We start from the raw sequence: 70782 nt of genomic DNA, 5'->3' as shown, positions 1-70782 counted from the left end.
GAGCTGAGAGAAGCCTCCTCTTGAGGTGCTTGTGGTAAGGTGGTATTCCTCTGGAGTCGAAGTCAGGGACTAACCTCTCATCTCGAGTTGATTTTTGGTCCACGGAGCTCTTTCGTGTTGCTACAGTGACCTCAGTTTCCCTCTAGCCTTGAAACAGTGTTCTTGGGGTTTCTCTGGAGTGCCATCAAGGAAATCAAGGCTCCTTTCATGTGTGATGTGCAACACGGAATTGCTCTGCACGCAGTGCAGGGGAATCGGGCCTCATCTCGCGGCGAGGGGGAAGTCTCATGGTTTCTCTCGAGTTGCGGCGGGAACTTGGGATATATTGTCAAGTTACGAAGGGGATGGCACGTCCACCCACGTGTTTCTTCAGCGACGGCAGGACTTCTGCCTAGTTGCGAGGGACAACTCGGGATTCTCCTCGAGGCTTGGCAGGGCAATTGGGACGCCTCTCCAGCTGAGGCGGGAGACCAAGGGTCCCTTTCCACGTGCCACAGGAATCCTGGGACTCCTATCAAGTTTCACGAGGAGTCAGGCATCGTCTCCTTTGGAGGCACTGATCTCCGCGTACCTCTGGAGTTTTCAAAGGATGTGAGGCGTCCGGTCGCGATGAGGTGGGAAACTAGGTCTTTTTCTGTGGTCTCCACAGGGGATTCAGACATCCTTTCGTCTTCGGAGATGCAAGACGAGCCTGCATTCAAGTCACTGCAGGGATATCCGGCCTTATTTCGAGCCAGGACATCGCGGTGTCCATTCCACTTGAGGCCGCAAACTCAGGATCCCTCTCACATACACAGAGCTGAGAGAAGCCTCCTCTTGAGGTGCTTGTGGTAAGGTGGTATTCCTGTGGAGTCGAAGCCAGGGACTAACCTCTCATCTCGAGTTGATTTTTGGTCCAAGGAGCTCTTTCGTGTTGCTACAGTGACCTCAGGATCCCTCTAGCCTTGAAACAGTGTTCTTGGGGTTTCTCTGGAGTGCCATCAAGGAAATCAAGGCTCCTTTCATGTTTGATGTGCAACACGGAATTGCTCTGCATGCAGTGCAGGGGAATCGGGCCTCATCTCACGAAGAGGGGGAAGTCTCATGGTTTTTCTCGAGTTGCGGCGGGAACCTGGGGTATATTCTCGAGTTACGACGGGGATGGCCCTTCCACACACGTGTTTCTTCAGCGACGTCAGGACTCCTGCCTAGTTGCGAGGGACAACTCGGGATTCTCCTTGAGGATTGGCAGGGCAATTGGACGCCTCTCCAGCTGAGGCGGGAGACCAAGGGTCCCTTTCCACTTGCCACAGGAATCCTGGGACTCCTATCAAGTTTCACGAGGAGTCAGGCATCGTCTCCTTTGGAGGCACTGATCTCCGCGTACCTCTGGAGTTTTCAAAGGATGTGAGGCCTCCGATCGCGATGAGCTGGGGAACTAGGTCTTTCTCTATGGTCTCCACAGGGGATTCAGACATCCTTTCGTCTTGGGAGATGCAAGACGAGCCTGCATTCAAGTCACTGCAGGGATATCCAGCCTTATTTCGAGTCAGGGCATCGCGGTGTCCATTCCACTTGAGACCGCAATCTCAGGGTCCCTCTCACATAGCTAGAGCTGAGAGAAGCCTCCTCTTGAGGTGCTTGTGGTAAGGTGGTATTCCTCTGGAGTCGAAGCCACGGACTAACCTCTCATCTCGAGTTGATTTTTGGTCCACGGAGCTCTTTCATGTTGCTCCAGTGACGTCAGGATCCCTCTAGCCTTGAAACAGTGTTCTTGGGGTTTCTCTGGAGTGCCATCAAGGAAATCAAGGCTCCTTTCATGTGTGATGTGCAACTCGGAATTGCTCTGCACGCAGTGCAGGGGAATCGGGCCTCATCTCGCGGCGAGGGGGAAGTCTCATGGTTTTTCTCGAGTTGCAGCGGGAACCTGGGGTATATTCTCGAGTTACGACGGGAATGGCCCTTCCACACACGTGTTTGTTCAGCGACGTCAGGACTCCTGCCTAGTTGCGAGGGACAACTCGGGATTCTCCTCGAGGCTTGGCAGGGCAATTGGGACGCCTCTCCAGCTGAGGCGGGAGACCAAGGGTCCCTTTCCACGTGCCACAGGAATCCTGGGAATCCTATCAAGTTTCACGAGGAGTCAGGCATCGTCTCCTTTGGAGGCACTGATCTCCGCGTACCTCTGGAATTTTCAAATGATGTGAGGCCTCCGGTCGCCATGAGGTGGGGAACTAGGTCTTTCTCTGTGGTCTCCACATGGGATTCAGACATCCTTTCGTCTTGGGAGATGCAAGACGAGCCTGCATTCAAGTCACTGCAGGGATATCCGGCCTTATTTCGAGTCAGGGCATCGCGGTATCCATTCCATTTGAGGCCGCAAACTCAGGAACCCTCTCACATACCTAGAGCTATGAGAAGCCTCCTCTTGAGGTGCTTGTGGTAAGGTGGTATTCCTCCTTAGTCGAAGCCAGGGACTAACCTCTCATCTCGAGTTGATTTTTGGTCCACGGAGCTCTTTCGTGTTGCTACAGTGACCTCAGGATCCCTCTAGCCTTGAAACAGTGTTCTTGGGGTTTCTCTGGAGTGCCATCAAGGAAATCAAGGCTCCTTTCATGTGTGATGTGCAACACGGAATTGCTCTGCACGCAGTGCAGGGGAATCGGGCCTCATCTCGCGGCGAGGGGGAAGTCTCATGGTTTTTCTCGAGTTGCAGCGGGAACCTGGGGTATATTCTCGAGTTACGACGGGGATGGCCCTTCCACACACGTGTTTTTTCAGCGACCTCAGGACTCCTGCCTAGTTGCGAGGGACAACTCGGGATTCTCCTCGAGGCTTGGCAGGGCAATTGGGACGCCTCTCCAGCTGAGGCGGGAGACCAAGGGTCCCTTTCCACGTGCCCCAGGAATCCTGGGACTCATATCAAGTTTCACGAGGAGTCAGGCATCGTCTCCTTTGGAGGCACTGATCTCCGCGTACCTCTGGAGTTTTCAAAGGATGTGAGGCCTCCGGTCGCGATGAGGTGGGAAACTAGGTCTTTCTCTGTGGTCTCCACAGGGGATTCAGACATCCTTTCGTCTTCGGATATGCAAGACGAGCCTGCATTCAAGTCACTGCAGGGATATCCGGCCTTATTTCGAGTCAGGGCATCGCGGTCTCCATTCCACTTGAGACTGCAATCTCAGGGTCCCTCTCACATAGCTAGAGCTGAGAGAAGCCTCCTCTTGAGGTGCTTGTTGTAAGGTGGTATTCCTCTGGAGTCGAAGCCAGGGACTAACCTCTCATCTCGAGTTGATTTTTGGTCCACGGAGCTCTTTCGTGTTGCTCCAGTGACCTCAGGATCCCTCTAGTCTTGAAACAGTGTTCTTGGGGTTTCTCTGGAGTGCCATCAAGGAAATCAAGGCTCCTTTCATGTGTGATGTGCAACTCGGAATTGCTCTGCACGCAGTGCAGGGGAATCGGGCCTCATCTCGCGGCGAGGGGGAAGTCTCATGGTTTATCTTGAGTTGCAGCGGGAACCTGGGGTATATTCTCGAGTTACGACGGGAATGGCCCTGCCACACACGTGTTTGTTCAGCGACGTCAGGACTCCTGCCTAGTTGCGAGGGACAACTCGGGATTCTCCTCGAGGCTTGGCAGGGCAATCGGGACGCCTCTCCAGCTGAGGCGGGAGACCAAGGGTCCCTTTCCACGTGCCACAGGAATCCTGGGACTCCTATCAAGTTTCACGAGGAGTCAGGCATCGTCTCCTTTGGAGGCACTGATCTCCGCGTACCTCTGGAGTTTTCAAAGGATGTGAGGACTCCGGTCGCGATGAGGTGGGGAACTAGGTCTTTCTCTGTGGTCTCCACAGGGGATTCAGACATCGTTTCGTCTTGGGAGATGCAAGTCGAGCCTGCATTCAAGTCACTGCAGGGATATCCGGCCTTATTTCGAGTCAGGGCATCGCGGTGTCCATTCCACTTGAGGCCGCAAACTCAGGGTCCCTCTCACATACCTAGAGCTGAGAGAAGCCTCCTCTTGAGGTGCTTGTGGTAAGGTGGTATTCCTCTGGAGTCGAAGTCAGGGACTAACCTCTCATCTCGAGTTGATTTTTGGTCCACGGAGCTCTTTCGTGTTGCTACAGTGACCTCAGTTTCCCTCTAGCCTTGAAACAGTGTTCTTGGGGTTTCTCTGGAGTGCCATCAAGGAAATCAAGGCTCCTTTCATGTGTGATGTGCAACACGGAATTGCTCTGCACGCAGTGCAGGGGAATCGGGCCTCATCTCGCGGCGAGGGGGAAGTCTCATGGTTTTTCTCGAGTTGCGGCGGGAACTTGGGATATATTGTCAAGTTACGAAGGGGATGGCCCGTCCACACACGTGTTTCTTCAGCGACGGCAGGACTTCTGCCTAGTTGCGAGGGACAACTCGGGATTCTCCTCGAGGCTTGGCAGGGCAATTGGGACGCCTCTCCAGCTGAGGCGGGAGACCAAGTGTCCCTTTCCACTTGCCACAGGAATCCTGGGACTCCTATCAAGTTTCACGAGGAGTCAGGCATCGTCTCCTTTGGAGGCACTGATCTCCGAGTACCTCTGGAGTTTTCAAAGGATGTGAGGCCTCCGGTCGCGATGAGGTGGGAAACTAGGTCTTTCTCTGTGGTCTCCACAGGGGATTCAGACATCCTTTCGTCTTCGGAGATGCAAGACGAGCCTGCATTCAAGTCACTGCAGGGATATCCAGCCTTATTTCGAGTCAGGGCATCGCGGTGTCCATTCCACTTGAGACCGCAATCTCAGGGTCCCTCTCACATAGCTAGAGCTGAGAGAAGCCTCCTCTTGAGGTGCTTGTGCTAAGGTGGTATTCCTCTGGAGTCGAAGCCAGGGACTAACCTCTCATCTCGAGTTGATTTTTGGTCCACGGAGCTCTTTCGTGTTGCTCCAGTGACGTCAGGATCCCTCTAGCCTTGAAACAGTGTTCTTGGGGTTTCTCTGGAGTGCCATCAAGGAAATCAAGGCTCCTTTCATGTGTGATGTGCAACTCGGAATTGCTCTGCACGCAGTGCAGGGGAATCGGGCCTCATCTCGCGGCGAGGGGGAAGTCTCATGGTTTTTCTCGAGTTGCAGCGGGAACCTGGGGTATATTCTCGAGTTACGACGGGAATGGCCCTTCCACACACGTGTTTGTTCAGCGACGTCAGGACTCCTGCCTAGTTGCGAGGGACAACTCGGGATTCTCCTCGAGGCTTGGCAGGGCAATTGGCAGGCCTCTCCAGCTGAGGCGGGAGACCAAGGGTCCCTTTCCACGTGCCACAGGAATCCTGGGACTCCTATCAAGTTTCACGAGGAGTCAGGCATCGTCTCCTTTGGAGGCACTGATCTCCGCGTACCTCTGGAATTTTCAAATGATGTGAGGCCTCCGGTCGCCATGAGGTGGGGAACTAGGTCTTTCTCTGTGGTCTCCACATGGGATTCAGACATCCTTTCGTCTTGGGAGATGCAAGACGAGCCTGCATTCAAGTCACTGCAGGGATATCCGGCCTTATTTCGAGTCAGAGCATCGCAGTATCCATTCCATTTGTGGCCGCAAACTCAGGAACCCTCTCACATACCTAGAGCTATGAGAAGCCTCCTCTTGAGGTGCTTGTGGTAAGGTGGTATTCCTCCTTAGTCGAAGCCAGGGACTAACCTCTCATCTCGAGTTGATTTTTGGTCCACGGAGCTCTTTCGTGTTGCTACAGTGACCTCAGGATCCCTCTAGCCTTGAAACAGTGTTCTTGGGGTTTCTCTGGAGTGCCATCAAGGAAATCAAGGCTCCTTTCATGTGTGATGTGCAACACGGAATTGCTCTGCACGCAGTGCAGGGGAATCGGGCCTCATCTCGCGGCGAGGGGGAAGTCTCATGGTTTTTCTCGAGTTGCAGCGGGAACCTGGGGTATATTCTCGAGTTACGACGGGGATGGCCCTTCCACACACGTGTTTTTTCAGCGACCTCAGGACTCCTGCCTAGTTGCGAGGGACAACTCGGGATTCTCCTCGAGGCTTGGCAGGGCAATTGGGACGCCTCTCCAGCTGAGGCGGGAGACCAAGGGTCCCTTTCCACGTGCCCCAGGAATCCTGGGACTCATATCAAGTTTCACGAGGAGTCAGGCATCGTCTCCTTTGGAGGCACTGATCTCCGCGTACCTCTGGAGTTTTCAAAGGATGTGAGGCCTCCGGTCGCGATGAGGTGGGAAACTAGGTCTTTCTCTGTGGTCTCCACAGGGGATTCAGACATCCTTTCGTCTTCGGATATGCAAGACGAGCCTGCATTCAAGTCACTGCAGGGATATCCGGCCTTATTTCGAGTCAGGGCATCGCGGTCTCCATTCCACTTGAGACTGCAATCTCAGGGTCCCTCTCACATAGCTAGAGCTGAGAGAAGCCTCCTCTTGAGGTGCTTGTTGTAAGGTGGTATTCCTCTGGAGTCGAAGCCAGGGACTAACCTCTCATCTCGAGTTGATTTTTGGTCCACGGAGCTCTTTCGTGTTGCTCCAGTGACCTCAGGATCCCTCTAGTCTTGAAACAGTGTTCTTGGGGTTTCTCTGGAGTGCCATCAAGGAAATCAAGGCTCCTTTCATGTGTGATGTGCAACTCGGAATTGCTCTGCACGCAGTGCAGGGGAATCGGGCCTCATCTCGCGGCGAGGGGGAAGTCTCATGGTTTATCTTGAGTTGCAGCGGGAACCTGGGGTATATTCTCGAGTTACGACGGGAATGGCCCTGCCACACACGTGTTTGTTCAGCGACGTCAGGACTCCTGCCTAGTTGCGAGGGACAACTCGGGATTCTCCTCGAGGCTTGGCAGGGCAATCGGGACGCCTCTCCAGCTGAGGCGGGAGACCAAGGGTCCCTTTCCACGTGCCACAGGAATCCTGGGACTCCTATCAAGTTTCACGAGGAGTCAGGCATCGTCTCCTTTGGAGGCACTGATCTCCGCGTACCTCTGGAGTTTTCAAAGGATGTGAGGCCTCCGGTCGCGATGAGGTGGGGAACTAGGTCTTTCTCTGTGGTCTCCACAGGGGATTCAGACATCGTTTCGTCTTGGGAGATGCAAGTCGAGCCTGCATTCAAGTCACTGCAGGGATATCCGGCCTTATTTCGAGTCAGGGCATCGCGGTGTCCATTCCATTTGAGGCCGCAAACTCAGGGTCCCTCTCACATACCTAGAGCTGAGAGAAGCCTCCTCTTGAGGTGATTGTGGTAAGGTGGTATTCCTCTGGAGTCGAAGTCAGGGACTAACCTCTCATCTCGAGTTGATTTTTGGTCCACGGAGCTCTTTCGTGTTGCTACAGTGACCTCAGTTTCCCTCTAGCCTTGAAACAGTGTTCTTGGGGTTTCTCTGGAGTGCCATCAAGGAAATCAAGGCTCCTTTCATGTGTGATGTGCAACACGGAATTGCTCTGCACGCAGTGCAGGGGAATCGGGCCTCATCTCGCGGCGAGGGGGAAGTCTCATGGTTTTTCTCGAGTTGCGGCGGGAACTTGGGATATATTGTCAAGTTACGAAGGGGATGGCCCGTCCACACACGTGTTTCTTCAGCGACGGCAGGACTTCTGCCTAGTTGCGAGGGACAACTCGGGATTCTCCTCGAGGCTTGGCAGGGCAATTGGGACGCCTCTCCAGCTGAGGCGGGAGACCAAGTGTCCCTTTCCACTTGCCACAGGAATCCTGGGACTCCTATCAAGTTTCACGAGGAGTCAGGCATCGTCTCCTTTGGAGGCACTGATCTCCGAGTACCTCTGGAGTTTTCAAAGGATGTGAGGCCTCCGGTCGCGATGAGGTGGGAAACTAGGTCTTTCTCTGTGGTCTCCACAGGGGATTCAGACATCCTTTCGTCTTCGGAGATGCAAGACGAGCCTGCATTCAAGTCACTGCAGGGATATCCAGCCTTATTTCGAGTCAGGGCATCGCGGTGTCCATTCCACTTGAGACCGCAATCTCAGGGTCCCTCTCACATAGCTAGAGCTGAGAGAAGCCTCCTCTTGAGGTGCTTGTGGTAAGGTGGTATTCCTCTGGAGTCGAAGCCAGGGACTAACCTCTCATCTCGAGTTGATTTTTGGTCCACGGAGCTCTTTCGTGTTGCTCCAGTGACGTCAGGATCCCTCTAGCCTTGAAACAGTGTTCTTGGGGTTTCTCTGGAGTGCCATCAAGGAAATCAAGGCTCCTTTCATGTGTGATGTGCAACTCGGAATTGCTCTGCACGCAGTGCAGGGGAATCGGGCCTCATCTCGCGGCGAGGGGGAAGTCTCATGGTTTTTCTCGAGTTGCAGCGGGAACCTGGGGTATATTCTCGAGTTACGACGGGAATGGCCCTTCCACACACGTGTTTGTTCAGCGACGTCAGGACTCCTGCCTAGTTGCGAGGGACAACTCGGGATTCTCCTCGAGGCTTGGCAGGGCAATTGGGACGCCTCTCCAGGTGAGGCGGGAGAACAAGGGTCCCTTTCCACGTGCCACAGGAATCCTGGGACTCCTATCAAGTTTCACGAGGAGTCAGGCATCGTCTCCTTTGGAGGCACTGATCTCCGCGTACCTCTGGAATTTTCAAATGATGTGAGGCCTCCGGTCGCCATGAGGTGGGGAACTAGGTCTTTCTCTGTGGTCTCCACATGGGATTCAGACATCCTTTCGTCTTGGGAGATGCAAGACGAGCCTGCATTCAAGTCACTGCAGGGATATCCAGCCTTATTTCGAGTCAGAGCATCGCGGTATCCATTCCATTTGAGGCCGCAAACTCAGGAACCCTCTCACATACCTAGAGCTATGAGAAGCCTCCTCTTGAGGTGCTTGTGGTAAGGTGGTATTCCTCCTTAGTCGAAGCCAGGGACTAACCTCTCATCTCGAGTTGATTTTTGGTCCACGGAGCTCTTTCGTGTTGCTACAGTGACCTCAGGATCCCTCTAGCCTTGAAACAGTGTTCTTGGGGTTTCTCTGGAGTGCCATCAAGGAAATCAAGGCTCCTTTCATGTGTGATGTGCAACACGGAATTGCTCTGCACGCAGTGCAGGGGAATCGGGCCTCATCTCGCGGCGAGGGGGAAGTCTCATGGTTTTTCTCGAGTTGCAGCGGGAACCTGGGGTATATTCTCGAGTTACGACGGGGATGGCCCTTCCACACACGTGTTTTTTCAGCGACCTCAGGACTCCTGCCTAGTTGCGAGGGACAACTCGGGATTCTCCTCGAGGCTTGGCAGGGCAATTGGGACGCCTCTCCAGCTGAGGCGGGAGACCAAGGGTCCCTTTCCACGTGCCCCAGGAATCCTGGGACTCATATCAAGTTTCACGAGGAGTCAGGCATCGTCTCCTTTGGAGGCACTGATCTCCGCGTACCTCTGGAGTTTTCAAAGGATGTGAGGCCTTCGGTCGCGATGAGGTGGGAAACTAGGTCTTTCTCTGTGGTCTCCACAGGGGATTCAGACATCCTTTCGTCTTCGGATATGCAAGACGAGCCTGCATTCAAGTCACTGCAGGGATATCCGGCCTTTTTTCGAGTCAGGGCATCGCGGTCTCCATTCCACTTGAGACTGCAATCTCAGGGTCCCTCTCACATAGCTAGAGCTGAGAGAAGCCTCCTCTTGAGGTGCTTGTTGTAAGGTGGTATTCCTCTGGAGTCGAAGCCAGGGACTAACCTCTCATCTCGAGTTGATTTTTGGTCCACGGAGCTCTTTCGTGTTGCTCCAGTGACCTCAGGATCCCTCTAGTCTTGAAACAGTGTTCTTGGGGTTTCTCTGGAGTGCCATCAAGGAAATCAAGGCTCCTTTCATGTGTGATGTGCAACTCGGAATTGCTCTGCACGCAGTGCAGGGGAATCGGGCCTCATTTCGCGGCGAGGGGGAAGTCTCATGGTTTATCTTGAGTTGCAGCGGGAACCTGGGGTATATTCTCGAGTTACGACGGGAATGGCCCTGCCACACACGTGTTTGTTCAGCGACGTCAGGACTCCTGCCTAGTTGCGAGGGACAACTCGGGATTCTCCTCGAGGCTTGGCAGGGCAATCGGGATGCCTCTCCAGCTGAGGCGGGAGACCAAGGTTCCCTTTCCACGTGCCACAGGAATCCTGGGACTCCTATCAAGTTTCACGAGGAGTCAGGCATCGTCTCCTTTGGAGGCACTGATCTCCGCGTACCTCTGGAGTTTTCAAAGGATGTGAGGACTCCGGTCGCGATGAGGTGGGGAACTAGGTCTTTCTCTGTGGTCTCCACAGGGGATTCAGACATCGTTTCGTCTTGGGAGATGCAAGTCGAGCCTGCATTCAAGTCACTGCAGGGATATCCGGCCTTATTTCGAGTCAGGGCATCGCGGTGTCCATTCCATTTGAGGCCGCAAACTCAGGGTCCCTCTCACATACCTAGAGCTGAGAGAAGCCTCCTCTTGAGGTGCTTGTGGTAAGGTGGTATTCCTGTGGAGTCGAAGTCAGGGACTAACCTCTCATCTCGAGTTGATTTTTGGTCCACGGAGCTCTTTCGTGTTGCTACAGTGACCTCAGGATCCCTCTAGCCTTGAAGCAGTGTTCTTGTGGTTTCTCTGGAGTGCCATCAAGGAAATCAAGGCTCCTTTCATGTGTGATGTGCAACACGGAATTGCTCTGCACGCAGTGCAGGGGAATCGGGCCTCATCTCGCGGCGAGGGGGAAGTCTCATGGTTTTTCTCGAGTTGCGGCGGGAACTTGGGATATATTGTCAAGTTACGAAGGGGATGGCCCGTCCACACACGTGTTTCTTCAGCGACGGCAGGACTTCTGCCTAGTTGCGAGGGACAACTCGGGATTCTCCTCGAGGCTTGGCAGGGCAATTGGGACGCCTCTCCAGCTGAGGCGGGAGACCAAGTGTCCCTTTCCACGTGCCACAGGAATCCTGGGACTCCTATCAAGTTTCACGAGGAGTCAGGCATCGTCTCCTTTGGAGGCACTGATCTCCGAGTACCTCTGGAGTTTTCAAAGGATGTGAGGCCTCCGGTCGCGATGAGGTGGGAAACTAGGTCTTTCTCTGTGGTCTCCACAGGGGATTCAGACATCCTTTCGTCTTCGGAGATGCAAGACGAGCCTGCATTCAAGTCACTGCAGGGATATCCAGCCTTATTTCGAGTCAGGGCATCGCGGTGTCCATTCCACTTGAGACCGCAATCTCAGGGTCCCTCTCACATAGCTAGAGCTGAGAGAAGCCTCCTCTTGAGGTCCTTGTGGTAAGGTGGTATTCCTCTGGAGTCGAAGCCAGGGACTAACCTCTCATCTCGAGTTGATTTGTGGTCCACGGAGCTCTTTCGTGTTGCTCCAGTGACGTCAGGATCCCTCTAGCCTTGAAACAGTGTTCTTGGGGTTTCTCTGGAGTGCCATCAAGGAAATCAAGGCTCCTTTCATGTGTGATGTGCAACTCGGAATTGCTCTGCACGCAGTGCAGGGGAATCGGGCCTCATCTCGCGGCGAGGGGGAAGTCTCATGGTTTTTCTCGAGTTGCAGCGGGAACCTGGGGTATATTCTCGAGTTACGACGGGAATGGCCCTGCCACACACGTGTTTGTTCAGCGACGTCAGGACTCCTGCCTAGTTGCGAGGGACAACTCGGGATTCTCCTCGAGGCTTGTCAGGGCAATTGGGAGGCCTCTCCAGCTGAGGTGGGAGACCAAGGGTCCCTTTCCACGTGCCACAGGAATCCTGGGACTCCTATCAAGTTTCACGAGGAGTCAGGCATCGTCTCCTTTGGAGGCACTGATCTCCGCGTAACTCTGGAGTTTTCAAATGATGTGAGGCCTCCGGTCGCCATGAGGTGGGGAACTAGGTCTTTCTCTGTGGTCTCCACATGGGATTCAGACATCCTTTCGTCTTGGGAGATGCAAGACGAGCCTGCATTCAAGTCACTGCAGGGATATCCGGCCTTATTTCGAGTCAGGGCATCGCGGTATCCATTCCATTTGAGGCCGCAAACTCAGGGTCCCTCTCACATACCTAGAGCTGAGAGAAGCCTCCTCTTGAGGTGCTTGTGGTAAGGTGGTATTCCTCCTTAGTCGAAGCCAGGGACTAACCTCTCATCTCGAGTTGATTTTTGGTCCACGGAGCTCTTTCGTGTTGCTACAGTGACCTCAGGATCCCTCTAGCCTTGAAACAGTGTTCTTGGGGTTTCTCTGGAGTGCCATCAAGGAAATCAAGGCTCCTTTCATGTGTGATGTGCAACACGGAATTTCTCTGCACGCAGTGCAGGGGAATCGGGCCTCATCTCGCGGCGAGGGGGAAGTCTCATGGTTTTTCTGGAGTTGCGGCGGGAACATGGGGTATATTCTCGAGTTACGGCGGGAATGGCCCTTCCACACACGTGTTTGTTCAGCGACGTCAGGACTCGTGCCTAGTTGCGAGGGACAACTCGGGATTCTCCTCGAGGCTTGGCAGGGCAATTGGGACGCCTCTCCAGCTGAGGCAGGAGACCAAGGGTCCCTTTCCACGTGCCACAGGAATCCTGGGACTCCTATCAAGTTTCACGAGGAGTCAGGCATCGTCTCCTTTGTAGGCACTGATCTCCGCATACCTCTGGTGTGTTCAAAGGATGTGAGGCCTCCGGTCGCGATGAGCTGGGGAACTAGGTCTTTCTCTGTGGTCTCCACAGGGGATTCAGACATCCTTTCATCTTGGGAGATGCAAGACGAGCCTGCATTCAAGTCACTGCAGGGATATCCGGCCTTATTTCGAGTCAGGGCATCGCGGTGTCCATTCCACTTGAGGCCGCAAACTCAGGGTCCCTCTCACATACCTAGAGCTGAGAGAAGCCTCCTCTTGAGGTGCTTGTGGTAAGGTGGTATTCCTCTGGAGTCGAAGCCAGGGACTAACCTCTCATCTCGAGTTGATTTGTGGTCCACGGAGCTCTTTCGTGTTGCTACTGCGACCTCAGTTTCCCTCTAGTCTTGAAACAGTGTTCTTGGGTTTTCTCTGGAGTGCCATCAAGGAAATCAAGGCTCCTTTCATGTGTGATGTGCAACACGGAATTGCTCTGCACGCAGTGCAGGGGAATCAGGCCTCATCTCGCGGCGAGGGGGAAGTCTCATGGTTTTTCTCGAGTTGCGACGGGAACCTGGGGTATATTCTCGAGTTACGACGGGGATGGCCCTTCCACACACGTGTTTCTTCAGCGACTTCACGACTCCTGCCTAGTTGCGAGGGACAACTGGGGATTCTCCTCGAGGCTTGGCAGGGCAATTGGGACGCCTCTCCAGCTGAGGCGGGAGACCAAGGGTCACTTTCCACGTGCCACAGGAATCCTGGGACTCCTATCAAGTTTCACGAGGAGTCAGGCATCGTCTCCTTTGGAGGCACTGATCTCCGCATACCTCTGGGGTTTTCAAAGGATGATGAGGCCTCCGGTCGCCATGAGGTGGGGAACTAGGTCTTTCTCTGTGGTCTCCACAGGGGATTCAGACATCCTTTCGTCTTGGGAAATGCAAGACGAGCCTGCATTCAAGTCACTGCAGGGATATCCGGCCTTATTTCGAGTCAGGGCATCGCGGTGTCCATTCCACTTGAGGCCGCAAATTCAGGGTCCCTCTCACATAGCTAGAGATGAGAGAAGCCTCCTCTTGAGGTGCTTGTGGTAAGGTGGTATTCCTCTGGAGTCGAAGCCAGGGACTAACCTCTCATCTCGAGTTGATTTTTCGTCCACGGAGCTCTTTCATGTTGCTACAGTGACCTCAGGATCCCTCTATCGTTGAAACAGTGTTCTTGGGGTTTCTCTGGAGTGCCATCAAGTAAATCAAGTCTCCTTTCATGTTTGATGTGCAACACGGAATTGCTCTGCATGCAGTGCAGGGGAATCGGGCCTCATCTCACGACGAGGGGGAAGTCTCATGGTTTTTCTCGAGTTGCGGCGAGAACCTGGGGTATATTCTCGAGTTACGACGGGGATGGACCTTCCAGACACGTGTTTCTTCAGCGACGTCAGGACACCTGCCTAGTTGCGAGGGACAACTGGGGATTCTGCTCGAGGCTTGGCAGGGCAATTGGGACGCCTCTCCAGCTGAGGCGGGAGACCAAGTGTCACTTTCCACGTGCCACAGGAATCCTGGGACTCCTATCAAGTTTCACGAGGAGTCAGGCATCGTCTCCTTTGGAGGCACTGATCTCCGCGTACCTCTGAAGTTTTCAAAGTATGATGAGGCCTCCGGTCGCCATGAGGTGGGGAACTAGGGCTTTCTCTGTGGTCTCCACAGGGGATTCAGACATCCTTTCGTCTTGGGAGATGCAAGACGAGCCTGCATTCAAGTCACTGCAGGGATATCCGGCCTTATTTCGAGTCAGGGCATCGCGGTGTCCATTTCATTTGAGGCCGCAAACTCAGGGTCCCTCTCACATACCTAGAGCTGAGAGAAGCCTCCTCTTGAGGTGCTTGTGGTAAGGTGGTATTCCTCTGGAGTCGAAGCCAGGGACTAACCTCTCATCTCGAGTTGATTTTTGGTCCACGGAGCCCTTTCGTGTTGCTACAGTGACCTCAGGATCCCTCTAGCCTTGAAACAGTGTTCTTGGGGTTTCTCTGGAGTGCCATCAAGGAAATCAAGGCTCCTTTCATGTGTGATGTGCAACACGGAATTGCTCTGCACGCAGTGCAGGGGAATCGGGCCACATTTCTCGGCGAGTGGGAAGTGTCATGGTTTTTCTCGAGTTGCGGCGGGAACCTGGGGTATATTCTCGAGTTACGCCGGGGATGGCCCTTCCAACCACGTGTTTGTTCAGCGACGTCAGGACTCGTGCCTAGTTGCGAGGGACAACTCGGGATTCTCCTCGAGGCTTGGCAGGGCAATTGGGACGCCTCTCCAGCTGAGGCGGGAGACCAAGGGTCCCTTTCCACGTGCCACAGAAATCCTGGGACTCCTATCAAGTTTCACGAGGAGTCAGGCATCGTCTCCTTTGGAGGCACTGATCTCCGCGTACCTCTGGAGTTTTCAAAGGATGTGAGGCCTCCGGTCACGATGAGGTGGGGAACTAGGTCTTTCTCTGTGGTCTCCACAGGGGATTCAGACATCCTTTCGTCTTCGGAGATGCAAGACGAGCCTGCATTCAAGTCACTGCAGGGATATCCGGCCTTATTTCGAGTCAGGGCTTCGCGGTGTCCATTCCACTTGAGGCTGCAAACTCAGGGTCCCTCTCACATAGCTAGAGCTGAGAGAAGCCTCCTCTTGAGGTGCTTGTGGTAAGGTGGTATTCCTCTGGAGTCGAAGCCAGGGACTAACCTCTCATCTCCAGTTGATTTTTGGTCCACGGAGCTCTTTCGTGTTGCTACAGTGACCTCAGGATCCCTCTAGCCTGGAAACAGTGTTCTTGGGGTTTCTCTGGAGTGCCATCAAGGAAATCAAGGCTCCTTTCATGTGTGATGTGCAACACGGAATTGCTCTGCACGCAGTGCAGGGGAATCGGGCCTCATTTCGCGGCGAGGGGGAAGTCTCATGGTTTTTCTCGAGTTGCGGCGGGAACCTGGGGTATATTCTCGAGTTACGACGGGGATGGCCCTTTCACCCACGTGTATGTTCAGTGACGTCAGGACTCCTGCCTAGTTGCGAGGGACAACTCGGGATTCTCCTCGAGGCTTGGCAGGGCAATTGGGACGCCTCTCCAGCTGAGGCGGGAGACCAAGGGTCCCTTTCCACGTGCCACAGGAATCCTGGGACTCCTATCAAGTTTCACGAGGAGTCAGGCATCGTCTCCTTTGGAGGCACTGATCTCCGCGTACCTCTGGAGTTTTCAAATGATGTGAGGCCTCCGGTCGCGATGAGGTGGGGAACTAGGTCTTTCTCTGTGGCCTCCACAGGGGATTCAGACATCCTTTCATCTTGGGAGATGCAAGACGAGCCTGCATTCAAGTCACTGCAGGGATATCCGGACTTATTTCGCGTCAGGGCATCGCAGTGTCCATTCCACTTGAGGCCGCAAACTCAGGGTCCCTCTCACATAGCTAGAGCTGAGAGAAGCCTCCTCTTGAGGTGCTTCTGGTAAGGTGGTATTCCTCTGGAGTCGAAGCCAGGGACTAACCTCTCATCTCGAGTTGATTTTCGGTCCACGGAGCTCTTTCGTGTTGCTACAGTGACCTCAGGATCCCTCTAGCCTTGAAACAGTGTTCTTGAGGTTTCTCTGGAGTGCCATCAAGGAAATCAAGGCTCCTTTCATGTGTGATGTGCAACACGGAATTGCTCTGCACGCAGTGCAGGGGAATCGGGCCTCATCTCGCGGCGAGGGGGAAGTCTCATGGTTTTTCTCGAGTTGCGGCGGGACCCTGGGGTATATTCTCGAGTTACGATGGGGATGGCCCTTCCACACACGTGTTTGTTCAGCGACGGCAGGACTTCTGCCTAGTTGCGAGGGGCAACTCGGGATTCTCCTCGAGGCTTGGCAGGGCAATTGGGACGCCTCTCCAGCTGAGGCGGGAGACCAAGGGTCCCTTTCCACGTGCCACAGGAATCCTGTTTCTCCTATCAAGATTCACGAGGAGTCAGGCATCATCTCCTTTGGAGGCACTGATCTCCGCGTACCTCTGGAGTTTTCAAATGATGTGAGGCCTCCGGTCGCGATGAGGTGGGGAACTAGGTCTTTCTCTGTGGTCTCCCCAGGGGATTCAGACATCCTTTCATCTTGGGAGATGCAAGACGAGCCTGCATTCAAGTCACTGCAGGGATATCCGGCCTTATTTCGCGTCAGGGCATCGCAGTGTCCATTCCACTTGAGGCCGCAAACTCAGGGTCCCTCTCACATACCTAGAGCTGAGAGAAGCCTCCTCTTGAGGTGCTTGTGGTAAGGTGGTATTCCTCTGGAGTCGAAGCCAGGGACTAACCTCTCATCTCGAGTTGATTTTTCGTCCACGGAGCTCTTTCGTGTTGCTACAGTGACCTCAGGATCCCTCTAGCCTTGAAACAGTGTTCTTGGGGTTTCTCTGGAGTGCCATCAAGGAAATCAAGGCTCCTTTCATGTGTGATGTGCAACACGGAATTGCTCTGCACGCAGTGCAGGGGAATCGGTCCTCATCTCGCGGTGAGGGGGAAGTCTCATGGTTTTTCTCGAGTTGCGGCGGGAACCTGGGGTATATTCTCGACTTACGACGGGCATGGCCCTTCCACACACGTGTTTGTTCAGCGACGGCAGGACTCCTGCCTAGTTGCGAGGGACAACTCGGGATTCTCCTCGAGGCTTGGCAGGGCAATTGGGACGCCTCTCCAGCTGAGGTGGGAGACCAAGGGTCCCTTTCCACGTGCCACAGGAATCCTGGGACTCCTATCAAGTTTCACGAGGAGACAGGCATCGTCTCCTTTGGAGGCACTGATCTCCGCGTACCTCTGGAGTTTTTAAAGGATGTGAGGCCTCCGGTCGCGAAGAGGTGGGGAACTAGGTCTTTCTCTGTGGTCTCCCCAGGGGATTCAGACATCCTTTCGTCTTGGGAGATGCAAGACGAGCCTGCATTCAAGTCACTGCAGGGATATCCGGCCTTATTTCGAGTCAGGGCATCGCGGTGTCCATTCCACTTGAGGCCGCAAACTCAGTGTCCCTCTCACATACCTAGAGCTGAGAAAAGCCTCCTCTTGAGGTGCTTGTGGTTAAGTGGTATTCATCTGGAGTCGAAGCCAGGGACTAACCTCTCATCTCGAGTTGTTTCTTGGTGCACGGAGCTCTTTCGTGTTGCTACAGTGACCTCAGGATCCCTCTAGCCTTGAAACAGTATTCTTGGGGTTTCTCTGGAGTGCCATCAAGGAAATCAAGGCTCCTTTCATGTGTGATGTGCAACACGGAATTGCTCTGCACGCAGTGCAGGGGAATCGGGCCTCATCTCGCGGCGAGGGGGAAGTCTCATGGTTTTTCTCGAGTTGCGGCGGGAACCTTGGGTATATTCTCGAGTTACGACAGGGATGGCCCTTCCACCCACGTGTTTGTTCACCGACGGCAAGACTCCTGCCTAGTTGCGAGGGACAACTGGGGATTCTCCTCGAGGCTTGGCAGGGCAATTGGGACGCCTCTCCAGCTGAGGCGGGAGACCAAGGGTCCCTTTCCACGTGCCACAGGAATCCTGGGACTCCTATCAAGTTTCCCGAGGAGTCAGGCATCGTCTCCTTTGGAGGCACAGATCTTCGCGTACCTCTGGAGTTTTCAAAGGATGTGAGGCCTCCGGACGCCATGAGGTGGGGAACTAGGTCTTTCTCTGTGGTCTCCACAGGGGATTCAGACATCCTTTCATCTTGGGAGATGCAAGACGAGCCTGCATTCAAGTCACTGCAGGGATATCCGGCCTTATTTCGCTTCAGGGCATCGCAGTGCACATTCCACTTGAGGCCGCAAACTCAGGGTCCCTCTCACATACCTAGAGCTGAGAGAAGCCTCCTCTTGAGGTGCTTGTGGTAAGGTGGTATTCCTGTGGAGTCGAAGCCAGGGACTAACCTCTCATCTCGAGTTGATTTGTGGTCCACGGAGCTCTTTCATGTTGCTACAGTGACCTCAGGATCCCTCTAGCCTTGAAAGAGTGTTCTTGGGGTTTCTCTGGAGTGCCATCAAGGAAATCAAGGCTCCTTTCATGTGTGATGTGCAACACGGAGTTGCTCTGCATGCAGTGCAGGGGAATCGGGCCTCATCTCAAGGCGAGGGGGAAGTCTCATGGTTTTTCACGAGTTGCGGAGGGAACCTGGGGTATATTCTCGAGTTACAACGGGGATGGCCCTTCCACCCACGTGTTTGTTCAGCGACGTCAGGACTCCTGCCTAGTTGCGAGGGACAACTCGGGATTCTCCTCGAGGCTTGGCAGGGCAATTGGGACGCCTCTCCAGCTGAGGCGGAGACCAAGGGTCCCTTTCCACGTGCCACAGGAATCCTGGGACTCCTATCAAGTTTCACGAGGAGTCAGGCATCGTCTCCTTTGGAGGCACTGATCTCCGCGTACCTCTGGAGTTTTCAAAGGATGTGAGGCCTCCGGTCGCCATGAGGTGGGTAACTAGGTGTTTCTCTGTGGTCTCCACAGGGGATTCAGACATCTTTTCGTCTTGGGAGATGCAAGACGAGCCTGCATTCAAGTCACTGCAGGGATATCCGGCCTTATTTCGCGTCAGGGCATCGCAGTGTCCATTCCACTTGAGGCCGCAAACTCAGGGTCCCTCTCACATAGCTAGAGCTGAGAGAAGCCTCCTCTTGAGGTGCTTGTGGTAAGGTGGTATTCCTCTGGAGTCGAAGTCAGGGACTAACCTCTCATCTCGAGTTGATTTTTGGTCCACAGAGCTCTTTCGTGTTGCTACAGTGACCTCAGTTTCCCTCTAGCCTTGAAACAGTGTTCTTGGGGTTTCTCTGGAGTGCCATCAAGGAAATCAAGGCTCCTTTCATGTGTGATGTGCAACACGGAATTGCTCTGCACGCAGTGCAGGGGAATCGGGCCTCATCTCGCGGCGAGGGGGAAGTCTCATGGTTTTTCTCGAGTTGCGGCGGGAACCTGGGGTATATTCTCGACTTACGACGGGGATGGCCCTTCCACTCACGTGTTTGTTCAGCGACGGCAGGACTCCTGCCTAGTTGCGAGGGACAACTCGGGATTCTCCTCGAGGCTTGGCAGGGCAATTGGGACGCCTCTCCAGCTGAGGCGGGAGACCAAGGGTCCCTTTCCACGTGCCACAGGAATCCTGGGACTCCTATGAAGTTTCACGAGGAGTCAGGCATCGTCTCCTTTGGAGGCACTGATCTCCGCGTACCTCTGGAGTTTTCAAAGGATGTGAGGCCTCCGGTCGCGATGATGTGGGGAACTAGGTCTTTCTCTGTGGTCTCCACAGGGGATTCAGACATCCTTTCGTCTTGGGAGATGCAAGACGAGCCTGCATACAAGTCACTGCAGGGATATCCGGCCGTATTTCGAGTCAGGGCATCGCGGTGTCCATTCCACTTGAGGCCGCAAACTCAGGGTCCCTCTCACATACCTAGAGCTGAGAGAAGCCTCCTCTTGAGGTGATTGTGGTAAGGTGGTATTCCTCTGGAGTCGAAGCCAGGGACTAACCTCTCATCTCGAGTTGATTTTTGGTCCACGGAGCTCTTTCGTGTGGCTACAGTGACCTCAGGATCCCTCCACCGTTGAAACAGGGTTCTTGGGGTTTCTCTGGAGTGCCATCAAGGAAATCAAGTCTCTTTCATGTGTGATGTGCAAAACGGAATTGCTCTGCACGCAGTGCACGGGAATCGGGCCTCATCTCGCGGCGAGGGGGACGTCTCATGTTTTTTCTCGAGTTGCGGCCGGAACCTGGGGTATATTCCCGAGTTACGACGGGGATGGCCCTTCCACACACGTGTTTGTTCCGTGACGTCAGGACTCCTGCCTAGTTGCGAGGGACAAGTCGGGATTCTCCTCGAGGCTTGACAGGGCAATTGGGACGCCTCTCCAGCTGAGGCGGGAGACCAAGGGTCCCTTTCCACATGCCACAGGAATCCTGGGACTCCTATCAAGTTTCACGAGGAGTCAGGCATCGTCTCCTTTGGAGGCACTGATCTCCGCGTACCTCTGGAGTTTTCAAAGGATGTGAGGCCTCCGGTCGCGATGAGGTGGGGAACTAGGTCTTTCTCTGTGGTCTGCACAGGGGATTCAGACATCTTTTCGTCTTGGGAGATGCAAGACGAGCCTGCATTCAAGTCACTGCAGGGATATCCGGCCTTATTTCGCGTCAGGGCATCACAGTGTCCATTCCACTTGAGTCTGCAAACTCAGGGTCCCTCTCACATAGCTAGAGCTGAGTGAAGCCTCCTCTTGAGGTGCTTGTGGTAAGGTGGTATTCCTCTGGAGTCGAAGCCAGGGACTAACCTCTCATCTCGAGTTGATTTTTGGTCCACGGAGCTCTTTCGTGTTGCTACAGTGACCTCAGTTTCCCTCTAGCCTTGAAACAGTGTTCTTGGGGTTTCTCTGGAGTGCCATCAAGGAAATCAAGGCTCCTTTCATGTGTGATGTGCAATACGGAATTGCTCTGCACACAGTGCAGGGGAATCAGGCCACATTTCTCGGCGAGTGGAAAGTGTCATGGTTTTTCTCGAGTTGCGGCGGGAACCTGGGGTATATTCTCGAGTTACGACGGGGATGGCCCTTCCACACACGTGTTTGTTCAGCGACGTCAGGACTCCTGCCTAGTTGCGAGGGACAACTCGGGATTCTCCTCGAGGCTTGGAAGGGCAATTGGGACGCCTCTCCAGCTGAGGCGGGAGACCAAGGGTCCCTTTCCACGTGCCACAGGAATCCTGGGACTCCTATCAAGTTTCACGAGGATTCAGGCATCGTCTCCTTTGGATGCACTGATCTCCGCGTACCTCTGGAGTTTTCAAAGGATGTGAGGCCTCCGGTCACGATGAGGTGGGGAACTAGGTCTTTCTCTGTGGTCTCCACAGGGGATTCAGACATCCTTTCGTCTTCGGAGATGCAAGACGAGCCTGCATTCAAGTCACTGCAGGGATATCCGGCCTTATTTTGCCTCAGGGCATCGCAGTGTCCATTCCACTTGAGGCCGCAAAATCAGGGTCCCTCTCACATAGCTAGAGCTGAGAGAAGCCTCCTCTTGAGGTGCTTGTGGTAAGGTGGTATTCCTCTGGAGTCGAGGCCAGGGACTAACCTCTCATCTCGAGTTGATTTTTGGTCCACGGAGCTCTTTCGTGTTGCTACAGTGACCTCAGGATCCCTCTAGCCTTGAAACAGTGTTCTTGGGGTTTCTCTGGAGTGCCATCAAGGAAATCAAGGCTCCTTTCATGTGTGATGTGCAGCACGGAATTGCTCTGCACGCAGTGCAGGGGAATCGGGCCTCATCTCGCGGCGAGGGGGAAGTCTCATGGTTTTTCTCGAGTTGCGGCGGGAACCTGGGGTATATTCTCGAGTTACGACGGGGATGGACCTTCCACACACTTGTTTCTTCAGCGACGTCAGGACTCCTGCCTAGTTGCGAGGGACAACTCGGGATTCTCCTCGAGGCTTGGCAGGGCAATTGGGACGCCTCTCCAGCTGAGGCGAGAGACCAAGTGTCCCTTTCCACGTGCCACAGGAATCCTGGGACTCCTAAGAAGTTTCACGAGGAGTCAGGCATCGTCTCCTTTGGAGGCACTGATCTCCGCGTACCTCTTGAGTTTTCAAAGGATGTGAGGCCTCCGGTCGCGATGAGGTGGGGAACTAGGTCTTTCTCTGTGGTCTCCACAGGGGATTCAGACATCCTTTCGTCTTGGGAGATGTAAGACGAGCCTGCATTCAAGTCACTGCAGGGATATCCGGCCTTATTTCGAGTCAGGGCATCGCAGTGTCCATTCCACTTGAGGCCGCAAACTCAGGGTCCCTCTCACATAGCTAGAACTGAGAGAAGCCTCCTCTTGAGGTGCTTGTGGTAAGGTGGTATTCCTCTGGAGTCGAAGCCAGGGACTAACCTCTCATCTCGAGTTGATGTTTGGTCCACGGAGCTCTTTCGTGTTGCTACAGTGACCTCAGGATCCCTCTAGCCTTCAAACAGTGTTCTTGGGGTTTCTCTGGAGTGCCATCAAGAAAATCAAGGCTCCTTTTATGTGTGATGTGCAACACGGAATTGCTCTGCACGCACTGCAGGGGAATCGGTCCTGATCTCGCGGCGAGGGGGAAGTCTCATGGTTTTTCTCGAGTTGCGGCAGGAACCTGGGGTATATTCTCGAGTTCCGAAGGGGATGGCCCTTCCACCCACGTGTTTGTTCAGCGACGGCAGGATTCCTGCCTAGTTGCGAGGGAAAACTCGGGATTCTCCTCGAGGCCTGGCAGGGCAATTGGGACGCCTCTCCAGCTGAGGCGGGAGACCAAGGGTCCCTTTCCACGTGCCACAGGAATCCTGGGACTCCTATCAAGGTTCACGAGGAGTCAGGCATCGTCTCCTTTGGAGGCACTGATCTCCGCGTACCTCTGGAGTTTTCAAAGGATGTGAGGTCTCCGGTCGCGATGAGGTGGGGAACTAGGTCTTTCGCTGTGGTCTCCACAGGGGATTCAGACATCCTTTCGTCTTGGGAGATGCAAGACGAGCCTGCATTCAAGTAACTGCAGGGATATCCGGCCTTATTCCGAGTCAGGGCATCGCAGTGTCCATTCCACTTGAGGCCGCAAACTCAGGGTCCCTCTCACATAGCTAGAGCTGAGAGAAGCCTCCTCTTGAGGTGCTTGTGGTAAGGTGGTATTCCTCTGGAGTCGAGGCCAGGGACTAACCTCTCATCTCGAGTTGATTTTTGGTCCACGGAGCTCTTTCGTGTTGCTACAGTGACCTCAGGATCCCTCTAGCCTTGAAACAGTGTTCTTGGCGTTTCTCTGGAGTGCCATCAAGGAAATCAAGGCTCCTTTCATGTGTGATGTGCAGCACGGAATTGCTCTGCACGCAGTGCAGGGGAATCGGGCCTCATCTCGCGGCGAGGGGGAAGTCTCATGGTTTTTCTCGAGTTGCGGCGGGAACGTGGGGTATATTCTCGAGTTATGACAGGGATGGCCCTTCCACCCACGTGTTTGTTCAGCGACGTCAGGACTCCTGCCTAGTTGCGAGGGACAACTCGGGATTCTCCTCGAGGCTTGACAGGGCAATTGGGACGCCTCTCCAGCTGAGGCGGGAGACCAAGGGTCCCTTTCCACGTGCCACAGGAATCCTGGGACTCCTATCAAGTTTCACGAGAAGTCAGGGATCGTCTCCTTTGGCGGCACTGATCTCCGCATACCTCTGGAGTTTTCAAAGGATGTGAGGCCTCCGGTCACGATGAGGTGGGGAACTAGGGCGTTCTCTGTGGTCTCCACAGGGGATTCAGACATCCTTTCATCTTGGGAGATGCAAGACGTGCCTGCATTCAAGTCACTGCAGGGATATCCGGCCTTATTTCGCGTCAGGGCATCGCAGTGTCCATTCCACTTGAGGCCGCTAAATCAGGGTCCCTCTCACATACCTAGAGCTGAGAGAAGTCTCCTCTTGAGGTGCTTGTGGTAAGGTGGTTTCCTCTGGAGTCGAAGCCAGGGACTAACCTCTCATCTCGAGTTGATTTTTGGTCCACGGAACTCTTGCGTGTGGCTAAAGTGACCTCAGGATCCCTCTAGCCTTGAAACAGTGTTCTTGGGGTTTCTCTGGAGTGCCATCAAGGAAATCAAGGCTCCTTTCATGTGTGATGTGCAGCACGGAATTGCTCTGCACGCAGTGCAGGGGAATCGGGCCTCATCTCGCGGCGAGGGGGAAGTCTCATGGTTTTCTCGAGTTGCGGCGGGAACCTGGCGTATATTCTCGAGTTAAGATGGGGATGGCCCTTCCACACACGTGTTTCTTCAGCGACGGCAGGACTCCTGCCTAGTTGCGAGGGACAACTCGGGATTGTCCTCGAGGCCTGGCAGGGCAATAGGGACGCCCCTCCAACTGAGGCGGGAGACCAAGGGTCCCTTACCAAGTGCCACAGGAATCCTGGGGCTCCTATCAAGTTTCACGAGGAGTCAGGCATCGTCTCCTTTGGAGGCACTGATCTCCGCGTACCTCTGGAGTTTTCAAAGGATGTGAGGCCTCCGGTCGCGATGAGGTGGGGAACTAGGTTTTTCTCTGTGGTCTCCACAGGGGATTCAGACATCCTTTCGTCTTGGGAGATGCAAGACGAGCCTGCATTCAAGTCACTGCAGGGATATCCGGACTTATTTCGAGTCAGGGCATCGCGGTGTACATTCCACTTGAGGCCGCAAACTCAGGGTCCCTCTCACATACCTATAGCTGAGAGAAGCCTCCTCTTGAGGTGCTTGTGGTAAGCTGGTTTCCTCTGGAGTCGAAGCCAGGGACTAACCTCTCATCTCGAGTTGATTTTTGGTCCACGGAGCTCTTTGCTGTGGCTAAAGTGACCTCAGGATCCCTCTAGCCTTGAAACAGTGTTCTTGGGGTTTCTCTGGAGTGCCATCAAGGAAATCAAGGCTCCTTTCATGTGTGATGTGCAACACGGAATTGCTCTGCACGCAGTGCAGGGGAATCTGGCCTCATCTCGCGGCGAGGGGGAAGTCTCATTGTTCTTCTCAAGTTGCGGCGGTAGCCTCGGGTATATTCTTGAGTTACGACGGGGATGGCCCTTCCACCCACGTTTTTGTTCAGCGACGTCAGGACTCCTGCCTAGTTGCGAGGGACAACTCGGGATTCTCCTCGAGGCTTGGAAGGGCAATTGGGACGCCTCTCCAGCTGAGGCGGGAGACCAAGGGTCCCTTTCCACGTGCCACAGGAATCCTGGGACTCCTATCAAGTTTCACGAGGAGTCAGGCATCGTCTCCTTTGGAGGCACTGATCTCAGTGTACCCCTGGAGTTTTCAAAGTATGTGAGGCCTCCGGTCGCGATGAGGTGGGGAACTAGGTCTTTCTCTGTGGTCTCCACAGGGGATTCAGACATCCTTTCGTCTTCGGAGATGCAAGACGAGCCTGCATCCAAGTCACTGCAGGGATATCCGGCCTTATTTCGAGTCAGGGCATCACAGTGTCCATTCCACGTGAGGCCGCAAACTCAGGGTTCCTCTCACATAGCTAGAGCTAAGAGAAGCCTCCTCTTGAGGTGCTTCTGGTAAGGTGGTATTCCTCTGGAGTCGAAGCCAGGGACTAACCTCTCATCTCGAGTTGATTTTTGGTCCACGGAGCTCTTTCGTGTTGCTACAGTGACCTCAGGATCCCTCTAGCCTTGAAACAGTGTTCTTGGGGTTTCTCTGGAGTGCCATCAAGGAAATCAAGGCTCCTTTTATGTGTGATGTGCTACACGGAATTGCTCTGCACGCACTGCAGGGGAATCGGGCCTCATCTCGCGGCGAGGGGGAAGTCTCATGGTTTTTCTCGAGTTGCGGCGGGAACCTGGGGTATATTCTCGAGTTCCGAAGGGGATGGCCCTTCCACCCACGTGTTTGTTCAGCGCCGGCAGGACTCCTGCCTAGTTGCCAGGCAAAACTCGGGATTCTCCTCGAGGCCTGGCAGGGCAATAGGGACGCCTCTCCAGCTGAGGCGGGAGACCAAGGGTCCCTTTCCACGTGCCACAGGAATCCTGGGACTCCTATCAAGTTTCACGAGGAGTCAGGCATCGTCTCCTTTGGAGGCACTGATCTCCGCGTACCTCTGGAGTTTTCAAAGGATGTGAGGTCTCCGGTCGCGATGAGGTGGGGAACTAGGTCTTTCTCTGTGGTCTCCACAGGGGATTCAGACATGCTTTCGTCTTGGGAGATGCAAGACGAGCCTGCATTCAAGTCACTGCAGGGACATCCGGCCTTATTTCGAGTCAGGGCATCGCGGTGTCCATTCCACTTGAGGCCGCAAACTCAGGGTCCCTCTCACATACCTATAGCTGAGAGAAGCCTCCTCTTGAGGTGCTTGTGGTAAGGTGGTTTCCTCTGGAGTCGAGGCCAGGGACTAACCTTTCATCTCGAGTTGATTTTTGGTCCACGGAGCTCTTTCGTGTGGCTAAAGTGACCTCAGGATCCCTCTAGCCTTGAAACAGTGTTCTTGGGGTTTCTCTCGAGTGCCATCAAGGAAATCAAGGCTCCTTTCCTGTGTGATGTGCAGCATGGAATTGCTCTGCACGCAGTGCAGGGGAATCTGGCCTCATCTCGTGGCGAGGGGGAAGTCTCATTGTTTTTCTCGAGTTGCGGCGGGAACCTGGGGTATATTCTCGAGTTACGACGGGGATGGCCCTTCCACGCACGTGTTTGTTCAGCGACGTCAGGACTCCTGCCTAGTTGCGAGGGACAACTCGGGATTCTCCTCGAGGCTTGGCAGGGCAATTGGCAGGCCTCTCCAGCTGAGGCGGGAGACCAAGGGTCCCTTTCCACTTGCCACAGGAATCCTGGGACTCCTATGAAGTTTCACGAGGAGTCAGGCATCGTCTCCTTTGGAGGCACTGATCTCCGCGTACCTCTGGAGTTTTCAAAGGATGTGAAGCCTCCGGTCGCGATGAGGTGGGGTACTAGGTCTTTCTCTGTGGTCTCCACAGGGGATTCAGACATCCTTTCGTCTTCGGAGATGCAAGACGAGCCTGCATTCAAGTCACTGCAGGGATATCCGGCGTTATTTCGCGTCAGGGCATCGCAGTGTCCATTCCACTTTAGGCCGCAAACTCAGGGTCCCTCTCACATACCTAGAGCTGAGAGAAGCCTCCTCTTGAGGTGCTTGTGGTAAGGTGGTATTCCTCTGGAGTCGAAGCCAGGGACTAACCTCTCATCTCCAGTTGATTTGTGGACCACGGAGCTCTTTCGTGTTGCTACAGTGACCTCAGGATCCCTCTAGCCATGAAACAGTGTTCTTGGGGTTTCTCTGGAGTGCAAACTCAGGGTCCCTCTCACATACCTAGAGCTGAGAGAAGCCTCCTCTTGAGGTGCTTGTGGTAAGGTGGTATTCCTCTGGAGTCGAAGCCAGGGACTAACCTCTCATCTCAAGTTTATTTTTTTTCCCCGGAGCTCTTTCGTGTTGCTACAGTGACCTCAGGATCCCTCTAGCCTTGAAACAGTGTTCTTGGGGTTTCTCTGGAGTGCCATCAAGGAAATCAAGGTCCTTTCATGTTTGATGTGCAATACGGAATTGCTTTGAATGCAGTGCAGGGGAATCGGGCCTCATCTTGCGGCGAGGGGGAAGTCTCATGGTTTTTCTCGAGTTGTGGCGGGAACCTGGGGTATATTCTCGAGTTACGACGGGGATGGCCCTTCCACCCACGTGTTTGTTCAGCGACGTCAGGACTCCTGCCTAGTTGCGAGGGACAACTCGAGATTCTCCTCGAGGCTTGGCAGGGCAATTGGGACGCCTCTCCACCTGAGGCGGGAGACCAAGGGTCCCTTTCCACGTGCCACAGGAATCCTGGGACTCCTATCAAGTTTCAAGAGGAGTCAGGCATCGTCTCCCTTGGAGGCACTGATCTCCGCGTACGTCTGGAGTTTTCAAAGGATGTGAGGCCTCCGGTCGCGATGAGGTGGGGAACTAGGTCTTTCTCTGTGGTCTCCACAGGGGATTCAGACATCCTTTCGTCTTGGGAGATGCAAGACGAGCCTGCATTCAAGGCACTGCAGGGATATCTGGCGTTATTTCGCGTCAGGGCATTGCAGTGTCCATTCCACTTGAGGCTGCAAACTCAGGGTCCCTCTCACATACCTAGAGCTGAGAGAAGCCTCCACTTGAGGTGCTTTTGGTAAGGTGGTATTCCTCTGGAGACGAAGCCAGGGACTAACTTCTCATCTCGAGTTGATTTTCGGTCCAAGGAGCTCTTTCGTGTTGCTACAGTGACCTCAGGATCCCTCTAGCCTTGAATCAGGGTTCTTGGGGTTTCTCTGGAGTGCCATCAAGGAAATCAAGGCTCCTTTCATGTGTGATGTGCAGCACGGAATTGCTCTGCACGCACTGCAGGTGAATCTGGCCTCATCTCGCGGCGAGGGGGACGTCTCATGGTTTTTCTCGAGTTGCGGCGGGAACCTGGGGTATATTCTCGAGTTACGACGGGGATGGCCCTTCCACACACGTGTTTGTTCAGCGACGTCAGGACTCCTGCCTAGTTGCGAGGGTCAATTCGGGATTCTCCTCGAGGCTTGGCAGGGCAATTGGGACGCCTCTCCAGCTGAGGCGGGAGACCAAGTGTCCCTTTTCATGTGCCACAGGAATCCTGGGACTCGTATCAACTTTGACGAGGAGTCAGGCATCGTCTCCTTTGGAGGCACTGATCTCCGCGTACCTCTGGAGTTTTCAAAGAATTTGAGGCCTCCGGTCGCGATGATGTGGGGAACTAGGTCTTTCTCTGTTGTCTCCACAGGGGATTCAGACATCCTTTCATCTTGGGAGATGCAAGACGAGCCTGCATTCAAGTCACTGCAGGGATATCCGGCGTTATTTCGCGTCAGGGCATCGCAGTGTCCATTCCACTTGAGGCCGCAAACTCAGGGTCCCTCTCACATACCTAGAGCTGAGAGAAGCCTCCTCTTGAGGTGCTTGTGGTAAGGTGGTATTCCTCTGGAGTCGAAGCCAGGGACTAACCTCTCATCTCCAGTTGATTTGTGGACCACGGAGCTCTTTCGTGTTGCTACAGTGACCTCAGGATCCCTCTAGCCATGAAACAGTGTTCTTGGGGTTTCTCTGGAGTGCAAACTCAGGGTCCCTCTCACATACCTAGAGCTGAGAGAAGCCTCCTCTTGAGGTGCTTGTGGTAAGGTGGTATTCCTCTGGAGTCGAAGCCAGGGACTAACCTCTCATCTCAAGTTTATTTTTTTTCCCCGGAGCTCTTTCGTGTTGCTACAGTGACCTCAGGATCCCCCTAGCCTTGAAACAGTGTTCTTGGGGTTTCTCTGGAGTGCCATCAAGGAAATCAAGGTCCTTTCATGTTTGATGTGCAATACGGAATTGCTTTGAATGCAGTGCAGGGGAATCGGGCCTCATCTTGCGGCGAGGGGGAAGTCTCATGGTTTTTCTCGAGTTGTGGCAGGAACCTGGGGTATATTCTCGAGTTACGACGGGGATGGCCCTTCCACCCACGTGTTTGTTCAGCGACGTCAGGACTCCTGCCTAGTTGCGAGGGACAACTCGAGATTCTCCTCGAGGCTTGGCAGGGCAATTGGGACGCCTCTCCACCTGAGGCGGGAGACCAAGGGTCCCTTTCCACGTGCCACAGGAATCCTGGGACTCCTATCAAGTTTCAAGAGGAGTCAGGCATTGTCTCCCTTGGAGGCACTGATCTCCGCGTACCTCTGGAGTTTTCAAAGGATGTGAGGCCTCCGGTCGCGATGAGGTGGGGAACTAGGTCTTTCTCTGTGGTCTCCACAGGGGATTCAGACATCCTTTCGTCTTGGGAGATGCAAGACGAGCCTGCATTCAAGGCACTGCAGGGATATCTGGCGTTATTTCGCGTCAGGGCATTGCAGTGTCCATTCCACTTGAGGCTGCAAACTCAGGGTCCCTCTCACATACCTAGAGCTGAGAGAAGCCTCCTCTTGAGGTGCTTGTGGTAAGGTGGTATTCCTCTGGAGACGAAGCCAGGGACTAACTTCTCATCTCGAGTTGATTTTCGGTCCAAGGAGCTCTTTCCTGTTGCTACAGTGACCTCAGGATCCCTCTAGCCTTGAAACAGGGTTCTTGGGGTTTCTCTGGAGTGCCATCAAGGAAATCAAGGCTCCTTTCATGTGTGATGTGCAGCACGGAATTGCTCTGCACGCACTGCAGGTGAATCTGGCCTCATCTCGCGGCGAGGGGGACGTCTCATGGTTTTTCTCGAGTTGCGGCGGGAACCTGGGGTATATTCTCGAGTTACGACGGGGATGGCCCTTCCACACACGTGTTTGTTCAGCGACGTCAGGACTCCTGCCTAGTTGCGAGGGTCAATTCGGGATTCTCCTCGAGGCTTGGCAGGGCAATTGGGACGCCTCTCCAGCTGAGGCGGGAGACCAAGTGTCCCTTTTCATGTGCCACAGGAATCCTGGGACTCGTATCAAGTTTGACGAGGAGTCAGGCATCGTCTCCTTTGGAGGCACTGATCTCCGCGTACCTCTGGAGTTTTCAAAGAATTTGAGGCCTCCGGTCGCGATGATGTGGGGAACTAGGTCTTTCTCTGTTGTCTCCACAGGGGATTCAGACATCCTTTCATCTTGGGAGATGCAAGACAAGCCTGCATTCAAGTCACTGCAGGGATATCCGGCCTTATTTCGCGTCAGGGCATCGCAGTGTCCATTCCACTTGAGGCCTCAAACTCAGGGTCCCTCTCACATACCTAGAGCTGAGAGAAGCCTCCTCTTGAGGTGCTTGTGGTAAGGTGGTATGCCTCTGGAGTCGAAGCCAGGGACTAACCTCTCATCTCGAGTTGATTTTTGGTCCACGGAGCTCTTTCATGTTGCTACAGTGACCTCAGGATCCCTCTAGCCTTGAAACAGTGTTCTTGGGGTTTCTCTGGAGTGCAATCAAGGAAATCAAGGCTTCTTTCATGTTTGATGTGCAACACGGAATTGCTCTGCACACAGTGCAGGGGAATCGGGCCTCATCTCACGGCTAGGGGGAAGTCTCATGGTTTTTCTCGAGTTGCGGCGAGAACCTGGGGTATATTCTCGAGTAACGACGGGGATGGCCCTTCCACCCACGTGTTTGTTCATCAACGTCAGGTCTCGTGCCTAGTTGCGAGGGACAACTCGGGATTCTCCTCGAGGCGTGGCAGGGCAATTGGGACGCCTCTCCAGCTGAGGCGGGAGACCAAGGGTCCCTTTCCACTTGCCACAGGAATCCTGGGACTCCTATGAAGTTTCACGAGGAGTCAGGCATCGTCTCCTTTGGAGGCACTGATCTCCGCGTACCTCTGGAGTTTTCAAAGGATGTGAAGCCTCCGGTCGCGATGAGGTGGGGAACTAGGTCTTTCTCTGTGGTCTCCACAGGGGATTCAGACATCCTTTCGTCTTCGGAGATGCAAGACGAGCCTGCATTCAAGTCACTGCAGGGATATCCGGCCTTATTTCGCGTCAGGGCATCGCAGTGTCCATTCCACTTGAGGCCGCAAACTCAGGGTCCCTCTCACATACCTAGAGCTGAGAGAAGCCTCCTCTTGAGGTGCTTGTGGTAAGGTGGTATTCCTCTGGAGTCGAAGCCAGGGACTAACCTCTCATCTCCAGTTGATTTGTGGACCACGGAGCTCTTTCGTGTTGCTACAGTGACCTCAGGATCCCTCTAGCCATGAAACAGTGTTCTTGGGGTTTCTCTGGAGTGCAAACTCAGGGTCCCTCTCACATACCTAGAGCTGAGAGAAGCCTCCTCTTGAGGTGCTTGTGGTAAGGTGGTATTCCTCTGGAGTCGAAGCCAGGGACTAACCTCTCATCTCGAGTTTATTTTTTTTCCCCGGAGCTCTTTCGTGTTGCTACAGTGACCTCAGGATCCCTCTAGCCTTGAAACAGTGTTCTTGGGGTTTCTCTGGAGTGCCATCAAGGAAATCAAGGTCCTTTCATGTTTGATGTGCAATACGGAATTGCTTTGAATGCAGTGCAGGGGAATCGGGCCTCATCTTGCGGCGAGGGGGAAGTCTCATGGTTTTTCTCGAGTTGTGGCGGGAACCTGGGGTATATTCTCGAGTTACGACGGGGATGGCCCTTCCACCCACGTGTTTGTTCAGCGACGTCAGGACTCCTGCCTAGTTGCGAGGGACAACTCGAGATTCTCCTCGAGGCTTGGCAGGGCAATTGGGACGCCTCTCCACCTGAGGCGGGAGACCAAGGGTCCCTTTCCACGTGCCACAGGAATCCTGGGACTCCTATCAAGTTTCAAGAGGAGTCAGGCATCGTCTCCCTTGGAGGCACTGATCTCCGCGTACGTCTGGAGTTTTCAAAGGATGTGAGGCCTCCGGTCGCGATGAGGTGGGGAACTAGATCTTTCTCTGTGGTCTCCACAGGGGATTCAGACATCCTTTCGTCTTGGGAGATGCAAGACGAGCCTGCATTCAAGGCACTGCAGGGATATCTGGCGTTATTTCGCGTCAGGGCATTGCAGTGTCCATTCCACTTGAGGCTGCAAACTCAGGGTCCCTCTCACATACCTAGAGCTGAGAGAAGCCTCCTCTTGAGGTGCTTTTGGTAAGGTGGTATTCCTCTGGAGACGAAGCCAGGGACTAACTTCTCATCTCGAGTTGATTTTCGGTCCAAGGAGCTCTTTCGTGTTGCTACAGTGACCTCAGGATCCCTCTAGCCTTGAAACAGGGTTCTTGGGGTTTCTCTGGAGTGCCATCAAGGAAATCAAGGCTCCTTTCATGTGTGATGTGCAACACGGAATTGCTCTGCACGCAGTGTAGGGGAATCGGGCCTCATCTCGCGGGGAGGGGGAAGTCTCATTGTTTTTCTCGAGTTGCGGCAGGAACCTGGGGTATATTCTCGAGTTGCGGCAGGAACCTGGGGTATATTCTCGAGTTACGATGGGGATGGCCCTTCCACACATGTGTTTGTTCAGCGACGTCAGGACTCCTGCCTAGTTGCGAGGGAAAACTCGGGATTCTCCTCGAGGCTTGGCAGGGCAATTGGGACGCCTCTCCAGCTGAGGCGGGAGACCAAGGGTCCCTTTCCACGTGCCACAGGAATCCTGGTACTCCTATCAAGTTTCACAAGGAGTCAGGCATCGTCTCCTTTGGAGGCACTGATCTCCACGTACCTCTGGAATTTTCAAAGGATGTGAGGCCTCCGGTCGCCATGAGGTGGGGAACTAGGTCTTTCTCTGTGGTCTCCACAGGGGTTTCAGACATCCTTTCGTCTTCGGAGATGCAAGACGAGCCTGCATTCAAGTCACTGCAGGGATATCCGGCCTTATTTCGAGCCAGGGCATCGCGGTGTCCATTCCACTTGAGGCCGCAAACTCAGGGTCCCTCTCACATACCCAGAGCTGAGAGAAGCCTCCTCTTGAGGTGCTTGTCGTAAGGTGGTATTCCTCTGGAGTCGAAGCCAGGGATTAACCTCTCATCTCGAGTTGATTTTTGGTCCACGGAGCTCTTTCGTGTTGCTACAGTGAACTCAGGATCCCTCTAGCCTTGAAACAGTGTTCTTGGGGTTTCTCTGGAGTGCCATCAAGGAAATCAAGGCTCCTTTCATGTGTGATGTGCAACACGGAATTGCTCTGCACGCAGTGCAGGGGAATCGGGCCTCATATCGCAGCGAGGGGGAATTCTCATGGTTTTTCTCGAGTTGCGGCGGGAACCTGGGGTATATTCTCGAGTTACGACGGGGATGCACTTCCACCCACATGTTTGTTTAGCCACCTCAGGACTCCTGCCTAGTTGCGAGGGACAACTCGGGATTCTCCTCGAGGCTTGGCAGGGCAATTGGAATGCCTCTCCAGCTGAGGCGGGAGACCAAGGGTCCCTTTCCACGTGCCACAGGAATCCTGGGACTCCTATCAAGTTTCACGAGGAGTCAGGCATCGTCTCCTTTGGAGGAACTGATCTCCGCGTACCTCTGGAGTTTTCAAAGGATGTGAGGCCTCCGGTCGTGATGAGGTGGGGAACGAAGTCTTTCTCTGTGGTCTCCACAGGGGATTCAGACATCCTTTCGTCTTGGGAGATGCAAGACGAGCCTGCATTCAAGTCACTGCAGGGATATCCGGCCTTATTTCGAGTCAGGGCATCGCGGTGTCCATTCCACTTGAGGCCGCTAACTCAGGTTCCCTCTCACATACCTAGAGCTGAGAGAAGCCTCCTCTTGAGGTACTTGTGGTAAGGTGGTGTTCTTCTGGAGTCGAAGCCAGGGACTAACCTCTCATCTCGAGTTGATTTTTGGCCCACGGAGCACTTTTTTGTTGCTACAGTGACCTGAGGATGCCTCTAGCCTTTAAACAGTGTTCTTGGGGATTCTCTGGAGTGCCATCAAGGAAATCAAGGCTCCTTTCATGTGTGATGTGCAACACGGAATTGCTCTGCACGCAGTGCAGCGGAATCGGGCCTGATCTCGCGGCGAGGGGGAAGTCTCATGGTTTTTCTCGAGTTGCGGAGGGAACCTGGGGTATATTCTCGAGTTACGACGGGGATGGCCCTTCCACACACGTGTTTGTTCAGCGACGTCAGAACTTCTGCCTAGTTGCGAGGGACAACTCGGGATTCTCCTCGAGGCTTGGCAGGGCAATTGGGATGCCTCTCCAGCTGAGGCGTGAGACCAAGTGTCCCTTTCCACGTGCCACAGGAATCCTGGGACTCCTATCAAGTTTCACAAGGAGTCAGGCATCGTCTCCTTTGGAGGCACTGATCTCAGTGTACCTCTGGAGTTTTCAAAGGATGTGAGGCCTCCGGTCGCGATGAGGTGGGGATCAAGGTCTTTCTCTGTGGTCTCCACAGGGGATTCAGACATACTTTCGTCTTGGGAGATGCAAGACGAGCCTGCATTCAAGTCACTGCAGGGATATCCCGCCTTATTTCGAGTCAGGGCATCACGGTGTCCATTCCACTTGAGGCCGGAAACTCAGGGTCCCTCTCACATACCTAAAGTTGCGAGAAGCCTCCTCTTGAGGTGCTTGTGGTAAGGTGGTATTCCTCTGGAGTCGAAGTTAGGGACTAACCTCTCATCTCGAGTTGATTTTTGGTCCACGGAGCTCTTTCGTGTTGCTACAGTGACCTCAGGATCCCTCTAGCCTTGAAACAGTGTTCTTGAGGTTTCTCTGGAGTGCCATCAAGAAAATCAAGGCTCCTTTCATGTGTGATGTGCAATACGGAATTGCTCTGCACGCAGTGCAGCGGAATCGGTCCTGATCTCGCGGCGAGGGAGAAGTCTCATGGTTTTTCTCGAGTTGCGGCGGGAACCTCGGTATATTCTCGAGTTACGACCGGTATGGCCCTTCCACACACGTGTTTGTTCAGCGACGTCAGAACTTCTGCCTAGTTGCGAGGGACAACTCGGGATTCTCCTCGAGGCTTGGCAGGGCAATTGCGATGCCTCTCCAGCTGAGGCCTGAGACCAAGGGTCCCTTTCCACGTGCCACAGGAGTCCTGGGACTCCTATCAAGTTTCACGAGGAGTAAGGCTTCGTCTCCTTTGGAGGCGCGGATCTCTGCGTACCTCTGGAGTTATCAAAGGATGTGAGGCCTCCGGTCGCGATAAGGTGGGGAACTAAGTCTTTCTCTGTGGTCTCCACAGGGGATTCAGACATCCTTTCGTCTTGGGAGATGCAAGACGAGCCTGCATTCAAGTCACTGCAGGGATATCCGGCCTTATTTCGAGTCAGGGCATCCCGGTGACCATTGGAACAGAGGCTGCAAACTCAGGGTCCCTCTCACATACCTAGAGCTGAGAGAAGCCTCCTCTTGAGGTGCTTGTGGTAAGGTGATATTCCTCTGGCGTCGAAGCCAGGGACTAACCCCTCATCTCGAGTTGATTTTTGGTCCACGGAGCTCTTTCGTGTTGCTACAATGACCTCAGGATCCCTCTCGCCTTGAAACAGTGTTCTTGGTGTTTCTCTGGGGTGCCATCTAGGAAATCAAGGCTCCTTTCATGTGTGATGTGCAACACGGAATTGCTCTGCACGCAGTGCAGGGGAATCGGGCCTCATTTTGCTTCGAGGGGGAAGTCTCATCGTTTTTCTCGAGTTGCGGCGGGAACCTGGGGTATATTCTCGAGTTACGACTGGGATGGCCCTTCCACACACGTGTTTGTTCAGCGACGTCAGGACTTCTGCCTAGTTGCGAGGGACAACTCGGGATTCTCCTCGAGGCTTGGCAGGGCAATTGGGACGCCTCTCCAGCTGAGGCGGGAGACCAAGGGTCACATTCCACGTGCCACAGGAATCCTGGGACTCCTATCAAGTTTCATGAGGAGTCAGGCATCATCTCCTTTGGAGGCACTGATCTCTCCGTACCTCTGGAGTTATCAAAGGATGTGAGGCCTCCGGGGGTGATGAGGTGTGGAAATAGGTCTTTCTCTGTGGTTTCCACAGGGGATTCAGACATCCTTTCATCTTGGGAGATGCAAGACGAGCCTGTATTCAAGTCACTGCAGGGATATCCGGCCTTATTTCGAGACATGGCATCGCGGTGTCCATTCCACTTGAGGCCGCAAACTCAGGGTCCCTCTCACATACCTAGAGCTGAGAGAAGCCTCCTCTTTAGGTGCTTGTGGTAAGGTGGTATTCCTCTGGAGACGAAGCCAGGGACTAACTTCTCATCTCGAGTTGATTTTCGGTCCAAGGAGCTCTTTCGTGTTGCTACAGTGACCTCAGGATCCCTCTAGCCTTGAAACAGGGTTCTTGGGGTTTCTCTGGAGTGCCATCAAGGAAATCAAGGCTCCTTTCATGTGTGATGTGCAACACGGAATTGCTCTGCACGCAGTGTAGGGGAATCGGGCCTCATCTCGCGGGGAGGGGGAAGTCTCATTGTTTTTCTCGAGTTGCGGCAGGAACCTGGGGTATATTCTCGAGTTGCGGCAGGAACCTGGGGTATATTCTCGAGTTACGATGGGGATGGCCCTTCCACACATGTGTTTGTTCAGCGACGTCAGGACTCCTGCCTAGTTGCGAGGGAAAACTCGGGATTCTCCTCGAGGCTTGGCAGGGCAATTGGGACGCCTCTCCAGCTGAGGCGGGAGACCAAGGGTCCCTTTCCACGTGCCACAGGAATCCTGGTACTCCTATCAAGTTTCACAAGGAGGCAGGCATCGTCTCCTTTGGAGGCACTGATCTCCACGTACCTCTGGAATTTTCAAAGGATGTGAGGCCTCCGGTCGCCATGAGGTGGGGAACTAGGTCTTTCTCTGTGGTCTCCACAGGGGTTTCAGACATCCTTTCATCTTCGGAGATGCAAGACGAGCCTGCATTCAAGTCACTGCAGGGATATCCGGCCTTATTTCGAGCCAGGGCATCGCGGTGTCCATTCCACTTGAGGCCGCAAACTCAGGGTCCCTCTCACATACCCAGAGCTGAGAGAAGCCTCCTCTTGAGGTGCTTGTCGTAAGGTGGTATTCCTCTGGAGTCGAAGCCAGGGATTAACCTCTCATCTCGAGTTGATTTTTGGTCCACGGAGCTCTTTCGTGTTGCTACAGTGAACTCAGGATCCCTCTAGCCTTGAAACAGTGTTCTTGGGGTTTCTCTGGAGTGCCATCAAGGAAATCAAGGCTCCTTTCATGTGTGATGTGCAACACGGAATTGCTCTGCACGCAGTGCAGGGGAATCGGGCCTCATATCGCAGCGAGGGGGAATTCTCATGGTTTTTCTCGAGTTGCGGCGGGAACCTGGGGTATATTCTCGAGTTACGACGGGGATGGCACTTCCACCCACATGTTTGTTTAGCCACCTCAGGACTCCTGCCTAGTTGCGAGGGACAACTCGGGATTCTCCTCGAGGCTTGGCAGGGCAATTGGAATGCCTCTCCAGCTGAGGCGGGAGACCAAGGGTCCCTTTCCACGTGCCACAGGAATCCTGGGACTCCTATCAAGTTTCACGAGGAGTCAGGCATCGTCTCCTTTGGAGGAACTGATCTCCGCGTACCTCTGGAGTTTTCAAAGGATGTGAGGCCTCCGGTCGTGATGAGGTGGGGAACGAAGTCTTTCTCTGTGGTCTCCACAGGGGATTCAGACATCCTTTCGTCTTGGGAGATGCAAGACGAGCCTGCATTCAAGTCACTGCAGGGATATCCGGCCTTATTTCGAGTCAGGGCATCGCGGTGTCCATTCCACTTGAAGCCGCTAACTCAGGTTCCCTCTCACATACCTAGAGCTGAGAGAAGCCTCCTCTTGAGGTACTTGTGGTAAGGTGGTGTTCTTCTGGAGTCGAAGCCAGGGACTAACCTCTCATCTCGAGTTGATTTTTGGCCCACGGAGCACTTTTGTGTTGCTACAGTGACCTGAGGATGCCTCTAGCCTTTAAACAGTGTTCTTGGGGATTCTCTGGAGTGCCATCAAGGAAATCAAGGCTCCTTTCATGTGTGATGTGCAACACGGAATTGCTCTGCACGCAGTGCAGCGGAATCGGGCCTGATCTCGCGGCGAGGGGGAAGTCTCATGGTTTTTCTCGAGTTGCGGAGGGAACCTGGGGTATATTCTCGAGTTACGACGGGGATGGCCCTTCCACACACGTGTTTGTTCAGCGACGTCAGAACTTCTGCCTAGTTGCGAGGGACAACTCGGGATTCTCCTCGAGGCTTGGCAGGGCAATTGGGATGCCTCTCCAGCTGAGGCGTGAGACCAAGTGTCCCTTTCCACGTGCCACAGGAATCCTGGGTCTCCTATCAAGTTTCACAAGGAGTCAGGCATCGTCTCCTTTGGAGGCACTGATCTCAGTGTACCTCTGGAGTTTTCAAAGGATGTGAGGCCTCCGGTCGCGATGAGGTGGGGATCAAGGTCTTTCTCTGTGGACTCCACAGGGGATTCAGACATACTTTCGTCTTGGGAGATGCAAGACGAGCCTGCATTCAAGTCACTGCAGGGATATCCCGCCTTATTTCGAGTCAGGGCATCACGGTGTCCATTCCACTTGAGGCCGGAAACTCAGGGTCCCTCTCACATACCTAAAGTTGCGAGAAGCCTCCTCTTGAGGTGCTTGTGGTAAGGTGGTATTCCTCTGGAGTCGAAGTTAGGGACTAACCTCTCATCTCGAGTTGATTTTTGGTCCACGGAGCTCTTTCGTGTTGCTACAGTGACCTCAGGATCCCTTTAGCCTTGAAACAGTGTTCTTGAGGTTTCTCTGGAGTGCCATCAAGAAAATCAAGGCTCCTTTCATGTGTGATGTGCAATACGGAATTGCTCTGCACGCAGTGCACGGGAATCGGTCCTGATCTCGCGGCGAGGGAGAAGTCTCATGGTTTTTCTCGAGTTGCGGCGGGAACCTGGGGTATATTCTCGAGTTACGACCGGTATGGCCCTTCCACACACGTGTTTGTTCAGCGACGTCAGAACTTCTGCCTAGTTGCGAGGGACAACTCGGGATTCTCCTCGAGGCTTGGCAGGGCAATTGCGATGCCTCTCCAGCTGAGGCCTGAGACCAAGGGTCCCTTTCCACGTGCCACAGGAGTCCTGGGACTCCTATCAAGTTTCACGAGGAGTAAGGCTTCGTCTCCTTTGGAGGCGCGGATCTCTGCGTACCTCTGGAGTTATCAAAGGATGTGAGGCCTCCGGTCGCGATAAGGTGGGGAACTAAGTCTTTCTCTGTGGTCTCCACAGGGGATTCAGACATCCTTTCGTCTTGGGAGATGCAAGACGAGCCTGCATTCAAGTCACTGCAGGGATATCCGGCCTTATTTCGAGTCAGGGCATCCCGGTGACCATTGGAACAGAGGCTGCAAACTCAGTGTCCCTCTCACATACCTAGAGCTGAGAGAAGCCTCCTCTTTAGGTGCTTGTGGTAAGGTGGTATTCCTCTGGAGTCGAAGCCAGGGACTAACCTCTCATCTCGAGTTGATTTTTGGTCCACGGAGCTCTTTCGTGTTGCTACAGTGACCTCAGGATCCTTCTAGCCTTGAAACTGTGTTCTTGGGGTTTCTCTGGAGTGCCATCAAGGAAATCAAGGCTCCTTTCATGTGTGATGTGCAACACGGAATTGCTCTGCAAGCAGTGCAGGGGAATCGGGCCTCATCTCACGGCGAGGGGGAAGTCTCATGGTTTTTCTCGAGTTGCGGCGGGAACCTGGGGTATATTCTCGAGTTACGACGGGGATGGCCCTTCCAACCACATGTTTGTTTAGCCACGTCAGGACTCCTGCCGAGTTGCGTGGGACAACTCGGGATTCTCCTCGAGGCTTGGCAGGGCAATTGGAACACCTCTCCAGCTGAGGCGGGAGACCAAGTGTCCCTTTCCACATGCCACAGGAATCCTGGGACTCCTATCAAGTTTCACGAGGACTAAGGCATCGTCTCCTTTGGAGGCACTGTTCTCTACTTACCTCTGGAATTTTCAAAGGATGTGAGGCCTCCGGTCGTGATGAGGTGGGGAACTAGGTCTTTCTCTGTGGTCTCCACAGGGGATTCAGACATCCTTTCGTCTTGGGAGATGCAAGACGAGCCTGCATTCAAGTCACTGCAGGGATATCCGGCCTTATTTCGAGTCAGGGCATCGCGTTGTCCATTCCACTTGAGGCCGCTAACTCAGGTTCCCTCTCACATACCTAGAGCTGAGAGAAGCCTCCTCTTGAGGTACTCGTGGTAATGTGGTGTTCTTCTGGAGTCGAAGCCAGGGACTAACTTCTCATCTCGAGTTGATTTTTGGCCCACGGAGCTCTTTTGTGTTGCTGCAGTGACCTCAGGATCCCTCTAGCCTGGAAACAGTGTTCTTGGGGTTTCTCTGGAGTGCCATCAAGGAAATCAAGGCTCCTTTCATGTGTGATGTGCAACACGGAATTGCTCTGCACGCAGTGCAGGGGAATCGGGCCTCATCTCGCGGCGAGGGGGAAGTCTCATGGTTTTTCTCGAGTTGCGGCGGGAACCTGGGGTATATTCTCGAGTTACGACGGGGATGGCCCTTCCACCCACGTGTTTGTTCAGCGACGTCAGGACTCCTGCCTAGTTGCGAGGGACGACTCGGGATTCTCCTCGAGGCTTGGCAGGGCAATTGGGACGCCTCTCCAGCTGAGGCGGGAGACCAAGGTTCCCTTTCCACATGCCACAGGAATCCTGGGACTCCTATCAAGTTTCACAAGGAGTCAGGCATCGTCTCCTTTGGAGGCACTGATCTCTGCGTACCTCTGGAGTTTTCAAAGGATGTGAGGCCTCCGGTCGCGATGAGGTGGGGAACTAGGTCTTTCTCTGTGGTCTCCACAGGGGATTCAGACATCCTTTCGTCTTGGGAGATGCAAGACGAGCCTGCATTCAAGTCACTGCAGGGATACCCGGCCTTATTTCGAGCCAGGGCATCGCGGTGTCCCTTCCACTTGAGGCCGCAAACTCAGGGTCCCTCTCACATACCTAGAGCTGAGAGAAGCCTCCTCTTGAGGTGCTTGTGGTAAGGTGGTATTCCTCTGGAGTCGAAGCCAGGGATTAACCTCTCATCTCGAGTTGATTTGTGGTCCATGGAGCTCTTTCGTGTTGCTACAGTGACCTCAGGATCCCTCTAGCCTTGAAACAGTGTTCTTGGGGTTTCTCTGGAGTGCCACCAAGGAAATCAAGTCTCCTTTCATGTGTGATGTGCAACACGGAATTGATCTGCACGCAGTGCAGGGGAATCGGGCCTCATCTCGCGGCGAGGGGGAAGTCTCATGGTTTTTCTCGAGTTGCGGCGGGAACCTGGGGTATATTCTCGAGTTACGACGGGGATGGCCCTTCCACCCACATGTTTGTTCAGCGACGTCAGGACTCCTGCCTAGTTGCGAGGGACAACTCGGGATTCTCCTCGAGGCTTGGCAGGGCAATTGGGACGCGTCTCCAGCTGAGGCGGGAGACCAAGGGTCCCTTTCCACGTGCCACAGGAATCCTGGGACTCCTATCAAGTTTCACGAGGAGTCAGGCATCGTCTCCTTTGGAGGCACTGATCTCCGCGTACCTCTGAAATTTTCAAAGGATGTGAGGCCTCCGTTCGCGATGACGTGGGGAAGTAGGTCTCTCTCTGTGGTCTCCACAGGGGATTCAGACATTCTTTCGTCTTGAGAGATGCAAGACGAGCCTGCATTCAAGTCACTACAGGGATATCCGGCCTTATTTCGAGTCAGGGCATCCCGGTGTCCCGTTCACTTGAGGCTGCAAACTCAGGGTCCCTCTCACATACCTAGAGCTGAGAGAAGCCTCCTCTTGAGGTGCTTGTGGTAAGGTGGTATTCCTCTGGAGTCGAAGCCAGGGACTAACCTCTCATCTCGAGTTGATTTTTGGTCCACGGAGCTCTTTCTTGTTGCTACAGTGACCTCAGGATCCCTCTAGCCTTGAAACAGTGTTCTTGGGGTTTCTCTGGAGTGCCATCAAGGAAATCAAGGCTCCTTTCATATGTGATGTGCAACACGGAATTGCTGTGCATGCAGTGCAGGGGAATCGGGCCTCATCTCGCGGCGAGGGGGAAGTCTCATGGTTTTTCTCGAGTTGCGGCGGGAACCTGGGGTATATTCTCGAGTTACGATGGGGATGGCCCTTCCACCCACGTGTTTGTTCAACGACGTCAGGACTCCTGCCTAGTTGCGAGGGACAACTGGCGATTCTCCTCGAGGCTTGGCAGGGCAATTGGGACGCCTCTCCAGCTGAGGCGGGAGACCAAGGGTCCCTTTCCACGTGCCACAGGAATCCTGGGACTCCTATCCAGTTTCACGAGGAGTCAGGCATCGTCTCCTTTGGAGGCACTGATCTCCGCGTACCTCTGGAAATTTCAAAGGATGTGAGGCCTCCGGTCGCCATGAGGTGGGAAACTAGGTCTTTTTCTGTGGTCTCCACAAGGGATTCAGACATCCTTCCGTCTTGGGAGATGCAAGACGAGCCTGCATTCAAGTCACTGCAGGGATATCCTGCCTTATTTCGAGTCAGGGCATCGCGGTGTCCATTCCACTTGAGGCCAAAAATCAGGGTCCCTCTCACATACTTGGAGCTGAGAGAAGCCTCCTCTTGAGGTGCTTGTGGTAAGGTGGTATTCCTCTGGAGTCGAAACCAGGGACTAACCTCTCATCTCGAGTTGATTTTTGGTCCACGGAGCTCTTTCGTGTTGCTACAGTAACCTCAGGATCCCTCTAGCCTTGAAACAGTGTTCTTGGGGTTTCTCTGGAGTGCCATCAAGGAAATCAAGGCTCCTTTCATGTTTGATGTGCAACACGGAATTGCTCTGCATGCAGTGCAGTAGAATCGAGCCTCATCTCACGGCGAGGGGGAAGTCTCATGGTTTTTTCGAGTTGCGGCGGGAACCTGGGGTATATTCTCCAGTTACGACGGGGATGGCCCTTACACACACGTGTTTGTTCAGCGATGGCAGGACTCCTTCCTAGTTGCGAGGGACAACTCGGAATTCTCCTCGAGGCTTGGCAGGGCAATTGGGACGCCTCTCCAGCTGAGGCGGGAGACCAAGGGTCCCTTTCCACGTGCCACAGGAATCCTGGGACTCCTATCAAGTTTCACGAGGAGTCAGGCATCGTCTCCTTTGGAGGCACTGATCTCCGCGTACTTCTGGAGTGTTCAAATGATGTGAGGCCTCCGGTCGCCATGAGGTGGGGAACTAGGTCTTTCTCTGTGGTCTCCACAGGGGATTCAGACATCCTTTCATCTTGGGAGATGCAAGACGAGCCTGCATTCAAGTCACTGCAGGGATATCCGGCTTTATTTCGAGTCAGGGCATCGCGGTGTCCATTCCACTTGAGGCCGCAAACTCAGGGTCCCTCTCACATACCTAGAGCTGAGAGAAGCCTCCTCTTGAGATGCTTGTGGTAAGGTGGTATTCCTCTGGAGTCGAAGCCAGGGACTAACCTCTCATCTCGAGTTGATTTTTGGTCCACGGAGCTCTTTCGTGTTGCTACAGTGACCTCAGGATCCCTCTAGCCTTGAAACAGTGTTCTTGGCGTTTCTCGGGAGTGCCATCAAGGAAATCAAGGCTCCTTTCATATGTGATGTGCGACACTGAATTGCTCTGCACGCAGTGCAGGGGAATCGGGCCTCATCTCGCGGCGAGGGGGAAGTCTCATGGTTTTTCTCGAGTTGCGGCGGGAACCTGGGGTATATTCTCGAGTTACGACGGGGATGGCCCTGCCACCCACGTGTTTGTTCAGCGATGGCAGGACTCCTGCCTAGTTGCGAGGGACAACTCGGGATTCTCATCGAGGCTTGGCAGGGCAATTGGGACGCCTCTCCAGCTGAGGCGGGAGACCAAGGGTCCATTTCCACGTGCCACAGGAATCCTGGGACTCCTATCAAGTTTCACGAGGAGTCAGGCATCGTCTCCTTTGGAGGCACTGATCTCCGCGTACCTCTGGAGTTTTCAAAGGATGTGAGGCCTCCGGTCGCGATGAGGTGGGGAACTAGGTCTTTCTCTGTGGTCTCAAAAGGGGTTCATACATCCTTTCGTCTTGGGAGATGCAAGACGAGCCTGCATTCAAGTCACTGCAGGGATATCCGGCCATATTTCGAGCCAGGGCATCGCAGTGTCCATTCCAATTTAGGCCACAAACTCAGGTTCCCTCTCACATATCTAGACCTGAGAGAAGCCTCCTCTTGAGGTGCTTGTGGTAAGGTGGTATTCCTCTGGAGTCGAAGCCAGGGACTAACCTCTCATCTCGAGTTGATTTTTGGTGCACGGAGCTCTTTCGTGTTGCTACAGTGACCTCAGGATCCCTCTAGCCTTGAAACAGTGTTCTTGGGGTTTCTCTGGAGTGCCATCAAGGAAATCAAAGCTCCTTTCATGTGTGATGTGCGACACTGAATTGCTCTGCACGCAGTGCAGGGGAATCGGGCCTCATCTCACGGCGAGGGGGAAGTCTCATGGTTTTTCTCGAGTTGCGGCGTGAACCTGAGGTATATTCTCGAGTTACGACGGGGATGGCCCTGCCACACACGTGTTTGTTCAGCGACGTCAGGACTCCTGCCTAGTTGCGAGGGACAACTCGGGATTCTCCTCGAGGCTTGGCAGGGCAATTGGGACGCCTCTCCAGCTGAGGCGGGAGACCAAGGGTCCCTTTCCACGTGCCACAGGAATCCTGGGACTCCTATCAAGTTTCACGAGGAGTCAGGCATCGTCTCCTTTGGAGGCACTGATCTCCGCGTACCTCTGGAGTTTTCAAAGGATGTGAGGCCTCCGGTCGCGATGAGGTGGGGAACTAGGTCTTTCTCTGTGGTATCCACAGGGGATTCAGACATCCTTTCGTCTTGGGAGATGCAAGACGAGCCTGCATTCAAGTCACTGCAGGGATATCTGGCCTTACTTCGAGTCAGGGCATCGCGGTGTCCATTGAACTTGAGGCCGCATACTCAGGGTCCCTCTCACATAGCTAGAGCTGAGAGAAGCCTCCTCTTGAGGTGCTTGTGGTAAGGTGGTATTCCTCTGGAGTCGAAGACAGGGACTAACCTGTCATCTCGAGTTGATTTTTGGTCCATGGAGTTCTTTCGTGTTGCTACAGTGACCTCAGGATCCCTCTAGCCTTGAAACAGTGTTCTTGGGGTTTCTCTGGAGTTCCATTAAGGAAATCAAGGCTCCTTTCATGTGTACTGTGCAACACGGAATTGCTCTGCACGCAGTGCAGGGGAATCGGGCCTCATCTCGCGGCGAGGTGGAAGTCTCAAGGTTTTTCTCGAGTTGCGGCGGGAACCTGGGGTATATTCTCGAGTTACGACGGGGATGGCCCTTCCACCCACGTGTTTGTTCAGCGACGTCAGGACTCCTGCCTAGTTGCGAGGGACAACTCGGGATTCTCCTCGAGGCTTGGCAGGGCAATTGGGACGCCTCTCCAGCTGAGGTGGGAGACCAAGAGTCCCTTTCCACGTGCCACAGAAATCCTTGGATTCCTATCAAGTTTCACGAGGAGTCAGGCATCGTCTCCTTTGGAGGCACTGATCTCCGCGTACCTCTGGAGTTTTCAAATGATGTGAGGCCTCCGGTCGCGATGAGGTGGGGAACTAGGTCTTTCTCTGTGGTCTCCACAGGGGATTCAGACATCCTTTCGTCTTGGGAGATGCAAGACGAGCCTGCATTCAAGTCAATGCAGGGATATCCGGCCTTATTTCGAGCCAGGGCATCACCGTGTCCATTCCACTTGAGGCCGCAAACTCAGGGTCCCTCTCACATACCTAGAGCTGAGAGAAGCCTCCTCTTGAGGTGCTTGTGGTAAGGTGGTATTCCTCTGGAGTCGAAGCCAGGGACTAACCTCTCATCTCGAGTTGATTTTTGGTCCACGGAGCTCTTTCGTGTTGCTGCAGTGACCTCAGGATACCTCTAGCCTTGAAACAGTGTTCTTGGGGTTTCTCTGGAGTGCCATCAATGAAATCAAGGCTCCTTTCATGTGTGATGTGCAACACGGAATTGCTCTGCACGCAGTGCAGGGGAATCGGCCCTCATCTCGCGGCGAGGGGGAAGTCTCATGGTTTTTCTCGAGATGCGGCGGGAACCTCGGGTATATTCTCGAGTTACGACGGGGATGGCCCTTCCACCCACGTGTTTGTTCAGCGACGGCAGGACTCCTGCCTAATTGCAAGGGACAACTCGGGATTCTCCTCGAGGCTTGGCAGGGCAATTGGGACGCCTCTCCAGCTTAGGCGGGAGAACAAGGGTCCCTTTCCACGTGCCACAGGATTCCTGGGACTCCTATCAAGTTTCACGAGGAGTCAGGCATCGTCTCCTTTGGAGGCACTGATCTCCGCGTACCTCTGGAGTTTTCAAAGGATGTGAGGCCTCCGGTCGCGATGAGGTGGGGAACTAGGTCTTTCTCTGTGATCTACACAGGGGATTCAGACATCCTTTCGTCTTGGGAGATGCAAGACAAGCCTGGATTCAAGTCACTGCAGGGATATCCAGCCCTATTTCGAGTCAGGGCATCGCGGTGTCCATTCCACTTGAGGCCGCAAACTCAGGGTCCCTCTCACATACCTAGAGCTGAGAGAAGCCTCCTCTTGAGGTGCTTGTGGTAAGGTGGTATTCCTCTGGAGTCGAAGCCAGGGACTAACCTCTCATCTCGAGTTGATTTTTGGTCCTCGGAGCTCTTTCGTGTTGCTACAGTGACCTCAGGATCCCTCTAGCCTTGAAACAGTGTTCTTGGGGTTTCTCTGGAGTGCCATCAAGGAAATCAAGGCTCCTTTCATGTGTGATGTGCGACACTGAATTGCTCTGCACGCAGTGCAGGGGAATCGGGCCTCATCTCGCGGCGAGGGGGAAGTCTCATGGTTTTTCTCGAGTTGCCGCAGGAACCTGGGGTATATTCTCGAGTTACCACGGGGATGGCCCTGCCACACACGTGTTTGTTCAGCGATGGCAGGACTCCTGACTAGTTGCGAGGGACAACTCGGGATTCTCCTCGAGGCTTGGCAGGGCAATTGGGACGCCTCTCCAGCTGAGGCGGGAGACCAAGTTTCCCTTTCCACGTGCCACAGGAATCCTGGGACTCCTATCAAGTTTCACGAGGAGTCAGGCATCGTCTCCTTTGGAGGCACTGATCTCCGCGTACCTCTGGAGTGTTCAAATGATGTGAGGCCTCCTGTCGCCATGAGGTGGGGAACTAGGTCTTTCTCTGTGGAATCCACAGGGGATTCAGACATCCTTTCATCTTGGGAGATGCAAGACGAGCCTGCATTCAAGTCACTGCAGGGATATCTGGCTTTATTTCGAGTCAGGGCATCGCGGTGTCCATTCCACTTGAGGCCAAAAATCAGGGTCCCTCTCACATACTTGGAGCTGAGAGAAGCCTCCTCTTGAGGTGCTTGTGGTAAGGTGGTATTCCTCTGGAGTCGAAACCAGGGACTAACCTCTCATCTCGAGTTGATTTTTGGTCCACGGAGCTCTTTCGTGTTGCTACAGTAACCTCAGGATCCCTCTAGCCTTGAAACAGTGTTCTTGGGGTTTCTCTGGAGTGCCATCAAGGAAATCAAGGCTCCTTTCATGTGTGATGTGCAACACGGAATTGCTCTGCATGCAGTGCAGGAGAATCGAGCCTCATCTCGCGGCGAGGGGGAAGTCTCATGGTTTTTCTCGCGTTGCCGCGGGACCCTGGGGTATATTCTCGAGTTATGACGGAGATGGGCCTTCCAGCCACGTGTTTGTTCAGCGACGTCAGGACTCCTGCCTAGTTGCGAGGGACAACTCGGGATTCTCCTCGAGGCTTGGCAGGGCAATTGGGACGCCTCTCCAGCTGAGGAAGGAGACCAAGGGTCCCTTTCCACCTGCCACAGGAATCCTGGGACTCCTATCAAGTTTCACGAGGAGTAAGGCATCGTCTCCTTTGGAGGCACTGATCTCCTCGTACCTCTGGAGTTTTCAAAGGATGTGAGGCCTCCGGTCGCGATGAGATGGGGAACTAGGTCTTTCTCTGTGGTCTCCACAGGGGATTCAGACATCCTTTCATCTTGGGAGATCCAAGACGTGCCTGCATTCAAGTCACTGCAGGGATATCCGGCATTATTTCGAGTCAGGGCATCGCAGTGTCCATTCCACTTTAGGCCACAAACTCAGGGTCCCTCTCACATACCTAGAGCTGAGAGAAGCCTCCTCTTGAGGTGCTTGTGGTAAGGTGGTATTCCTCTGGAGTCGAAGCCAGGGACTAACCTCTCATCTCCAGTTGATTTTTGGTCCACGGAGCTCTTTCGTGTTGCTACAGTGACCTCAGGATCCCGCTAGCCTTGAAACAGTGTTCTTGGGGTTTCTCTGGAGTGCCATCAAGGAAATCAAGGCTTCTTTCATGTGTGATGTGCAACACGGAATTGCTCTGCACGCAGTGCAGGGGAATCAGGCCTCATCTCGCGGCGAGGAGGAAGTCTCATGGTTTTTCTCGAGTTGCGGCGGGAACCAGGGGTATATTCTCGAGTTACGACGGGGATGGCCCTTACACACACGTGTTTGTTCAGCGATGGCAGGACTCCTGCCTAGTTGCGAGGGACAACTCGGGATTCTCCTCGAGGCTTGGCAGGGCAATTGGGACGCCTCTCCAGCTGAGGCGGGAGACCAAGAGTCCCTTTCCACGTGCCACAGGAATCCTGGGACTCCTATCAAGTTTCACGAGGAGTCAGGCATCGTCTCCTTTGGAGGCACTGATCTCCGCGTACCTCTGGAGTTTTCAAAGGATGTGAGGCCTCCGGTCGCGATGAGGTGGGGAACTAGGTCTTTCTCTGTGGTCTCAAAAGGGGTTCATACATCCTTTCGTCTTGGGAGATGCAAGACGAGCCTGCATTCAAGTCACTGCAGGGATATCCGGCCATATTTCGAGTCAGGGCATCGCAGTGTCCATTCCACTTTAGGCCACAAACTCAGGGTCCCTCTCACATACCTAGAGCTGAGAGAAGCCTCCTCTTGAGGTGCTTGTGGTAAGGTGGTATTCCTCTGGAGTCGAAACCAGGGACTAACCTCTCATCTCGAGTTGATTTTTGGTGCACGGAGCTCTTTCGTGTTGCTACAGTAACCTCAGGATCCCTCTAGCCTTGAAACAGTGTTCTTGGGGTTTCTCTGGAGTGCCATGAAGGAAATCAAGGCTCCTTTCATGTGTGATGTGCAACACGGCATTGCTCTGCACACAGTGAAGGGAAATCGGGCCTCATCTCGCGGCGAGGGGGAAGTCTCATGGTTTTTCTCGCGTTGCGGCGGGACCCTGGGGTATATTCTCGAGTTATGACGGGGATGGGCCTTCCAGCCACGTGTTTGTTCAGCGACGTCAGGACTCCTGCCTAGTTGCGAGGGACAACTCGGGATTCTCCTCGAGGCTTGGTAGGGCAATTGGGACGCCTCTCCAGCTGAGGCGGGAGACCAAGGGTCCCTTTCCATGTGCCACAGGAATCCTGGGACTCCTATCAAGTTTCACGAGGAGTCAGGCATCGTCTCCTTTGGAGGCACTGATCTCCGCGTACCTCTGGAGTGTTCAAATGATGTGAGGCCTCCTGTCGCCATGAGGTGGGGAACTAGGTCTTTCTCTGTTGTCTCCACAGGGGATTCAGACATCCTTTCGTCTTGGGAGATGCAAGACGAGCCTGCATTCAAGTCACTGCAGGGATATCCGGCCTTATTTCAAGTCAGGGCATCGCGGTGTCCATTCCACTTGAGGCCGCATACTCAGGGTCCCTCTCACATACCTAGAGCTGAGAGAAGCCTCCTTTTGAGATGCTTGTGGTAAGGTGGTATTCCTCTGGAGTCGAAGCCAGGGACTAACCTCTCATCTCGAATTGATTTTTGGTCCACGGAGCTCTTTCGTGTTGCTACAGTGACCTCAGGATCCCTCTAGCCTTGAAACAGTGTTCTTGGGGTTTCTCTGGAGTGCCATCAAGGAAATCAAGGCTCCTTTCATGTGTGATGTGCGACACTGAATTGCTCTGCACGCAGTGCAGGGGAATCGGGCCTCATCTCGCGGCGAGGGGGAAGTCTCATGGTTTTTCTCAAGTTGCGGCATGAACCTGGGGTATATTCTCGAGTTACGACGGGGATGGCCCTGCCACACACGTGTTTGTTCAGCGACGTCAGGACTCCTGCCTAGTTGCGAGGGACAACTCGGGATTCTCCTCGAGGCTTGGCAGGGCAATTGGGACGCCTCTCCAGCTGAGGGGGGAGACCAAGGGTCCCTTTCCACGTGCCACAGGAATCTTGGGACTCCTATCAAGTTTCACGAGGAGTCAGGCATCGTCTCCTTTGGAGGCACTGATCTCCGCGTACCTCTGGAGTTTTCAAAGGATGTGAGGCCTCCGGTCGCGATGAGGTGGGGAACTAGGTCTTTCTCTGTGGTCTCCACAGGGGATTCAGACATCCTTTCGTCTTGGGAGATGCAAGACGAGCCTGCATTCAAGTCACTGCAGGGATATCCGGCCTTATTTCGAGTCAGGGCATCGCGTTGTCCATTCCACTTGAGGCCGCAAACTCAGGGTCCCTCTCACATAGCTAGAGCTGAGAGAAGCCTCCTGTTGAGGTGCTTGTGGTAAGGTGGTATTCCTCTGGAGTCGAAGCCAGGGACTAACCTCTCATCTCGAGTTGATTTTTGGTCCATGGAGCTCTTTCTTGTTGCTACAGTGACCTCACGATCCCTCTAGCCTTGAAACAGTGTTCTTGGGGTTTCTCTGGAGTGCCATCAAGGAAATCAAGGCTCCTTTCATGTGTGATGTGCAACACGGAATTGCTCTGCACGCATTGCAGGGGAATCAGGCCTCATCTCGCGGTGAGGGGGAAGTCTCATGGTTTTTCTCGAGTTGCGACGGGAACCTGGGGTATATTCTCGAGTTACGACGGGGATGGCCCTTCCACACACGTGTTTCTTCAGCGACTTCACGACTCCTGCCTAGTTGCGAGGGACAACTCGGGATTCTCCTCGAGGCTTGGCAGGGCAATTGGGACGCCTCTCCAGCTGAGGCGGGAGACCAAGGGTCCCTTTCCACGTGCCACAGGAATCCTGGGACTCCTATCAAGTTTCACGAGGAGTCAGGCATCGTCTCCTTTGGAGGCACTGATCTCCGCGTACCTCTGGAGTTTTCAAAGGATGTGAGGCCTCTGGTCGCGATGAGGTGGGGAAGTAGGTCTTTCTCTGTGGTCTCCACAGGGGATTCAGACATCCTTTCGTCTTGGGAGATGCAAGACGAGCCTGCATTCAAGTCACTGCAGGGATATCTGGCCTTACTTCGAGTCAGGGCATCGCGGTGTCCATTGAACTTGAGGCCGCATATTCAGGGTCCCTCTCACATAGCTAGAGCTGAGAGAAGCCTCCTCTTGAGGTGCTTGTGGTAAGGTGGTATTCCTCTGGAGTCGAAGACAGGGACTAACCTGTCATCTCGAGTTGATTTTTGGTCCATGGAGTTCTTTCGTGTTGCTACAGTGACCTCAGGATCCCTCTAGCCTTGAAACAGTGTTCTTGGGGTTTCTCTGGAGTTCCATTAAGGAAATCAATGCTCCTTTCATGTGTGATGTGCAACACGGAATTGCTCTGCACGCAGTGCAGGGGAATCGGGCCTCATCTCGCGGCGAGGTGGAAGTCTCAAGGTTTTTCTCGAGTTGCGGCGGGAACCTGGGGTATATTCTCGAGTTACGACGGGGATGGCCCTTCCACCCACGTGTTTGTTCAGCGACGTCAGGACTCCTGCCTAGTTGCGAGGGACAACTCGGGATTCTCCTCGAGGCTTGGCAGGGCAATTGGGACGCCTGTCCAGCTGAGGCGGGAGACCAAGGGTCCCTTTCCACGTGCCACAGGAATCCTGGGACTCCTATCAAGTTTCACGAGGAGTCAGGCATCGTCTCATGTGGAGGCACTGATCTCCGCGTACCTCTGGAGTTTTCAAAGGATGTGAGGCCTCCGGTCGCGATGAGGTGGGGAACTAGGTCTTTCTCTGTGATCTACACAGGGGATTCAGACATCCTTTCGTCTTGGGAGATGCAAGACAAGCCTGGATTCAAGTCACTGCAGGGATATCCAGCCCTATTTCGAGTCAGGGCATCGCGGTGTCCATTCCACTTGAGGCCGCAAACTCAGGGTCCCTCTCACATACCTAGAGCTGAGAGGAGCCTCCTCTTGAGGTGCTTGTGGTAAGGTGGTATTCCTCTGGAGTCGAAGCCAGGGACTAACCTCTCATCTCGAGTTGATTTTTGGTCCACGGAGCTCTTTCGTGTTGCTACAGTGACCTCAGGATCCTTCTAGCCTTGAAACAGTGTTCTTGGGGTTTCTCGGGAGTGCCATCAAGGAAATCAAGGCTCCTTTCATGTGTGATGTGCGACACTGAATTGCTCTGCACGCAGTGCAGGGGAATCGGGCCTCATCTCGCGGCGAGGGGGAAGTCTCATGGTTTTTCTCGAGTTGCCGCAGGAACCTGGGGTATATTCTCGAGTTACCACGGGGATGGCCCTGCCACACACGTGTTTGTTCAGCGATGGCAGGACTCCTGACTAGTTGCGAGGGACAACTCGGGATTCTCCTCGAGGCTTGGCAGGGCAATTGGGACGCCTCTCCAGCTGAGTCGGGAGACCAAGGTTCCCTTTCCACGTGCCACAGGAATCCTGGGACTCCTATCAAGTTTCACGAGGAGTCAGGCATCATCTCCTTTGGAGGCACTGATCTCCGCGTACCTCTGGAGTTTTCAAAGGATGTGAGGCCTCCGGTCGCGATGAGGTGGGGAACTAGGTCTTTCTCTGTGGTCTCCACAGGGGATTCAGACATCCTTTCGTATTGGGAGATGCAAGACGAGCCTGCATTCAAGTCACTGCAGGGATATCCGGCCTTATTTCAAGTCAGGGCATCGCGGTGTCCATTCCACTTGAGGCCGCATACTCAGGGTCCCTCTCACATACCTAGAGCTGAGAGAAGCCTCCTTTTGAGATGCTTGTGGTAAGGTGGTATTCCTCTGGAGTCGAAGCCAGGGACTAACCTCTCATCTCGAGTTGATTTTTGGTGCACGGAGCTCTTTCGTGTTGCTACAGTGACGTCAGGATCCCTCTAGCCTTGAAACAGTGTTCTCGGGGTTTCTCTGGAGTGCCATGAAGGAAATCAAGGCTCCTTTCATGTGTGATGTGCAACACGGCATTGCTCTGCACGCAGTGCAGGGGAATCGGGCCTCATCTCGCAGCGAGGGGGAAGTCTCATGGTTTTTCACGAGTTGCGGCGGGAACCTGGAGTGTATTCTCGAGTTACGACTGGGATGGCCCTTCCACCCACGTGTTTGTTCAGCGACGTCAGGACTCCTGCCTAGTTGCGAGGGACAACTCAGGATTCTCCTCGAGGCTTGGCAGGGCAATTGGGACGCCTCTCCAGCTGATGCGGGAGACCAAGGGTCCCTTTCCACGTGCCACAGGAATCCTGGGACTCCTATCAAGTTTCACGAGGAGTCAGGCATCGTCTCCTTTGGAGGCACTGATCTCCGCGTACCTCTGGAGTTTTCAAAGGATGTGAGGCCTCCGGTCGCGATGAGATGGGGAACTAGGTCTTTCTCTGTGGTCTCCACTGGGGATTCAGACATCCTTTCATCTTGGGAGATGCAAGACTAACCTGCATTCAAGTCACTGCAGGGATATCCGGCCTTATTTCGAGTCAGGGCATCGCAGTGTCCATTCCACTTTAGGCCACAAACTCAGGGTCCCTCTCACATACCTAGAGCTGAGAGAAGCCTCCTGTTGAGGTGCTTGTGGTTAGGTGGTATTCCTCTGAAGTCGAAGCCAGGGACTAACCTCTCATCTCGAGTTGATTTTTGGGCCACGGAGCTCTTTGGTGTTGCTACAGTGACCTCAGGATCCCTCTAGCCTTGAAACAGTGTTCTTGGGGTTTCTCTGGAGTGCCATCAAGGAAATCAAGGCTCCTTTCATGTGTAATGTGCAACACGGAATTGCTCTTCACGCAGTGCATGGGAATCGGGCCTCATCTCGCGGCGAGGGGGACGTCTCATGGTTTTTCTCGAGTTGCGGCGGGAACCTGGGGTATATTCTCGAGTTACGACGGGGACGGCCCTTACACACACGTGTTTGTTCAGCGACGGCAGGACTCCTGCCTAGTTGCGAGGGACAATTCGGGATTCTCCTCGAGGCTTGGCAGGGCAATTGGGACGCCTCTCCAGCTGAGGCGGGAGACCAGGGGTCCCTTTTCACGTGCCACAGGAATCCTGGGACTCCTATCAAGTTTCACGAGGAGTCAGGCATCGTCTCCTTTGGAGGCACTGATCTCCGCGTACCTCTGGAGTGTTCAAAAGATGTGAGGCCTCCTGTCGCCATGAGGTGGGGAACTAGGTCTTTCTCTGTGGAATCCACAGGGGATTCAGACATCCTTTCATCTTGGGAGATGCAAGACGAGCCTGCATTCAAGTCACTGCAGGGATATCTGGCTTTATTTCGAGTCAGGGCATCGCGGTGTCCATTCCACTTGAGGCCAAAAATCAGGGTCCCTCTCACATACTTGGAGCTGAGAGAAGCCTCCTCTTGAGGTGCTTGTGGTAAGCTGGTATTCCTCTGGAGTCGAAACCAGGGACTAACCTCTCATCTCGAGTTGATTTTTGGTCCACGGAGCTGTTTCGTGTTGCTACAGTAACCTCAGGATCCCTCTAGCCTTGAAACAGTGTTCTTGGGGTTTCTCTGGAGTGCCATCAAGGAAATCAAGGCTCCTTTCATGTGTGATGTGCAACACGGAATTGCTCTGCATGCAGTGCAGGAGAATCGAGCCTCATCTCGCGGCGAGGGGGAAGTCTCATGGTTTTTCTCGCGTTGCCGCGGGACCCTGGGGTATATTCTCGAGTTATGACGGAGATGGGCCTTCCAGCCACGTGTTTGTTCAGCGACGTCAGGACTCCTGCCTAGTTGCGAGGGACAACTCGGGATTCTCCTCGAGGCTTGGCAGGGCAATTGGGACGCCTCTCCAGCTGAGGAAGGAGACCAAGGGTCCCTTTCCACGTGCCACAGGAATCCTGGGACTCCTATCAAGTTTCACGAGGAGTCAGGCATCGTCTCCTTTGGAGGCACTGATCTCCTCGTACCTCTGGAGTTTTCAAAGGATGTGAGGCCTCCGGTCGCGATGAGATGGGGAACTAGGTCTTTCTCTGTGGTCTCCACAGGGGATTCAGACATCCTTTCATCTTGGGAGATGCAAGACGTGCCTGCATTCAAGTCACTGCAGGGATATCCGGCCTTATTTCGAGTCAGGGCATCGCAGTGTCCATTCCACTTTAGGCCACAAACTCAGGGTCCCTCTCACATACCTAGAGCTGAGAGAAGCCTCCTCTTTAGGTGCTTGTGGTAAGGTGGTATTCCTCTGGAGTCGAAGCCAGGGACTAACCTCTCATCTCGAGTTGATTTTTGGTCCACGGAGCTCTTTCGTGTTGCTACAGTGACCTCAGGATCCCGCTAGCCTTGAAACAGTGTTCTTGGGGTTTCTCTGGAGTGCCATCAAGGAAATCAAGGCTCCTTTCATGTGTGATGTGCAACACGGAATTGCTCTGCACGCAGTTTAGGGGAATCAGGCCTCATCTCGCGGTGAGGAGGAAGTCTCATGGTTTTTCTCGAGTTGCGGCGGGAACCAGGGGTATATTCTCGAGTTACGACGGGGATGGCCCTTACACACACGTGTTTGTTCAGCGATGGCAGGACTCCTGCCTAGTTGCGAGGGACAACTCGGGATTCTCCTCGAGGCTTGGCAGGGCAATTGGGACGCCTCTCCAGCTGAGGCGGGAGACCAAGAGTCCCTTTCCACGTGCCACAGGAATCCTGGGACTCCTATCAAGTTTCACGAGGAGTCAGGCATCGTCTCCTTTGGAGGCACTGATCTCCGCGTACCTCTGGAGTTTTCAAAGGATGTGAGGCCTCCGGTCGCGATGAGGTGGGGAACTAGGTCTTTCTCTGTTGTCTCAAAAGGGGTTCATACATCCTTTCGTCTTGGGAGATGCAAGACGAGCCTGCATTCAAGTCACTGCAGGGATATCCGGCCATATTTCGAGTCAGGGCATCGCAGTGTCCATTCCACTTTAGGCCACAAACTCAGGGTCCCTCTCACATACCTAGAGCTGAGAGAAGCCTCCTCTTGAGGTGCTTGTGGTAAGGTGGTATTCCTCTGGAGTCGAAACCAGGGACTAACCTCTCATCTCGAGTTGATTTTTGGTGCACGGAGCTCTTTCGTGTTGCTACAGTAACCTCAGGATCCCTCTAGCCTTGAAACAGTGTTCTTGGGGTTTCTCTGGAGTGCCATGAAGGAAATCAAGGCTCCTTTCATGTGTGATGTGCAACACGGCATTGCTCTGCACGCAGTGCAGGGAAATCGGGCCTCATCTCGCGGCGAGGGGGAAGTCTCATGGTTTTTCTCGCGTTGCGGCGGGACCCTGGGGTATATTCTCGAGTTATGACGGGGATGGGCCTTCCAGCCACGTGTTTGTTCAGCGACGTCAGGACTCCTGCCTAGTTGCGAGGGACAACTCGGGATTCTCCTCGAGGCTTGGTAGGGCAATTGGGACGCCTCTCCAGCTGAGGCGGGAGACCAAGGGTCCCTTTCCATGTGCCACAGGAATCCTGGGACTCCTATCAAGTTTCACGAGGAGTCAGGCATCGTCTCCTTTGGAGGCACTGATCTCCGCGTACCTCTGGAGTGTTCAAATGATGTGAGGCCTCCTGTCGCCATGAGGTGGGGAACTAGGTCTTTCTCTGTTGTCTCCACAGGGGATTCAGACATCCTTTCGTCTTGGGAGATGCAAGACGAGCCTGCATTCAAGTCACTGCAGGGATATCCTGCCTTATTTCAAGTCAGGGCATCGCGGTGTCCATTCCACTTGAGGCCGCATACTCAGGGTCCCTCTCACATACCTAGAGCTGAGAGAAGCCTCCTCTTGAGATGCTTGTGGTAAGGTGGTATTCCTCTGGAGTGGAAGCCAGGGACTAACCTCTCATCTCGAATTGATTTTTGGTCCACGGAGCTCTTTCGTGTTGCTACAGTGACCTCAGGATCCGTTTAGCCTTGAAACAGTGTTCTTGGGGTTTCTCTGGAGTGCCATCAAGGAAATCAAGGCTCCTTTCGTGTGTGATGTGCAACACGGCATTGCTCTGCACGCAGTGCAGGGAAATCGGGCCTCATCTCGCGGCGAGGGGGAAGTCTCATGGTTTTTCTCGCGTTGCGGCGGGACCCTGGGGTATATTCTCGAGTTATGACGGGGATGGGCCTTCCAGCCACGTGTTTGTTCAGCGACGTCAGGACTCCTGCCTAGTTGCGAGGGACAACTCGGGATTCTCCTCGAGGCTTGGTAGGGCAATTGGGACGCCTCTCCAGCTGAGGCGGGAGACCAAGTGTCCCTTTCCATGTGCCACAGGAATCCTGGAACTCCTATCAAGTTTCACGAAGAGTCAGGCATCGTCTCCTTTGGAGGCACTGATCTCTGCGTTCCTCTGGAGTGTTCAAATGATGTGAGGCCTCCTGTCGCCATGAGGTGGGGAACTAGGTCTTTCTCTGTTGTCTCCACAGGGGATTCAGACATCCTTTCGTCTTGGGAGATGCAAGACGAGCCTGCATTCAAGTCACTGAAGGGATATCCGGCCTTATTTCAAGTCAGGGCATCGCGGTGTCCATTCCACTTGAGGCCGCAAACTCAGGGTCCATTCTCACATACCTAGAGCTGAGAGAAGCCTCCTCTTGAGATGCTTGTGGTAAGGTGGTATTCCTCTGGAGTCGAAGCCAGGGACTAACCTCTCATCTCGAATTGATTTTTGTCCACGGAGCTCTTTCGTGTTGCTACAGTGACCTCAGGATCCCTCTAGCCTTGAAACAGTGTTCTTGGGGTTTCTCGGGAGTGCCATCAAGGAAATCAAGGCTCCTTTCATGTGTGATGTGCGACACTGAATTGCTCTGCACGCAGTGCCGGGGAATCGGGCCTCATCTCACGGCAAGGGGGAAGTCTCATGGTTTTTCTCGAGTTGCGGAATGAACCTGGGGTATATTCTCGAGTTACGACGGGGATGGCCCTGCCACACACGTGTTTGTTCAGCGACGTCAGGACTCCTGCCTAGTTGCGAGGGACAACTCTGGATTCTCCTCGAGGCTTGGCAGGGCAATTGGGACGCCTCTCCAGCTGAGGCGGGAGACCAAGGATCCCTTTCCACGTGCCACAGGAATCGTGGGACTCCTATCAAGTTTCACGAGGAGTCAGGCATCGTCTCCTTTGGAGGCACTGATCTCCGCGTACCTCTGGAGTTTTCAAAGGATGTGAGGCCTCCGGTTGCGATGAGGTGGGGAACTAGGTCTTTCTCTGTGGTCTCCACAGGGGATTCAGACATCCTTTCGTCTTGGGAGATGCAAGACGAGCCTGCATTCAAGTCACTGCAGGGATATCCAGCCTTATTTCGAGTCAGGGCATCGCGGTGTCCATTCCACTTGAGGCCGCAACCTCAGGGTCCCTCTCACATACTACAGCTGAGAGAAGCCTCCTCTTGAGGTGCTTGTGGTAAGGTGGTATTCCTCTGGAGTCGAAGCCAGGGACTAACCTCTCATCTCGAGTTGATTTTTCGTCCACGGAGCTCTTTCGTGTTGCTACAGTGACCTCAGGATCCCTCTAGCCTTGAAACAGTGTTCTTGGGGTTTCTCGGGAGTGCCATCAAGGAAATCAAGGCTCCTTTCATGTGTGATGTGCAACACGGAATTGCTCTGCACGCAGTGCAGGGGAATCAGGCCTCATCTCGCGGCGAGGGGGAAGTCTCATGGTTTTTCTCGAGTTGCGGCGGGAACCTGGGGTATATTCTCGAGTTACGATGGGGATGGCCCTTGCACACACGTGTTTCTTCAGGGACGGCAGGACTCCTGCCTAGTTGCGAGGGACAACTCGGGATTCTCCTCGAGGCTGGGCAGGGCAATTGGGACGCCTCTCCAGCTGAGGCGGGAGACCAAGGGTCCCTTTCCACGTGCCACAGGAATCCTGGGACTCCTATCAAGTTTCACGAGGAGTCAGGCATCGTCTCCTTTGGAGGCACTGATCTCCGCATACCTCTTGAGTTTTCAAAGGATGTGAGGCCTCTGGTCGCGATGAGGTGGGGAACTAGGTCTTTCTCTGTGATCTACACTGGGGATTCAGACATCCTTTCATCTTGGGAGATGCAAGACAAGCCTGGATTCAAGTCACTGCAGGAATATCCGGCCTTATTTCGAGTCAGGGCATCGCGGGGTCCATTCCACTTGAGGCCGCAAACTCAGGGTCCCTCTCACATACCTAGAGCTGAGAGAAGCCTCCTCTTGAGGTGCTTGTGGTAAGGTGGTATTCCTCTGGAGTCGAAGCCAGGGACTAACCTCTCATCTCGAGTTGATTTTTGGTCCATGGAGCTCTTTCGTGTTGCTACAGTGACGTCAGGATCCCTCTAGCCTTGAAACAGTGTTCTTGGGGTTTCTCGGGAGTGCCATCAAGGAAATCAAGGCTCCTTTCATGTGTGATGTGCAACACGGAATTGCTCTGCACGCAGTGAAGGGAAATCGGGCCTCATCTCACGGCGAGGGGGAAGTCTCATGGTTTTTCTCGAGTTGCGGCGGGAACCTGGGGTATATTCTCGAGTTACGTCGGGGATGGCCCTTCCACCCACGTGTTTGTTCAGCGACGTCAGGACTCCTGCCTAGTTGCGAGGGAAAATTCGGGATTCTCCTCGAGGCTTGGCAGGGCAATTGGGACGCCTCTCCAGCTGAGGCGGGAGACCAAGGGTCCCTTTCCACGTTCCACAGGAATCCTGGGACTCCTATCAAGTTTCACGAGGAGACAGGCATCGTCTCCCTTGGAAGCACTGATCTCCGCGTACCTCTGGAGTTTTCAAAGGATGTGAGGCCTCCGGTCGCCATGAGGTGGGGAACTTGGTCTTTCTCTGTGGTCTCCACAGGGGATTCAGACATCCTTTCGTCTTGGGAGATGCAAGACGAGCCTGCATTCAAGTCACTGCAGGGATATCCGGCTTTATTTCGCGTCAGGGCATCGCAGTGTCCATTCCACTTGAGGCCGCAAACTCAGGGTCCCTCTCACATACCTAGAGCTGAGAGAAGCCTCCTCTTGAGGTGCTTGTGGTAAGGTGGTATTCCTCTGGAGTCGAAGCCAGGGACTAACCTCTCATCTCCAGTTGATTTGTGGTCCACGGAGCTCTTGCTTGTTACTACAGCGACCTCAGGATGCCTCTAGCCTTGAAACAGTGTTCTTGGGGTTTCTCTGGAGTGCCATCAAGGAAATCAAGGCTTCTTTCATGTTTGATGTGCAACACGGAATTGCTCTGCATGCAGTGCAGGGGAATCGGGCCTCATCTCACGGCGAGGGGGAAGTCTCATGGTTTTTCTTGAGTTGCGGCGAGAACCTGGGGTATATTCTCGAGTTACGACGGGGATGGCCCTTCCACCCACGTGTTTGTTCAGCGACGTCAGGACTCTTGCCTTGTTGCGAGGGACAACTCGGGATTCTCCTCGAGGCTTGGCAGGGCAATTGGAACGCCTCTCCAGCTGAGGCAGGAGACCAAGGGTCCCTTTCCACGTGCCACAGGAATCCTGGGACACCTATCAAGCTTCACGATGAGTCAGGAATCGTCTCCCTTGGAGGCACTGATCTCCGCGTACCTCTGGAGTTTTCAAAGGATGTGAGGCCTCCGGTCGCGATGAGTTGGGGAACTAAGTCTTTCTCTGTGTTCTCCACAGGGGATTCAGACATCCTTTCATCTTGGGAGATGCAAGACGAGCCTGCATTCAAGTCACTGCAGGGATATCCGGCCTTATTTCGCGTCAGGGCATCGCCTTGTCCATTCCACTTGAGGTCGCAAACACAGCGTCCCTCTCACATACCTAGAGCTGAGAGAAGCCTCCTCTTGAGGTGCTTGTGGTAAGGTGGTATTCCTCTGGAGTTGAAGCCAGGGACTAACCTCTCATCTCGAGTTCATTTGTGGTACACAGAGCTCTTTTGTATTGCTACAGTGACCTCAGGATCTCTCTAGCCTTGAAACAGTGTTCCTGGGGTTTCTATGGAGTGCCATCAAGGAAATCAAGGCTCCTTTCATGTGTGATGTGCAACAAGGAATTGCTCTGCACGCAGCGCAGGGGAATCGGGCCTCATCTTGCGGAGAGGGGGAAGTCTCATGGTTTTTCTCGAGTTGCGGCGGGAACCTGGGGTATATTCTCGAGTTACGACGGGGATGGCCCTTCCACACACGTGTTTGTTCAGCGATGGCAGAACTCCTGCCTAGTTGCGAGGGACAACTCGGGATTCTCCTCGAGGCTGGCAGGGCAATTGGGACGCCTGTCCAGCTGAGGCGGGAGACCAAGGGTCCCTTTCCACGTGCCACAGGAATCCTGGGACTCCTATCAAGTTTCACGAGGAGTAAGGCATCGTCTCCCTTGGAGGCATTGATCTCCGCGTACGTCTGGAGTTTTCAAAGGAAGTGAGGCCTCCGGACGCGATGAGGTGGGGAACTAGGTCTTTCTCTGTGGTCTCCACAGGGGATTCAGACATCCTTTCGTCATCGGAGATGCAAGACGAGCCTGCATTCAAGTCACTGCAGGGATATCCGGCCTTATTTCGCGTCAGGGCATCGCAGTGTCCATTCCACTTGAGGCTGCAAACTCAGGGTCCCTCTCACATACCTAGAGCTGAGAGAAGCCTCCTCTTGAGGTGCTTGTGGTAAGGTGGTATGCCTCTGGAGTCGAAGCCAGGGACTAACCTCTCATCTCGAGTTGATTTTTGGTCCACGGAGGTCTTTCGTGTTGCAACAGTGATCTCAGGATCCCTCTAGCCTTGAAACAGTGTTCTTGGGGTTTCTCTGGAGTGCCATCAAGGAAATCAAGGCTTCTTTCATGTTTGATGTGCAACACGGAATTGCTCTGCATGCAGTGCAGGGGAATCGGGCCTCATCTCACGGCGAAGGGGAAGTCTCATGGTTTTTCTCGAGTTGCGGCGAGAACCTGGGGTATATTCTCGAGTTACGACGGGGATGGCCCTTCCACCCACGTGTTTGTTCAGCGACGTCAGGACTCCTTCCTAGTTGCGAGGGAAAACTCGGGATTCTCCTCGAGGCTTGGCAGGGCAATTGGAACGCCTCTCCAGCTGAGGCGGGAGACCAAGGGTCCCTTTCCACGTGCCACAGGAATCCTGGGACACCTATCAAGCTTCACGAGGAGTCAGGAATCGTCTCCCTTGGAGGCACTGATCTCCGCGTACCTCTGGAGTTTTCAAAGGATGTGAGGCCTCCGGTCGCGATGAGGTGGGGAACTAGGTCTTTCTCTGTGGTCTCCACAGGGGATTCAGACATCCTTTCGTCTTGGGAGATGCAAGACGAGCCTGCATTCAAGTCACTGCAGGGATATCCGGCCTTATTTCGAGTCAGGGCATCGCGGTGTCCATTCGACTTGAGGCCGCAAACTCAGGGTCCCTCTCACATACCTAGAGCTGAGAGAAGCCTCCTCTTGAGGTGCTTGTGGTAAGGTGGTATGCCTCTGGAGTCGAAGCCAGGGACTAACCTCTCAACTCGAGTTGATTTTTGGTCCACGGAGCTCTTTCGTGTTGCTACAGCGACCTCAGGATCCCTATAGCCTTGAAACAGTGTTCTTGGGGTTTCTCTGGAGTGCCATCAAGGAAATCAATGCTTCTTTCATGTTTGATGTGCAACACGGAATTGCTCTGCATGCAGTGCAGGGGAATCGGGCCTCATCTCACGGCGAGGGGGAAGTCTCATGGTTTTTCTTGAGTTGCGGCGAGAACCTGGGGTATATTCTCGAGTTACAACGGGGATGGCCCTTCCACCCACGTGTTTGTTCAGCGACGTCAGGACTCCTGCCTAGTTGCGAGGGACAACTCGGGATTCTCCTCGAGGGTTTGCAGGGCAATTGGGACGCCTCTCCAGCTGAGGCGGGAGACCAAGGGTCCCTTTCCACGTGCCACAGGAATCCTGGGACTCCTATCAAGTTTCACGAGGAGTCAGGCATCGTCTCCCTTGGAGGCACTGATCTCCGCGTACCTCTGGAGTTTTCAAAGGATGTGAGGCCTCCGGTCACGATGAGGTGGGGAACTAGGTCTTTATCTGTGGTCTCCACAGGCGATTCAGACATCCTTTCTTCTTCGGAGATGAAAGACGAGCCTGCATTCAAGTCACTGCCGGGATATGCGGCCTTATTTCGAGTCAGGGCATCGTGGTGTCCATTCCGCTTGTGGCCGCAAACTCAGGGTCCCTCTCAAATAGCTAGAGCTGAGAGAAGCCTCCTCTTGAGGTGCTTGTGGTAAGGTGGTATTCCTCTGGAGTTGAAGCCAGGGACTAACCTCTCATCTCGAGTTGATTTGTGGTACACGGAGCTCTTTCGTATTGCTACAGTGACCTCAGGATCTCTCTAGCCTTGAAACAGTGTTCCTGGGGTTTCTATGGAGTGCCATCAAGGAAATCAAGGCTCCTTTCATGTGTGATGTGCAACACGGAATTGCTCTGCACGCAGCGCAGGGGAATCGGGCCTCATCTTGCGAAGAGGGGGAAGTCTCATGGTTTTTCTCGAGTTGCGGCGGGAACCTGGGGTATATTCTCGAGTTACGATGGGGATGGCCCTTCCACCCACGTGTTTCTTCAGCGACGTCAGGACTCCTGCCTAGTTGCGAGGGACAACTCGGGATTCTCCCCAAGGCTTGGCAGGGCAATTGGGACGCCTCTTCCGGTGAGGCGGGAGACCAAGGGTCCCTTTCCACGTGCTACAGGAATCCTGGGACTCCTATCAAGTTTCACGAGGAGTCAGGCATCGTCTCCTTTGGAGCCACTGATCTCTGTGTACCTCTGCAGTTTTCAAAGTATGTGAGGCCTCCGGTCGCGATGAGGTGGGGAACTAGGTCTTTCTCTGTGGTCTCCACAGGTGATTCAGACATCCTTTCGTCTTGGGAGATGCAAGACGAGCCTGCATTCAAATCACTGCAGGGATATCCGGCCTTATTTCGAGTCAGGGCATCGCGGTGTCCATTCCACTTGAGGCCGCAAACTCAGGGTCCCTCTCACATACCTAGAGCTGAGAGAAGCCTCCTCTTGAGGTGCTTGTGGTAAGGTGGTTTCCTCTGGAGTCGAAGCCAGGGACTAACCTCTCATCTCGAGTTGATTTGTGGTCCACGGAGCTCTTGCGTGTTGCTACAGTGACCTCTGAATCCCTCTAGCCTTGAAACACTGTTCTTAGGCTTTCTCTGTAGTGCCATCAATGAAATCAAGGCTCCTTTCATGTTTGATGTGCAATACGGATTTGCTTTGAATGCAGTGCAGGGGAATCGGGCCTCATCTTGCGGCGAGGGGGAAGTCTCATGGTTTTTCTCGAGTTGCGGCGGGAACCTGTGGTATATTCTCGAGTTACGACGGGTATGGCCCTTCCACCAACGTGTTTGTTCAGCGACGGCAGGACTCCTGCCTAGTTGCGAGGGACAACTCGGGATTCTCCTCGAGGCTTGGCAGGGCAATTGGGACGCCTCTCCAGCTTAGGCCGGAGACCAAGGGTCCCTTTCCACGTGCCACAGGAATCCTGGGACTCCTATCAAGTTTCACGAGGAGTCAGGCATCGTCTCCTTTCGAGGCACTGATCTCAGTGTACCTCTGGAATTTTCAAAGTATGTGAAGCCTCCGGTCGCGATGAGGTGGGGAACTAGGTCTTTCTCTGTGGTCTCCACAGGGGATTCAGACATCCTTTCGTCTTGGGAGATGCAAGACGAGCCTGCATTCTAGTCACTGTAGGGATATCTGGCCTTATTTCGAGTCAGGGCATGGCGGTGTCCATTCCACTTGAGGCCGCAAACTCAGGGTCCCTCTCACATACCTGAAGCTGCGAGAAGCCTCCTCTTGAGGTGCTTGTGGTAAGGTGGTATTCCTCTGGAGTCGAAGCCAGGGACTAACCTCTCATCTCGAGTTGATTTTTGGTCCACGGAGCTCTTTCGTGTAGCTAAAGTGACCTCAGGATCCCTCTAGCCTTGAAACAGTGTTCTTGGGGTTTCTCTGGAGTGCCATCAAGGAAATCAAGGCTCCTTTCATGTGTGATGTGCAGCACGGAATTGCTCTGAACGCACTTCAGGGGAATCTGGCCTCATCTCGCGGCGAGGGGGACGTCTCATGGTTTTTCTCGAGTTGCGGCGGGAACCTGGGGTATATTCTCGAGGTACGACGGGGATGGCCCTTCCACACACGTGTTTGTTCAGCGACGTCAGGACTCCTGCCTAGTTGCGAGGGACAACTCGGGATTCTCCTCGAGGCTTGGGAGGGCAATTGGGACGCCTCTCCAGCTGAGGCGGGAGACCAAGGGTCCCTTTCCACGTGCCACAGGAATCCTGGGACTCCTATCAAGTTTAACGAGGAGTCAGGCATCGTCTCCTTTCGAGACACTGATCTCCGCGTACCTCTGGAGTTTTCAAAGGATGTGAGGCCTCCGGTCGCGATGAGGTGGGGAATTAGGTCTTTCTCTGTGGTTTCCACAGGGGATTCAAACATCCTTTCGTCTTGGGAGATGCAAGACGAGCCTGCATTCAAGGCACTGCAGGGATATCCGGCGTTATTTCTTGTCAGGGCATCGCAGTGTCCATTCCACTTGAGGCCGCAAACTCAGGGTCCCTCTCACATACTTAGAGCTGAGAGAAGCCTCCTCTTGAGGTGCTTGTGGTAAGGTGGTATTCCTCTGGAGTCGAAGCCAGGGACTAACCTCTCATCTCGTGTTAATTTTTGGTCCTCGGAGCTCTTTCATGTTGCTACAGTGACCTCAGGATCCCTCTAGCCTTGAAACAGTGTTCTTGGGGTTTCTCTGGAGTGCCATCAAGGAAATCAAGGCTCCTTTCATGTTTGATGTGCAATACGGAATTGCTTTGAATGCAGTGCAGGGGAATCGGGCCTCATCTTGCGGCGAGGGGGAAGTCTCATGGTTTTTCTCGAGTTGCGGCGGGAACCTGGGGTATATTCTCGAGTTACGACGGGTATGGCCCTTCCACCCACGTGTTTGTTCAGCGACGGCAGGACTCCTGCCTAGTTGCGAGGGACAACTCGGGATTCTCCTCGAGGCTTGGCAGGGCAATTGGGACGCCTCTCCAGCTTAGGCCGGAGACCAAGGGTCCCTTTCCACGTGCCACAGGAATCCTGGGACTCCTATCAAGTTTCACGAGGAGTCAGGCATCGTCTCCTTTGGAGGCACTGATCTCAGTGTACCTCTGGAATTTTCAAAGTATGTGAAGCCTCCGGTCGCGATGAGGTGGGGAACTAGGTCTTTCTCTGTGGTCTCCACAGGGGATTCAGACATCCTTTCGTCTTGGGAGATGCAAGACGAGCCTGCATTCTAGTCACTGCAGGGATATCTGGCCTTATTTCGAGTCAGGGCATGGCGGTGTCCATTCCACTTGAGGCCGCAAACTCAGGGTCCCTCTCACATACCTGAAGCTGCGAGAAGCCTCCTCTTGAGGTGCTTGTGGTAAGGTGGTATTCCTCTGGAGTCGAAGCCAGGGACTAACCTCTCATCTCGAGTTGATTTTTGGTCCACGGAGCTCTTTCGTGTAGCTAAAGTGACCTCAGGATCCCTCTAGCCTTGAAACAGTGTTCTTGGGGTTTCTCTGGAGTGCCATCAAGGAAATCAAGGCTCCTTTCATGTGTGATGTGCAGCACGGAATTGCTCTGCACGCACTTCAGGGGAATCTGGCCTCATCTCGCGGCGAGGGGGACGTCTCATGGTTTTTCTCGAGTTGCGGCGGGAACCTGGGGTATATTCTCGAGGTACGACGGGGATGGCCCTTCCACACACGTGTTTGTTCAGCGACGTCAGGACTCCTGCCTAGTTGCGAGGGACAACTCGGGATTCTCCTCGAGGCTTGGGAGGGCAATTGGGACGGCTCTCCAGCTGAGGCGGGAGACCAAGGGTCCCTTTCCACGTGCCACAGGAATCCTGGGACTCCTATCAAGTTTCACGAGGAGTCAGGCATCGTCTCCTTTGGAGGCACTGATCTCCGCGTACCTCTGGAGTTTTCAAAGGATGTGAGGCCTCCGGTCGCGATGAGTTGGGGAACTAAGTCTTTCTCTGTGGTCTCCACAGGGGATTCAGACATCCTTTCATCTTGGGAGATGCAAGACGAGCCTGCATTCAAGTCACTACAGGGATATCCGGCCTTATTTTGCGTCAGGGCATCGCGGTGTCCATTCCACTTGAGGCCGCAAACACAGCGTCCCTCTCACATACGTAGAGCTGAGAGAAGCCTCCTCTTGAGGTGCTTGTGGTAAGGTGGTATTCCTCTGGAGTCGAAGCCAGGGACTAACCTCTCATCTCGAGTTGATTTTTGGTCCACGGAGCTCTTTCGTGTGGCTACAGTGACCTCAGGATCACTCTAGCCTTGAAACAGTGTTCTTGGGGTTTCTCTGGAGTGCCATCAAGGAAATCAAGGCCCCTTTCATGTGTGATGTGCAACACGGAATTACTCTGCACGCAGTGCAGGGGAATCGGGCCTCATCTCGCTACGAGGGGAAAGTCTCATGGTTTTTCTCGAGTTGCGCCAGGAACCTGGGATATATTCTCGAGTTACGACGGGGATGCCCTTCCACACACGTGTTTGTTCAGCGACGTCAGGACTCCTGCCTAGTTGCGAGGGACAACTCGGGATTCTCCTCGAGGGTTTGCAGGGCAATTGGGACGCCTCTCCAGCTGAGGCGGGAGACCAAGGGTCCCTTTCCACGTGCCACAGGAATCCTGGGACTCCTATCAAGTTTCACGAGGTGTCAGGCATCGTCTCCCTTGGAGGCACTGATCTCCACGTACCTCTGGAGTTTTCAAAGGATGTGAGGCCTCCGGTCACGATGAGGTGGGGAACTAGGTCTTTATCTGTGGTCTCCACAGGCGATTCAGACATCCTTTCTTCTTCGGAGATGAAAGACGAGCCTGCATTCAAGTCACTGCAGGGATCTCCGGCCTTATTTCGAGTCAGGGCATCGTGGTCTCCATTCCACTAGTGGCCGCAAACTCAGGGTCCCTCTCAAATAGCGAGAGCTGAGAGAAGCCTCCTCTTGAGGTGCTTGTGGTAAGGTGGTATTCCTCTGGAGTTGAAGCCAGGGACTAACCTCTCATCTCGAGTTGATTTGTGGTACACGGAGCTCTTTCGTATTGCTACAGTGACCTCAGGATCTCTCTAGCCTTGAAACAGTGTTCCTGGGGTTTCTCTGGAGTGCCATCAAGGAAATCAAGGCTCCTTTCATGTGTGATGTGCAACACGCAATTGCTGTGCATGCAGTGCAGGGGAATCGGGCCTCACCTCGCGGCGAGGGGGAAGTCTCATGGTTTTTCTCGAGTTGCGGTGGGAACCTGGGGTATATTCTCGAGTTACGACGGGGATGGCCCTTCCACACACGTGTTTGTTCAGCGACGTCAGGACTCCTGCCTAGCTGCGAGGGACCACTCGGGATTCTCCTCGAGGCTTGGCAGGGCAATTGGGACGCCTGTCCAGCTGAGGCGGGAGACCAAGGGTCCCTTTCCACGTGCCACAGGAATCCTGGGACTCCTATCAAGTTTCACGAGGAGTCAGGCACCGTCCCTTTTGGAGGCACTGATCTCCGCGTACCTCTGGAGTTTTCAAAGGATTTGAGGCCTCAGGTCGCGATGAGGTGGGGAATTAGGTATTTCTCTGTGGTCTCCACAGGGGATTCAAACATCCTTTCGTCTTGGGAGATGCAAGACGAGCCTGCATTCAAGGCACTGCAGGGATATCCGGCGTTATTTCTTGTCAGGGCATCGCAGTGTCCATTCCACTTGAGGCCGCAAACTCAGGGTCCCTCTCACATACCTAGAGCTGAGAGAAGCCTCCTCTTGAGGTGCTTGTGGTAAGGTGGTATTCCTCTGGAGTCGAAGCCGGGGACTAACCTCTCATCTCGGGTTGATTTTTGGTCCTCGGAGCTCTTTCATGTTGCTGCAGTGACCTCAGGATCCCTCTAGCCTTGAAACAGTGTTCTTGGGGTTTCTCTGGAGTGCCATCAAGGAAATCAAGGCTCCTTTCATGTTTGATGTGCAATACGGAATTGCTTTGAATGCAGTGCAGGGGAATCGGGCCTCATCTTGCGGCGAGGGGGAAGTCTCATGGTTTTTCTCGAGTTGCGGCGGGAACCTGGGGTATATTCTCGAGTTACGATGGGGATGGCCCTTCCACCCACGTGTTTGTTCAGCGACGTCAGGACTCCTGCCTAGTTGCGAGGGACAACTCGGGATTCTCCCCAAGGCTTGGCAGGGCAATTGGGACGCCTCTCCAGGTGAGACGGGAGACCAAGGGTCCCTTTCCACGTGCTACAGGAATCCTGGGACTCCTATCAAGTTTCACGAGGAGTCAGGCATCGTCTCCTTTGGAGCCACTGATCTCTGTGTACCTCTGCAGTTTTCAAAGTATGTGAGGCCTCTGGTCGCGATGAGGTGGGGAACTAGGTCTTTCTCTGTGGTCTCCACAGGGGATTCAGACATCCTTTCGTCTTGGGAGATGCAAGACGAGCCTGCATTCAAGTCACTGCAGGGATATCCGGCCTTATTTCGAGTCAGGGCATCGCGGTGTCCATTCCACTTGAGGCCGCAAACTCAGGGTCCCTCTCACATACCTAGAGCTGAGAGAAGCCTCCTCTTGAGGTGCTTGTGGTAAGGTGGTTTCCTCTGGAGTCGAAGCCAGGGACTAACCTCTCATCTCGAGTTGATTTGTGGTCCACGGAGCTCTTGCGTGTTGCTACAGTGACCTCTGAATCCCTCTAGCCTTGAAACACTGTTCTTAGGCTTTCTCTGTAGTGCCATCAAGGAAATCAAGGCTCCTTTCATGTTTGATGTGCAATACGGATTTGCTTTGAATGCAGTGCAGGGGAATCGGGCCTCATCTTGCGGCGAGGGGGAAGTCTCATGGTTTTTCTCGAGTTGCGGCGGGAACCTGTGGTATATTCTCGAGTTACGACGGGTATGGCCCTTCCACCCACGTGTTTGTTCAGCGACGGCAGGACTCCTGCCTAGTTGCGAGGGACAACTCGGGATTCTCCTCGAGGCTTGGCAGGGCAATTGGGACGCCTCTCCAGCTTAGGCCGGAGACCAAGGGTCCCTTTCCACGTGCCACAGGAATCCTGGGACTCCTATCAAGTTTCACGAGGAGTCAGGCATCGTCTCCTTTGGAGGCACTGATCTCAGTGTACCTCTGGAATTTTCAAAGTATGTGAAGCCTCCGGTCGCGATGAGGTGGGGAACTAGGTCTTTCTCTGTGGTCTCCACAGGGGATTCAGACATCCTTTCGTCTTGGGAGATGCAAGACGAGCCTGCATTCAAGTCACTGCAGGGATATCTGGCCTTATTTCGAGTCAGGGCATGGCGGTGTCCATTCCACTTGAGGCCGCAAACTCAGGGTCCCTCTCACATACCTGAAGCTGCGAGAAGCCTCCTCTTGAGGTGCTTGTGGTAAGGTGGTATTCCTCTGGAGTCGAAGCCAGG

This window comes from Cervus elaphus, chromosome 19 (genome assembly GCF_910594005.1).
Source record: "Cervus elaphus chromosome 19, mCerEla1.1, whole genome shotgun sequence".
Taxonomy (NCBI): domain Eukaryota; kingdom Metazoa; phylum Chordata; class Mammalia; order Artiodactyla; family Cervidae; genus Cervus; species Cervus elaphus.
The sequence above is the reverse complement of the archived record's forward strand: the minus strand, read 5'-3'. Positions refer to the sequence as shown.